We start from the raw sequence: 72,089 nt of genomic DNA on the forward strand, positions 1-72,089 counted from the left end.
CCATTTCTAAGTTCATCCTTCACATTTTCCATGGTTTTGTTTTTATTAGAACCAATTTCATATATAGGATATCACATAAAATCAACACTGCTGAGTACTGAGGGACTGGACTGCTCAACAGATTTAATTCAGGGTAAATTTGGCAATTGAACTAAATAGAAAATTCTTTAGTAAGCCTTCAGCTGATCCAAAATGCTGTAGCCAGAGTTCTGACAAAAATTAGAAACGGAGATCATATCTCTCCTATCCTAGCTTCTCTTCAGCTTCCTGTTAAATCCAGAATAGAATTTAATATCCTCTTTCCCACATATAAGGCCTTAAATTTCTTCCGGTTTAAAGGGAGTTTTTCCTCTCCACTTTCACTACAAGCATGCTTGGTGTGAGGGATTGCTTTCCAGTCAATGATTGATCGATTCATTCAGCAGGTTTTCGTTCAATAGAAAACTTTTCATAAGCTTGACCGTGACCTGGTTGAATTGCCTCTGTAAAGTTGTGAATTGGCGCTACTCTGCAAAAAATGTAAATCTAAATAAGTCATTTTTTCTTAAATAACTGCATTTTTTCTTGAGTTGAGGAGGTGAGACACTTTGCCAATAGAACAAGACAATTTAAATAAGAAAAAAACATCAAATTTTCTTATTTCAAGTGTAAAAAATACTCATTCCATTGGCAAGCTATTTTATTTACCTGCTCAAAATAAGGGTAAATACACTTGATTTAAGAATTTTTCAAACTTATTTTAAAATCGTTTTTGCAGTGTATATAAATACACTCAATTGAATCAAACCAATGAATTAGCCTCCCAGTAATTGCCTCCTTTTTGAGGGGATTATATTGGGTGTTGATTAGTAACATGCAACGAGGAAGTAATATCAAAAGGAGAGAAATTTGCTGCTCTGTTATAGAGGGGTAATTAAAAATCAAAGATTCTTTGAAGGTTGTTAACGCTCCATTTTTATTGAATGTTATATTGGTTGAGAACTCAAATTAATCTAAAATGTCAAAATGATTAAAGATGGAACTATGAGAACATACTGTTATTTCTCCACAATTGTCCTCATATGTACGGAGCCCCTCTGATGACATGGACAAAAAATTTTTTAATTGTGGCCACGAAGTAGTATTTCGTGCGCACGAAGTAGTACTTTGCGGCCACGCAATAAGTATAACGTGCGCACAAAATACTACTTTGTGGCCACGCAATAAGTTTAACGTTCGCACGAAATACTTATTAATAATATCAATAAATCCGCCCCTGTTTTCAGGCTTATGTTAACTGTAATGACTTATCTTGGACAGGCTGCTACTGTATGTAAACGGGCACGTGACATTTGTTGCTAAGACGCCATTTGAGGTGGAAAAGGCGTAGGGTAAACAACCGCAGCATAGCTAAACGAAGGACTAAAAAAAAGTGCTTCCCTTAGTTTCATATTTTCCATTTGTTTTTTTTCTTTGATGAATTAGGATGGAGATTTTTTGATGTCCTGATCAGAACCTTACTTCCTATTTCCCCATCTATACGGTCGACTATAGCTGAAATTATAAGATATTACGGTTATTTTCATTTTCATAAAAACTACTAAAATATAGAAAAATGTAGCCTGTCAAAGCATACTGCAATACAGTTGAATTAAATGAACTTTATTGATCTCACACTAGAGAAATTCCCTCTCTGCATTCAACCCATCTCCCTTGGGGAGCAGTGGGCTGCCATTGTGCGGTGCCCAGGGAGCAGTGTGGGGTTAAGGGTCTTGCTCAGAGTGCAGGCTGTGGGGATGGGGTACTTGCACTGCAAAAATGATCTAGAATTAAGTAAAAAATTCTTAAATTTAGTGTATTTACCATTTAATTTAAGTGGGTAAATACGATAATTTGCCAATGAAATTAGTATCTCTACTCTTAAAATAAGATATTTAGATAATATGAACTTGAAATAAGACAATGCAATTGTTTTTTCTTCTTTTAAATGTAAATTGTCTTGTTCCATTGGCAAAGCGTCTCACTTTCGTCCTCAATTGGAGAAAAAATGCACTTATTTTAAGTAAAAATTACTTAATTAGATTTCCATTTTTTGCAGTGTGCAACCTTCTCAGAGCACAAGGGCACTGCTTTGACCCACTAGGCCAACACTCCCCAGTTAACAGTGTAAAAAAAATTAATAAAGCAATACTTTACACTGCATTTTACATCTTTTTGGAAGAACTTCTGAATGTTGATATCCCAGCTCAGTCCTTGGATTTAAACGTAAATGTATTCATTGGAAAACATTTGAGGTTAGCCTGCGGTTTAACATGGATCAGGAAATGGTCTCTAAAGGAAGAAGAAAGCAGGTTGAAGAGGTGACAAAGCTCAGGTTTTACAGCCAAGAGGACACATTTCATTATAAAAAAACAGCAGATGATTTTATTAGACACTAAAGTGAATACGTTGGCAGTCTTAGAAAGCAGAGCAGTGACTGAGCTGAGTTTTTTTCATCACATCAGATAAAACTTAACCAGGACAGGTTCACAAGCAATCGCCCAGCTCCTTTTTTAAAGTGCATTTTGTGGGCTTTCAGGAGCTGGTTGCTTCTCGTCGTTTCCTTGGACATCATTAGGCTGCTGCCATGTCATGAGGACCCGTCGTGTTTTCGGAGAGCGATTCCAGAAGCTGGAAGTAGTTGTACTTGATGTCGTATTCCATATCATACCAAAAATTTACTGCAGAAGAAATCAGAGGGAGAAAAAAGTACAAATCAAATAGAATTAAAGCATTGAGTTCATTATTTCTACAGGGTTCCTACAGCAAAAGGCAAGTTAAATTCAAGACTTTTTACGACTTTTTAATGCCACTTGAAATAAAGATTTAAGACCAAATTCACAAGAAACACAAGAAAAACCTGCTTGGACAACTTAACCCAAAGGTTTATTTTAACATAAACCACTGCACTAATGTTTTGAATTTTGAAAAGCTTCCCATACAGGAAGAAAGCTAAAAACACACAAATGATAGATATATTTTAACAATTATTTAACTAACTTTGTTTTAGCAGGGAACAAAACAAATCAGTTTTAAAGCCCCAACATAACCAGTGCTAAGTCTTTTTTGCAGCTATTTTTCTTCGTATCGTTTTCTTAGTATGTTTGATTTGGTGATAAGTGGAGGCGTTGCAGAGACAAGGGTGGAACTAAACTGAGAAATACCGTCTGTTTCTCAGTAACTCTATTTTGACGCTTTGTGTTTTGTGCTTCGCATGTGCGACTCCACTGCCTTAATTCCCATCGTTCTGAGCTTGAATGACTTCTTGCACAAAATACACTGAGCCTCATGTATGTTCCCTGGTTTTAGCCAAGGAGAAAACTCTTGGCTGGAGACAATTTTCGTTACATTTACACTTGCTCTTATTTTCCAGACAAAAAGTAAATGGTGCATCTCCCAAATGTCCCGGCCGCAACAACGCTTTTATTGGTTCCTCTATCGGGACGGAACCAATAATGGCGAGCCGTTATTTTTTTTTTTAAATAATAAAATTTTTTTTCAATTTTAATGTTTTATTTAGATTACAAAATAAATCGTAACAAAAATAATCCTATTTATGATGTTTTAAAAATTAATACCTACGAAAGACTGATTTAAGACATTTTAATACCAATTAAGGCCTTAGTTTTATTTTAAAGAATTCAATGCCTTTTAAGACTTTTTTAGGACCCGCGGGAACCCTGATCTAATCCAGGAGAGTTGTCAGAAAATATTTTTCTGCTGTCTGCATCTGCTCTGAGTGGGAATGTGGTGGATGAAATAGAATAAATAAATTTGGATAAATCCAGAAAGGCGAGGGGTAGCTTCTGGATGGGTATTAAGTTTAAACATGTTTCCCTACCAACCGTTTTCAATATGAAAGCTTCCTGTTCTTCTTTACGTCTGGCCCCTGGACATCATGCTCCAATTGTGAAGCAGCCATACATTTCAATACCCAAACTGGGCGATTGTCCAATCAGCAAGGAAATCCAAAAGACTATAACGGTGAGAAGATTAAAAGCAAAAACATCTCCATCCCATATGTTGCTGGAGTCTCTGAAAAACTCAAGAGGATTTTCTCCAAACACTAAATCCCAGAACATTTCAAACCAAACAGACCCTTAAACAGAAACTAGTTCAGCCTAAAGACCAACACAGAAGAGCGCCCTCCTCTGGAGAAGACTCTGCGGTACATCTACACCTTATGGAAAAATTATATAATTATTTTTTCATATTTTGGACAGAGAGGATAGGTGGTTTGAGAGGGGCGTGAAGGAAGTGGTGGATTCAGATTTCAGCTTTCAAAAACCTACAATGCAGCAAATGAGTTGATCCCTTCCCGCTATCATTGCAACCCCAAACCCTTTACAGGAGACCAGAACACCTCGCCTGTTTAGCCAGGCCAACAATTCCGTTTAATGACCCCCCCCCTTTCAGAGACATAGACAGGTTTCGGGTATTGCAGGCTAACAAAGACAAAAAAAATGACTAATTCCCAAGGGGTGGACCCGTTCGTGCGGTTCAATTTGCATGTTCTCTAAGCCAAAACTCTATTTTTGACATTTTGAATTGAAAAAGATTCCTGGATAGGAAGAAACATGTCTTCAAACTTGGAAACAAAGTTCAGGGGATTGTTTTTTAACTTTTTTGGAATGACTTTGACCCTGGATAACTGAGAATCTTCCCCAGCATATGAGCCATACATTTCTGCCCCGAACCCCTGCAGGCTGAATGACCGATCCTTTTCACAGCACCGTTACTGTCGTGACCTTTGCTGAATGCCGTGTTGTCTTAAAGGAGAAATGTCCGTACCTGCGATGCAGCCCTGGGACTGCTGGACATGGTGGAACCACAAAGACGGCAGGTACAGCATCTCTCCAGCTTTCACTGAGCACACGAGCGGCCGGGCCAGCCTGTACTGTGGGAAGCGCTCCAGGTCCGGTTCCAGAGGGTCCAGAGGGATCCAGGGAATCTGAAGGGCCAAAGGGGAGAGATGTCAGGCGGACCTCCGGGGCTTCCAGGAGAGATCAGAAGACGAGCTCCTAAAACCAACCTTGTGGGAGTCGCTGTTATCGATGACCTGAAATTCACCGCTTTCCTGCTCCTGGTAAACGGCTGACTGATACAGACCTGACAGAGATGGTTACCGTGGTTACTGAAAAAGACCAGCACTGTTTTAAATTAGGCTGTTACATGACTGTGTTTATGGTCTAACTGAGGTGGTTAGATCAGCTCAGCTGCAACTAGTCCTCCGAGGTCTTGAGAAGGTTTCACTTACTGATAATCTGATGATTATTTATGAAGTTTTAACAATGCATACTTTACCAATAAAGTGACAATTTATAGCAGAGGTTTAGCCTTTATAGTATTCAACAAGAAATGTCTACTTTTAAGGGGAAGCTTAAAACTTTCCTTTTTGATAAAGCTTATAGTTAGAGTGGCTCAGGTTATCCTGAGCTATCTCTATAGTTATGCTGCTATAGGCTTAGACTGCTGGAGGACATAGGGACCCCTTTTTCATCATTCTACTTCATTCTATCTCTATTCTCCCACTCTGCAGAATCTGTTAGTTCAATCTCTATCGTTCTGCTCTCTCTGCTTTTTCTCATAGTAGCTTCATCTGGTCTGTTCCTGTTTGGCTGTGACTCCATCCAGGAGAGAAATATCAGCTGTGCTGCTGCCATCAACACCTTTGTTTCTAGATGTTGGAGCTTGACCTGTTTTTCAGTGTAGTCCTGTTTCTCTGAGTGTGACTAAATGGATGTGCTCTCTTCATTCTCTGACATGGGAGGTGGCTCGGAGCTCGTCTGCCTGGCTGTCTGTTACCTGGACGGGGCCGCCTGTGGAGCTGGTTGACAGTTGCCTTTTGTATCTATGCTTCTTTTTCTACGTCTCCTCCTGTCTCCTTGAACCTCAGTCGGCCTCAGCAGATGGCCGCTCACACTGAGCCTGGTTCTGCTGGAGGTTTCTTCCTGTTAAAAGGGAGTTTTTCCTCCCCACTGTCGCTACAAGCATGCTTAGTTTGAGGGACTGCCTTCGATTTGGTTTTCCTTAGATAGAAAACCTTGTATTAATCTGACTAGATTATCTGGCGAACTGTAAACTGCCTTGAGATGATATGTGGTGTGACTTGGCACTATATAAATAAACTGAATTGAAATGGCCACTGTAGTAGATGTTGTAGTTATGAGCAGAATCTGTGGTTACCGTAAGGGATGAAGGGTCGGTCAGTGGGAGGCAGCAAGATGAAACGTTTTTCTCCAGAAACCACACAGTACAGGTTCTCATACGGATCTTTATGCACTAAAAGAACAAAAAGAAAACACTGAAAAACCGAGCGCCTAAAAAGCTGCATCTGTCTGGCTGCTGCTGCTTTGGATTAACATCGTTTTTGACCATTTAATTTTATCCTTCTTTGTCCCTTTATTCAAATAATAAACTTTTATGAGAAACTTTTGAGGAATCAGAGATGGATCCCTCACAGAAAAATCATTTAAAGATTTATTAAATAGTTTTCTTTCAAATATATGGCAAAAGAAATTCTCTAAATGGGCAGAATAAGTCAGCTGAAATAGTTTAATTCAGAGTTAATAGTAGTTCTATTTTTTGTTATATTTCAACCTGTAATTTTATGTTTTAATAATAAAAAAGGCAGACTTTGTGACCTAAATAAATGACTCCTATGAGTAATTTTAAATGGCTTTTGCTCTACTATTCTTCAACCTCTCTACTACTGGTCATGGCTGAGGGAAAGAAAAAGTTTAAACATTTTGGGTAGTCTTAAAAAAGAAAACGGGAAAGGGGTCGAGGAAAAACAAGAGTCGATCTTGGAAAGTTTGTTCGTTGGCGCAGGCTGAAGGAAGAAGCCAGATGTAAAACTGATTCTCTTTTCTCAACTTTACTATTAGACAAGTAAGTTAAAAATTTGCTCCTAGTATACAGTCATAGATCTTTGATATTATTTTTAATGTTTAGTAGAATCAAATCACAGGCAGTTGCAGGTCTAGCGCCCCTAGTGGCCAATAGTTACACCCTGTGCCATAGATAGACAGACAGACAGATATCTATATTTACAAGTTATAGTCCCACAGTTACTACTTGGTTAACATAACTTGGTTCTGCACGAATTAGGCCAGAACCATGGAGAGCTCCATATACTGTGACCGGGCAACATTTCAGAGAAATGCTGTTAGTAGAAAATGATATTAAGATTTCTAAACTTGTCTTTGATAATGTAAACAAATCTATAATTGATAAATATAAGTCAACTGAATTTGAATAAAACAGGATAGAGATTAATGCACAGCAGAACAGTAATACAGAGAACAACCTCTCAATCAATGAGCTTTTATAGCGTGTTTTGTAAAAAAATGACAGAAAGTATCAGTCTGTCAGCCCTGCCTATATTTTGAATGGCTCCAACTATTAGACACAACCTAACTTTCTCCATGGCTCTGAATCAGGGTTATTAGACGCAACCTAACTTTCTCCATGGCTCTGAATCAGGGTTATTAGACGCAACCTAACTTTCTCCATGGCTCTGAATCAGGGTTATTAGACGCAACCTAACTTTCTCCATGGCTCTGAATCAGGGTTATTAGACGCAACCTAAGTTTCTCCATGGCTCTGAATCGGGGTTATTAGACGCAACCCAAGTTTCGCCATGGCTCTGAATCGGGGTTATTAGATGCAACCCAAGTTTCCCATGGCTCTGAATCGGGGTTATTAGACGCAACCCAAGTTTCCCATGGCTCTGAATCAGGGTTATTAGACGCAACCCAAGTTTCGCCATGGCTCTGAATCAGGGTTATTAGACGCAACCTAAGTTTCTCCACGGCTCTGAATCAGGGTTATTAGACGCAACCTAACTTTCTCCATGGCTCTGAATCAGGGTTATTAGACGCAACCTAAGTTTCTCCACGGCTCTGAATCAGGGTTATTAGACGCAACCTAACTTTCTCCATGGCTCTGAATCAGGGTTATTAGACGCAACCTAACTTTCTCCATGGCTCTGAATCAGGGTTATTAGACGCAACCTAACTTTCTCCATGGCTCTGAATCAGGGTTATTAGACGCAACCTAACTTTCTCCATGGCTCTGAATCAGGGTTATTAGAGGCAACCTAAGTTTCTCCATGGCTCTGAATGAGGGTTATTAGACGCAACCTAAGTTTCTCCATGGCTCTGAATCAGGGTTATTAGACGCTACCTAACTTTCGCCATGGCTCTGAATCAGGGTTATTAGACGCAACCTAAGTTTCACCATGGCTCTGAATCAGGGTTATTAGACGCAACCTAACTTTCTCCATGGCTCTGAATCAGGGTTATTAGACGCAACCTAACTTTCTCCATGGCTCTGAATCAGGGTTATTAGACGCTACCTAACTTTCGCCATGGCTCTGAATCAGGGTTATTAGACGCAACCTAAGTTTCACCATGGCTCTGAATCAGGGTTATTAGACGCAACCTAACTTTCTCCATGGCTCTGAATCAGGGTTATTAGACGCAACCTAACTTTCTCCATGGCTCTGAATCAGGGTTATTAGACGCAACCTAACTTTCTCCATGGCTCTGAATCAGGGTTATTAGACGCAACCTAACTTTCTCCATGGCTCTGAATCAGGGTTATTAGACGCTACCTAACTTTCGCCATGGCTCTGAATCAGGGTTATTAGACGCAACCTAAGTTTCACCATGGCTCTGAATCAGGGTTATTAGACGCAACCTAACTTTCTCCATGGCTCTGAATCAGGGTTATTAGACGCAACCTAACTTTCTCCATGGCTCTGAATCAGGGTTATTAGACGCAACCTAACTTTCTCCATGGCTCTGAATCAGGGTTATTAGACGCAACCTAACTTTCTCCATGGCTCTGAATCAGGGTTATTAGACGCTACCTAACTTTCGCCATGGCTCTGAATCAGGGTTATTAGACGCAACCTAAGTTTCACCATGGCTCTGAATCAGGGTTATTAGACGCAACCTAACTTTCTCCATGGCTCTGAATCAGGGTTATTAGACGCAACCTAACTTTCTCCATGGCTCTGAATCAGGGTTATTAGAGGCAACCTAAGTTTCTCCATGGCTCTGAATGAGGGTTATTAGACGCAACCTAAGTTTCTCCATGGCTCTGAATCAGGGTTATTAGACGCTACCTAACTTTCGCCATGGCTCTGAATCAGGGTTATTAGAGGCAACCTAAGTTTCTCCATGGCTCTGAATGAGGGTTATTAGACGCAACCTAACTTTCGCCATGGCTCTGAATCAGGGTTATTAGACGCAACCTAACTTTCGCCATGGCTCTGAATCAGGGTTATTAGACGCAACCTAACTTTCGCTATGGCTCTGAATCAGGGTTATTAGACGCAACCTAACTTTCTCCATGGCTCTGAATCAGGGTTATTAGAGGCAACCTAAGTTTCTCCATGGCTCTGAATCAGGGTTATTAGACGCAACCTAAGTTTCTCCATGGCTCTGAATCAGGGTTATTAGACGCTACCTAACTTTCGCCATGGCTCTGAATCAGGGTTATTAGAGGCAACCTAAGTTTCTCCATGGCTCTGAATGAGGGTTATTAGACGCAACCTAACTTTCGCCATGGCTCTGAATCAGGGTTATTAGACGCAACCTAACTTTCGCCATGGCTCTGAATCAGGGTTATTAGACGCAACCTAACTTTCTCCATGCCTCTGAATCAGGGTTATTAGACGAAACCTAACTTTCTCCATGGCTCTGAATCAGGGTTATTAGACGCAACCCAAGTTTCGCCATGGCTCTGAATCAGGGTTATTAGAGGCAACCTAAGTTTCTCCATGGCTCTGAATCAGGGTTATTAGACGCAACCTAAGTTTCGCCATGGCTCTGAATCAGGGTTATTAGAGGCAACCTAAGTTTCTCCATGGCTCTGAATCAGGGTTATTAGACGCAACCTAACTTTCGCCATGGCTCTGAATCAGGGTTATTAGACGCAACCTAACTTTCTCCATGGCTCTGAATCAGGGTTATTAGACGAAACCTAACTTTCGCTATGGCTCTGAATCAGGGTTATTAGACGCAACCTAACTTTCTCCATGGCTCTGAATCAGGGTTATTAGACGCAACCTAACTTTCGCCATGGCTCTGAATCAGGGTTATTAGACGCAACCTAACTTTCTCCATGGCTCTGAATCAGGGTTATTAGACGCAACCTAACTTTCTCCATGGCTCTGAATCAGGGTTATTAGACGAAACCTAACTTTCGCTATGGCTCTGAATCAGGGTTATTAGACGCAACCTAACTTTCTCCATGGCTCTGAATCAGGGTTATTAGACGCAACCTAACTTTCGCCATGGCTCTGAATCAGGGTTATTAGACGCAACCTAACTTTCTCCATGGCTCTGAATCAGGGTTATTAGACGCAACCTAACTTTCTCCATGGCTCTGAATCAGGGTTATTAGAGGCAACCTAAGTTTCTCCATGGCTCTGAATCAGGGTTATTAGACGCAACCTAAGTTTCGCCATGGCTCTGAATCTGGGTTATTAGAGGCAACCTAAGTTTCTCCATGGCTCTGAATCAGGGTTATTAGACGCAACCTAACTTTCGCCATGGCTCTGAATCAGGGTTATTAGACGCAACCTAACTTTCGCCATGGCTCTGAATCAGGGTTATTAGACGCAACCTAACTTTCTCCATGGCTCTGAATCAGGGTTATTAGACGAAACCTAACTTTCGCTATGGCTCTGAATCAGGGTTATTAGACGCAACCTAACTTTCTCCATGGCTCTGAATCAGGGTTATTAGACGCAACCTAACTTTCGCCATGGCTCTGAATCAGGGTTATTAGACGCAACCTAACTTTCTCCATGGCTCTGAATCAGGGTTATTAGAGGCAACCTAACTTTCTCCATGGCTCTGAATCAGGGTTATACAAATTCATATCCAACAGGTTTGGGGGAAAACATGAAGGTGAAACTGAGAACTTACTGGATGTGACAGCTTTCGCTTCTCCAAGCCAAAAGTTGACTGCATCCGGTGACTTTCCTAAGAAAAGACAAAATGTGACTTTTAGATGCTGAAAGTACATCAGACCTACCGATAAAAAGAACCGAGTGTATGGCGACTAGACGTCCCCGATTTCTTTGGACTGTCCCCGGTAAAAGCTGTCCCTGGAAATGTCCCCGAAATTTTGTGTGTAGACTGTTATTACAGCAGAAAAAGTATGAGTACGCTGCCTGCAGAAACAGCTGTTAGCTAGCTGATTGGCAGCTGTTAGCGAACAGATGAGGAGCACAGTGCAGCACTTTTAAAAAACAAAAGGAAGTCCATTATCAGAACCGGTCTCAGCTGCCCGGTGTTATGGTGAGTCTGTTAATAGGTTCATTTAATTTGAATTGGGCTGATCATTGTGAAACATGTTTGGTTCATGCCCAGGTTATAACTTCTCTGTAGTCTGTAGACTGTTTGGACTGTAGACTGTTTATATAACAGTATTTCCTCACAACCCTGTCCTCTCTGACCACTTTCTAATAACCTTCAGGATTACTTTAACAGAGTTCTCCTCCCCCAAAAGAAGGTTCAATTTTAGTAGATCTTTATCAGATAGTGCAGTTATAAATTTTAAAGAATCTGCTTCACTTTCTCTCTGCTCTGTGTCACTGAGCAGTGCTGCAGAGTGCAAAAGCTTAGCTTATTCCCCTTCACAGGTTGATGATTTTGTTGAGGGGGTTGCTAGTTCTCTGCGTATTGCCCTAGACAACGCAGCTCCTTTGAAAATGAAAACCGTTAAAAATAGAAAGCTTGCTCCTTGGTTTAATGCAGAGCTGCGTACTTTGAAGCAAAATGCTAGGAAACTGGAGAGAAAATATCGCTCCACAGGCCTGCGAGAGTCCTTCCTAGTCTGGAAAAATGGTTTACTGCTGTATAAGAGGACCCTTTGTAAAGCAAGAGCAGCATACTTCTCCTCATTAATAGAGGAGAATAAGAATAATCCTAGATTTCTTTTTAATACAGTTGCCAAACTCACCCAGAGCCATAGCTCTGTTGAACCGTCCATTCCACCTGCTCTTAGCAGCAATGATTTTATGGGATTCTTTATAAATAAGATTGATCTTATTAAAAATAAGATCATAAGCACTCCTCTATCCGCGATTGTACCTGAGGTAGTCATGGAATCTGAACCGGGTTTAGACTGCTTTGATCCAGTTGAACTCTCTGAATTAGCAAAATTATTGTCTTCATCTAAGCCTTCAACTTGTATGTTAGATCCAGTTCCAACCAGGTTATTTAAGGAGGTATTCCCTTTGATCTCCTCCTCCATTTTAGATGTGATTAATCTATCTCTGTTACAGGGATATGTACCTAAAGCTTTTAAGATTGCTGTAATTAAACCTCTGCTTAAGAAACCGTCTCTTGACCCAGATGACTTGGTCAATTATAGACCTATATCCAATCTTCCTTTCTTATCCAAAATTCTTGAGAAAGTAGTTGCCAAACAAGTTTGCGATCACTTCCACCATAATGAACTTTTTGAAGAGTTTCAGTCTGGCTTTAGAGCTCATCATAGCACTGAAACAGCTCTGGTGAAAGTCACTAATGATATTCTCATGGCCTCAGATAATGGACTTGTATCTGTGCTCGTCCTGTTGGATCTTAGTGCTGCATTTGATACAGTTGACCATAATATTCTTTTAGAAAGACTTGAATATTTTGTTGGAATTAAAGGAACAGCACTAGACTGGTTTAAATCTTATCTATCTGATCGAATTCAGTTTGTTCATGTTAATGATAGATCTTCAACACGCTCAAAGGTTACCTGTGGAGTACCACAGGGATCAGTGCTAGGACCAATTCTCTTTACTTTATACATGCTCCCAATTGGTAGAATTATTAGACAGCATGGGATTAATTTCCACTGTTATGCTGATGATACCCAGCTATATCTGTCTATAAATCCAGATGAAGCTAACCCATTACATAGATTACAGGCATGTCTTGAAGACATAAAAACCTGGATGACTCTTAATTTTCTGCTTCTGAATGCAGACAAAACAGAAGTTATAGTCTTTGGACCAGAGTCTCTGAAAAAGAAACTGATTAGCCAGTCACTTCATTTGGATGGGATTAAACTGATTTCAGATAATAAAGTAAAAAATCTTGGTGTTATTTTTGATCAGGACCTGTCATTTAAATCCCATATCAAAGAGGTTTCTAGAATTTCCTTCTTTCATCTGAGGAACATTGCAAAAATTAGAAATATCCTGTCCAGGGGTGATGCTGAGAAACTAGTCCATGCATTTGTTACTTCAAGGCTGGACTATTGTAATTCTTTACTATCAGGAAGTCCACAAACTGTAGTTAAAAGCCTTCAGCTGATCCAAAATGCTGCAGCCAGAGTTCTAATGAAAATGAAAAAGAGAGATCATATCTCTCCTATCCTGGCTTCTCTTCATTGGCTTCCTGTTAAATCCAGAATAGAATTTAAAATCCTCCTTCTCACATATAAAGCCTTAAATGGCCAAGCTCCATCTTATATCAGAGATCTGATTGTTCCTTATGTTCCTAACAGAGCACTTCGCTCTCAATCTGCAGGTTTACTAGTGGTTCCTAGAATTTCTAAAAGTAGAATGGGAGGCAGATCTTTTAGTTATCAGGCTCCTCTCCTGTGGAACCAACTACCAGTTTTAGTCCGTGAGGCAGACACCCTGTCTACTTTTAAGGCTAGGCTTAAAACTTTCATTTTTGATAAAGCTTATAGTTAGGGTGGCTCAGGTTATCCTGAGCTATCTCTATAGTTATGCTGCTATAGGCTTAGACTTTTGGAGGAAATAGGGACCCCCATTTCATCATTCTGCTTCATTCTCTCTCTGTTCTCCTATTCTGCAGAATCTGTTAGTTCAATCTCTAACCTTCTGCTCTCTCTGCTTTTCCTCAGAGTAGCTTTGCCTCGTCTGTTCCTGTTTGGCTGTGACGTCATCCTGGAAAGAAACATCAGCTGTGCTGCTTCTATCAACACCCTTGTTAATAGATGTTGGAGATCGGCCTGTTTTCCAGTGTGGTCCTGTTTCTCTGACCGTGACTGAGTGGATGTGCTCTCTTCGTCCTCTGGCATGGGAGCTGCCTTGGAGCTCGTCTGCCTGGCTGTGTGTTTCCTGGACGGGGCCGCCTTTTACAGCTGCTTTTTGTATCTCTGCTTCTGTCTCCTTGAACCCCAGTCGGCCTCGGCAGATGGCCGCTCACACTGAGCCTGGTTCTGCTGGAGGTTTCTTCCTGTTAAAAGGGAGTTTTTCCTCTCCACTGTCGCTACAAGCATGCTTAGTGTGGGGGATTGTATTTGAGTCAATGAGTCAATGCAATCAACTGGTTTTCCTTAGATAGAAAACTTTGTATCAATTTGACTGTATGATCTGGTTGAACTGTAAAGTGCCTTGAGATGACATGTGTTGTGAATTTGGCGCTATATAAATAAACTGAATTGAATTGAATTGTTTTTATCTGACCGACAGCCGTGTGGAAGAAACCATCTGGTTGTAGCTGAAGGCTCTCTGTAGACCAGCCCTGGTCCATGAGATCTACAGGCCTGCAGGTTTTAGATGCATCCATCACATCTAATTCATTGGGCATCTAAAAACTGCAGGGTTTTAGATAGACTAGCCTGATGTCCGGCTTAAGGTCGGACAGTCTGGCGTCCAGCGCTGCATCCAGCCAGACACGTATTTGTGCTCCTTTATGAGGCACTTTTTACTTAAATATTCAGCCACACAAGCACTTTAAACTCCTCATAATTGTACTATAAATGAGAGTATACCAGATTCTTATGTAAACCTCAGTCATTTATTTATGTGCTGCATTATGTCCTCATTTTTGGTGCTATAGAAATGCCCCCCAGCTGTAGATCTTGAGGAAAGGGTGGAAAGAAAAACACAGGAAGAAAACTCAAGCAGAACCAGAACCAGTGTGAATAGCCTTCTGCTGCTGTCGACTTTGAACTGACAGAATTTTCACACAGAAGGTGTCAAAGAGGAAAGTTTTAAGCCTAGTCTTAAAAGTAGACAGGGTGTCTGCCTCACGGACTAAAACTGGTAGTTGGTTCCACAGGAGAGGAGCCTGATAACTGAAAGATCTGCCTCCCATTCTACTTTTAGAAATTCTAGGAACCACTAGTAAACCTGCAGATTGAGAGCGAAGTGCTCTGTTAGGAACATAAGGAACAATTAGATCTCTGACATCAGATGGAGCTTGGCCATTTAAGGCTTTATATGTGAGAAGGAGGATTTTAAATTCTATTCTGGATTTAACAGGAAGCCAATGAAGAAAAGCCAGGATAGGAGAGATATGATCTCTCTTTTTCATTTTCATCAGAAATGTGGCTGCAGCATTTTGGATCAGCTGAAGGCTTTTAACTACAGTTTGTGGACTTCCTGATAGTAAAGAATTACAATAGTCCAGCCTTGAAGTAACAAATGCATGGACTAGTTTCTCAGCATCACCCCTGGACAGGAATTTTCTCATTTTTGCAATATTCCACAGATGAAAGAAGGAAATTCTAGAAACCTCTTTGATATGGGATTTAAATGACAGGTCCTGATCAAAATGACACCAAGATTTATCTTCTTAACTTGAGGAAAATCAGACCCAGGTGATTAATGAACGTTCTAGAGAACATGAAGGGATTTAAATGAATGGATTTTTGATCAGATTAAGTTTAAAAATTATCTTCAAACTTATTCCAGCATTAAGCAAATAGACGTGGAAGTGACCTGAATCAAAGCTGGGTTGAGTGTTTTCTATTCTACAGAAATACCTGGTTCGAGTCCGTTTAACTCACCGAGTGCAGCACTCATCCAGGGAACGTGAGGCTCCAGGTCGTCCACCAGCTCCGGCAGCTCCTGCAGCAGGTTGGAGCACTGCTTCTGGACGTAGAAAACTCCTTTCCTCTGCACCTGCATCAGTCACTCCCGGAGAGAGTGAGAACTGACATCACTCTAGCTACAGCATCCTGGAGCGGCTCCTGCTGCGACTCACCTTTCCTTCTATTATGTCCAGCACTGAAGAGAAGCGCATCTGTCGCTCCTCAGGCATGACAAAACGATCCCCCAGCACAGCGTCGGCGTAGCCGTTAGGAGTTACCGCCACGCTGATCACCTTTGAGCCAATCTTCTCCCTGCAGTCAGGAGGTTCGGAAAATTCAGCCACACATCCTGTTGAATCAAAAAAGCTTCCTGTATGGGAAGCATCTTCAAACTTGGAAACAAAGTCCAGTAGATTTTTTTTAAGATTTCTTTTTAGTTTTTTGGAATGACAGTCTAAGTGGAGCTTTAAAGTCGATCAAATTATTCCTCAGCTTTAAATGAGCCGATCTTCCAACAGTCGCGTCACCTGAGGTATTGAGGCGTCCACCTGGACAAGGCTGGCCAATGGCTGAAGGCATTGCGGATGATGCAGGGCTTGTTTGGGCCAATCCACTGGCGATAGAACTGCAGCGGCTCTGGCGGTCCCTCCAAGTATGGCACCGAGGTGTTGAGGTAAAGATCTGATGGATGATCAGCAGTCAGTGACAGAGCAGAAAACACTACAACCTGTACAAGGTACGTATGACCGGCAATGGAAACAATGACATTAGCATCTAGTTTAGCACATAGGAACAGATTGACAGGTTAATATTAATTAAACACATCAAAGCTAAGAACTCAGAACTAATTTTACTTACAGGTGACAGATGAGGCTCTTCAGGTGAACCATCAAAGGCCAACTAATTTACGTGGAATTTCAAAATTAAAGCCCAACAAAATCCCTACACCTAACAGAGTTGGATCACTTTGACCTAAGCTGACCTCCATACTGCTGATAAACTTTTTTTTTTAATTTTTTTTTAAATAAAATAAACTCCACATCTGATTCTGCTTAAACCCGAGGAGTCACACTGTTTACATTTGATCACTGCTGCACTTTAAGAAATGGAAACATCATGAAAGCTGTACAAAACCAAATTTCACAATAAAATGACAACAAAAGTTGTCTAAGTCTGAAGTTGTTCGACTATCATTTCAAGATGGAAGCGTTCATTGAAAACGCATGGCAGCAATTATTACAATTTAGTTTGAAGTCACTAAATGTAGAGATGTAGGAGCTTTAATTGTGAAATTCAACCTCAGATTCCACATCAACAAAGTTCAGTCAGATGTTCAGCTGTCATTCTGGACTGAAAGCATTTACTGAAAACAGCTTAGATGATTCATGTGGAGGGCCTCGTCTGTCGAAAAAAACACTTCTAAGTGAAATTTAATGAGTGAATGAAAAAAATAGCATAAAGCTGAATACATTTTTAACTTACTTCATATATGTAAAAAGTATATCCATACAAAAATACTGCTCTTATTTTGAAACATAATCTCAGGCGTTACTACCGTAATTCTTACTATTGAAGCGCCCTAAAAAAATACAAACACATGAGGGTTTGAGTGTTCATTCCTAAGTGGAGGCTGGCTTTACTTGGTCCCACAGGTCAGAGTAGGCAATATGAAATGCAGACATACCAACATCCACACACAGTAAACTCGGTAAACCCACGAGCCTCATACATGAGAGGAGATGGAAGCATATCAAAATAAGATGCGCAGACACTGTTTCATTTGCCCTCATCAGAGATAACGGTCCTTATTGTTCCCTTGATCGTTTCTTATAGTCTATGAGATCCGTTGGTCTATTCTAGTAAAATAAATTTCTTTATAATTAAGAGATTCTGGTCTCGTTATTTAAAAACAAAGATTAAAAATCAGTAGAATCGTTCAGTTTAAGTCAATTTTCTGATCAGTGTCAGTAAGCAGCAGGATATGAGTGGAGAAAAATCTCACCGTGAGCTTCCAGGGAAAACTCAACCAGCCGTTCGTGAACAGACTCCATGAGGAGCTCCTCTCAGCTGACCACAAGGATCAGAAAAGGAGAACTTCATGTCGCTACCCGATCCGTACCGGTGTAGGTACCAGATTGACTCGGGCTGCCAGATTGACTCGGGGGCCTGCGCCTTTTGATGACGTCACAATACATAATTGTTTTAACGTTTGCACAATTGCGCAAAACATTTTGATTGGTCTGGACAGCTTACTAAAGTAATTATAGCGGGGTGTAGGTTTTATTCGAAAGCGGGATTGCTGTTTGTAAACGGACAATTTTACGAAGACATTCTCCATGGTCCCTGCGCCTTCTGATGACGTCACCGAATTCGCCATGGGCCTTGCGCCTCCCGATGACGTGACATTATGGCAATGCCACTCAAACAAACTACATTGAGCCCGCGGTCTGCATTTGTAACGAGAATAAATTCAGGAGAATGAAGCTAAAGGGATACAAAAAATAAACTTGTAATATTACAAAACCAAAAATACTACGAATACAAAGTATATTCAGAGATTAAAGTCCCTCTGATACTGTTTAAGTGACTGAGAAACTGCAGATTTGCCACATTTAAGATGGCGGACGCTCTGACGCATCTCAAAAGGCGCAGGCCCCCGAGTCAATCTGGCAGCCCGAGTCAATCTGGTACCTACACCGGTAGCACGATCCGTACCATCAGCTCATTTGCGCCTGCGCGAACAGAATAACTTCCGGGTCGCCAAAAAATAATGTAATTACGGTACTGAAAAAACTTTATTTATATCCTGAAATAATTAAAGAACACTAAACTACATCGTAAAGACAATATTGAAGACTTTTCTGGAAGAAATGGATGCTTTTTAAATTCAATCCATTGTATTGTTGACGTCATCATCAGACATGCTAAGAGCAGTCTGGGAATATATTATTGCGTAACGTTTATCTGATGCACTCTATGATAATAGGGTGAATGCACTCTATTATTTTTTTATTTGAGAAAAAGTTTTTTTATTTTATTCCTTAATAACATTAATTTTGTTTACACACACATATATATCTATATCTATATAGATATAGATATATAATCCATATTGTAATGTTTTACATTACATAAAGTTGTATAATAAACTTGAACACAAATACTCTTGTATAAAATAGATTTGTTAAGAACGTTAAAGTTATCAGTTGATATTTAGGCGCCCTCTGGTGTACACATCAAAAACAGGAGAAGACCTCGTCATTAATGCCCACATTGTTTATTTTTTACAAAAACCAAACAGGGAATAGAACAAAGAACACATAACAAAGCCAAAGCATAAATTATTAAAAAATGGTAGTTAGAAAAGTTGGGCAGAGAATAAAATAATTCAGAGAGAGAAAGAAAACCTTTAAAACTTTTTAAGAACTGACTATACAAACATTCTAAGAACTATGCTCGCAAAACATGGTATTGACCTTTAGTCCCATTACATCAACACAGTTGATGTAAAACATTTCCATGTCTTCCTGATACTGGAAGGAAATTAAGAAGGGATCCTTTGCAGAACTGTATCCTTCAAGGGCCATTTTCTGCCTGGGCTTGCTCATCTGTAAGACTTCAGGTTCTCCTATTTCCCCACGGAATAAGGCTTTGTGCTGTTGAATCCAGTCCCATGCTTTATGCAAGTCCCTCAGGGTCTGTGTCTGTCCCTAAAGTATGAAAAAAGTACATAAAAAAACGTAAAATACTATATAGTATATATATACACACGTGACTCAATTCTGTAGTTTCAAAAGAGGTGATCAGGAAAAGAGCAGAACCAGGAGCTTGATGCTTTTCACCCTCGCTTCACTAGCACTAAACATTAAACACACACCTTCGCATTGCCCTCTCCACCATCACCATTTCTGGGGGAAGTCTCTGCACTGGTGGACTTTGGAACCCTAAAGACCGGTTCCAGGATTCCTTCAAGAAGATGGAAGGATTCTTCTGTCCAGTGAGCAAATCGTTGTCCATGCCTTTGAATGGAACAACAGGATCATTAGCACATAGTAAACTAAAATACAGAAGACATTGAAGTTTCCTGTGTGAAGGTACCCTTCAATGCTAAACCTCTCCATTATCTGGAGGCACCACCAACGGCGAATGGTTGGCATCTCCCACTTGAAAAAACAGGCAAAAGCAAGTATAATAAAAATTACAAGTGGCTAGAAGAATTTCAATGTAATCAACCCCCCAAAAACTAAAATAAACATACCTGGGAAAAGGTAAATGGGGTTGATGTGCTGATGCAGAGGGCATACTGTAAAACATCAAATAACTGTAACACACAGTTTGAGCCATGAGTAAAAGCTTTAAGTAAGCAGTGAATACCATTAACATGAAGATCCCACAGTCATGTCCGTTGGACTGAAGAGGAAAATGCTAAGCAAAGAGAAGCAAAAAGACACATGTAAAATTTGAGAAAAGTACAACAATATATGAGTGATAAATATGTGTTTTACTGCAAACATTTTACACTTTGATAATTACAAACATACTTCAAGGTCTCTCCCTGTCTTCTCAGACCATGGCCCTGGATCAATAAAGGCTGCAATGCGTCTGCATACATTTGAATTATAAATTCAGATTAAGGTGACACACTGAAATATACAAGTAGCCTGAGAACGAGGCTTTTATGAACGCCTGAGAACGAGGCTTTTATGAACGCCTGAGAACGAGGCTTTTATGAGCACCTAGCCTGAGAACGAGGCTTTTATGAACATATATCCAAAGAGACAGAACTGGCAATAGGCCACAACCAGTGAATCAATACAGGTGCTGGTCATAAAATTAGAATATCATGAAAAAGTAGATTGATTTCAGTAATTCCATTTAAAAAGTGAAACTTGTATATTATATTCATACATTACATACAAACTCATATATTTCAGATGTTTATTTTGTTTAATTTTGATGATTACAAATGACAACAAATGAAAATCTCAAATTCATCATATCAGAAAATTAGAATATTGTGAAAAGGTTCAAAATTGATGGCCCCTGGTGCCACACTCTAATCAGCTAATTAACTCAAACCACCTGCAAAAGCCTTTAAATGGTCTTTCAGTCTAGTTCTATAGGCTACACAATCATGGGGAAGACTGCTGACTTGACAGTTGTCCAAAAGACGACCATCGACACCTTGCACAAGGAGGGCAAGACACAAAAGGTCATCGCTAAAGAGGCTGGCTGTTCACAGAGCTCAGTGTCCAAGCACATTAATAGAGAGGCGAAGGGAAGGAAAAGATGTGGTCGAAAAAAGTGTACAAGCAAGAGAGATAACCGCACCCTGGAGAGGATTGTGAAACAAAACCCATTCAAAAATGTGGGGGAGATTCACAAAGAGTGGACTGCAGCTGGAGAGAGTGCTTCAAGAACCACCACACACAGACGTATGAAAGACATGGGTTTCTGCTGTCGCATTCCTTGTGTCAAGCCACTCTTGAACCACAGACAGCGTCAGAAGCGTCTAAAGAGAAACAGGACTGGACTGCTGGTGAGTGGTCCAAAGTCATGTTCTCTGATGAAAGTAAATTTTGCATTTCCTTTGGAAATCAAGGTCCCAGAGTCTGGAGGAAAAGAAGAGAGGCACTTCATCCACGTTGCTTGAAGTCCAGTGTAAAGTTTCCACAGTCAGTGATGGTTTGGGGTGCCATGTCATCTGCTGGTGTTGGTCCATTGTGTTTTCTGAGGTCCAGGGTCAACGCAACCACATACCAGGAAGTTTTAGAGCACTTCATGCTTCCTGCAGCTGACCAACTTTTTGGAGATGCAGATTTCATTTTCCAACAGGACTTGGCACCTGCACACAGTGCCAAAGCTACCAGTACCTGTTTGAAGGACCATGGTATCCCTGTTCTTAATTGGCCAGCAAACTCTCCTGACCTTAACCCCATAGAAAATCTATGGGGTATTGTGAAGAAGAAGATGCAATACACCAGACCCAACAATTCAGAAGAGCTAAAAGCCACTATTAGAGCAACCTGGGCTATCATAACACCTGAGCAGTGCCACAGACTGATCGACTCCATGCCACGCCGCATTGCTGCAGTAATACAGGCCAAAGGAGGCCCAACTAAATACTAAGTGCTGTACATGCTCATACTTTTCATGTTCATACTTTTCAGTTGGCCAACATTTCTATAAATCCTTTGTTTTTATTGGTCTTCAGTAATATTCTAATTTTCTGATATGATGAATTTGAGATTTTCATTTGTTGTCATTTGTAATCATCAAAATTAAACAAAATAAACATCTGAAATATATGAGTTTGTATGTAATGTATGAATATAATATACAAGTTTCACTTTTTAAATGGAATTACTGAAATCAATCTACTTTTTCATGATATTCTAATTTTATGACCAGCACCTGTATAGCTTGAACCTAAATATATTTTTGTAGGCCTCGTCACCAAAACCATCTGGTCGAAGGGAGTCAAGAAACACTATCTCTCTCTGTTTTACCAGTAGAACCTGCAATTGATATTCTTTTTATTATCACATCATTAAACAGCAATACATATAAATCCTTCACTGAGATTATTTAAAATACAAAAATTGTCATTACGCAGAGGAGGTAGTGATCAACAGCGTCCTGTTGTTGGCTCCATGCTGGGAAAACTACAAGGTCTTTCGTTGTCAGGTCCTAATAATACCAATATGCATTAATATTACATCATACATGTTGTATACACTGAAGAATAGAAAGAGTGAGGAGGACAGCAATATAGATAAATTCACGAAAATACCTACAGGCAGTGAACACAAAGGATCCACATCTGCCTTCCACAGGGGCACCACATACAGATTGAAGATGTGTATGTCTTTTCCCTTGTGAAAACAGAAAGAATGATGTTAAGCATTTCAATTGTTTCACAGGGCGTAAATATGAAGATCTAGGCAATTTAATTACAAATCTTTTTGCCGTTTCCTCTACTATTTTCAGGCAAGCATTTCCAATCTGAAAAACATTGAAATTAACCAGTGATTAGACAGTTAGATATTACAGGTTTTATGAGACACATTTAAGAATACTTACATTTGATTCCATGCACTGACTTAACCCCAAGGACCAGAAATCCTCACATGTAAGGCACACACTTCCCTCCTTCACAATTAGCTCAGCAGGTGAACAATCCTGGTCCAATATGTAACTTAGCTAAATGAAAGAAAATTTAAATATTTCAGGAGAAGTTATTACATTTGGGGCAGCAATGTGAGAAAGGAGAGGAGATTAAATTAGCAGAGCCAGTCAGGCGCAGATTCAGAGCAAAATATGTCAAAGCATACAAGAGCCTCTTGAACTGGGTTCACATCCCGTTCCCACTTTGCTCCAGAAAAACAATAGGAATGCTCCTGCTGCCAGTCCCTAGAGGAGTATTCGTGGTCGTTGAGGAGCTGCCCTTCAGATAGTTGCTCATCTGGTTGTATATATGATGACAACATTTTTTCAGTTATTCTCATGAAGTAAAAATATGAACACAAAGACACAGAAGTGTGGAACATCTAAAAGCACTTACTTGTTAACCTATAATAGGGCCTCAGTCTGGACACATTGACCTTCATGGTTGTTGATCCCTTCAGCACAGTGGCCACTCCCTTTTTTGTAATGTTTCCAATCTTGTAAGGTCCTCTGTGCTGGCTGGTCAACGTGTCCCCTGTACGTGGCCTTTTTGAAGCCCCTGAAATCAGACATTCATCCCCAGCCTCAACAGTTGCGACACGGGTAAATTTGCGTTTCTGGTCTCCAAAAGTCCTTTGCTGTCTTTCCTGTGCCATTTCAATATTTTGAAGAACCTTCAAAAATAGAAATGCACTTTAGGCAAGATTGTAAAAAAAATCTTATTTCTAGTATTTTCTCAACATTTACAAACCTTGGTATTAAGATTGTGTACTTCAGTCAGCTGTTTATCGATTTCATCCTCTGCATCACCAACCTCAAAGTTGTCTCCCATTGGACAGGTTTATCTCGGGCAGACGTGGGTGACGGTGGAACAAGAGGAAGTATGGGGTGTATTTGGTTGAAGACTGATAGCAAAAAAGTTCATGGTTATCTGTTTTCAGATATTTTGTGCAAATGAAACACTAGTGTACTACCTGCTTGGCAGTGTTAATTCCATAAACAACTGCAGGAAGGTGAAGGTCCCAGTCATTATGGCTTTCGTTGACATACTTCCTCAGAGCACGCTTTATATTTTGATTTGTCCTTTCATCCTAAATGAAAGATATGTTTTTTCATAAATAAAGCAACTTGATTTAAACATGGAAGTTCTTGCAAAACAAAGGCTAAATACCTGTCCATTGGTCTGGGGGTGGTATGCACTGGACACAGCATGCTGGATGTTCAGCAGTTTAAAGATACTGTCATTGAGCTGCAGGGAACACATAAATATCTTCAAAGGACTGAAGTTTGCAAAAATGACATATATATATATATATATATATATATATATATATATATATATATATATATATATATATATATATATATATATATATATATATATATATATATATATATATATATTAACCACGTCACATAAATGTTCTTTCAGTCTGCAGATGGCGCCATATAACGAGTAGGCTAGCTTTTTCTCATTGCACTAATAACACAGAGAAGATGGATAAAATTTCACCTGGTTCACAAACTCCTTCCCCATAATTAATGAGCCATAATTAATTTGTTTTACATTACCCATTCATCAACATCCTTTGTGATGGTGAGCCAATAATACCCAGCAATAACCCTGTCTCGAGTGGCCCTCCTGCCATTGTGGTTGCCAGTACCAGGATTATTGTGGCACTCCATCAAGACAGATGTTCTTTCTTTCTCAGAAAGTACCACAAGCCGCATGAACTGCCATCTGGGACCAACGTAGAAGAGTCTGCTGTCTGTTAGAAGAATGGTTGGATGGAATGATATGAAAACAGTATAAATAAAACATATTTTATGTTTTTTTTTTCATGCAAAGACATAAAATTTAAAGCATACAGATATTTTTGTGCATCCCAGAGAAATGCAGTAACCCAAACAGCATACAAGATAAAATATATAAATAAATAATTTAAAATTGTAAAAAATATGATCGCATTTAACATTTTAAATATATATTTTTACTTTGACCGTAACATGCTTGCTAGAATAAAAAGTGAAGGAAATAAGAACATAATCTTCTTAAATGTGAAATATATTCTATATTGGATTTAAAATTGAAAAGACTGCTTTCCCAGGGACAAAAAAATATATATATCATTCTTATTTAAACATTAAATGGACTTATAAACTAAATAATTATTAAATGAATATTTTTTCTGGCTGGTTTTACTTTTTAATTTTCTTACCTTTAACTTGAAAATGTGGAGACATCCTTTTTATTTTTTTTCTGGAATAAAAATCCAAATTTTCAGGAAATGTTCCCTTATCAATGAAAAACTGCAGGTATCGAAAGGTAGCAAATGAATCCATTGTGGGATCAGTACTGCTGGAGTGCATCGTTAAGTACAGAGTAAATCAAATATTTAAACAAATTTAAATATAAACGCTGTGTGACGTATATTTGCGCATGCTCAGAGCAGTCAAAGTAACTATCACAAGACGATTGAACTTTTTTTATGTATTTCTGTTTTTTTATTTTTAGAAAATGCAATATTGACGAAAATACAAAGATATACAAAAAGAAACCCATGCCTCTAAAAAATACAAAAGAATAAAAACGTAAGAAAAAGGAAATATTGCCACCGGAAGTTATTCTGTTCGAGCAGGCGCAAATGAGCTGATGGTACGGATTGTGCTACCGGTACGGATCGGGTAGCGACACTTCACACCACATTACGCCCGCCATGTTTGGTTTCTTTTTTGTGTGGGTCTGTGTTCTTTACGGTTTTACTGCAGCGCCCTCTACTGGTAGGAGGAGTGTTCAACTGGCCCAGAGCTGCAGGTGTTTCTCACGCCGCCCAGAATCTGAGAAACCCCTACCAGCGGCAGAACAAAACCAAACAATCTTTTTGCTTTCTTTAAAGTCTCCCATGTATGAAATTATTTGAATTAATCATTATTTTTAATCATTGTCATTAATCTTAATGAATCGTACTTAATCACCTGATGTATGCAGATAATTTAGTAATATTTAGCCCTAGTACTGCTGGGTTACAGCAACTACTTAACATCTGCTCTGAGTATGGTCTGGAACACAACATAAAGTACAATCCATCTAAAAGTGTGATCACGATCTGTAGGAGTAAGGAAGATAAATCTACTGAGTTTCCAGATTTTCTGCTGTCAAATACTGTGCTGGGTGTTACAAACAAAACCAAGTATCTTGGGCACATCATCACAGAAAATCTGTCAGACGATGATGATATTTGCAGACAATGTAGATTGTTGTATGCTCAAGCTAATACCCTTGCTCGTAAATTCGGTTCATGTACTGATAAAGTCAAAGTGGAACTGTTTAATGCATATTGTACCTCTCTGTACACTGCTCACCTGTGGACCACATATAGAAAAGTCAACCTGCAAAGGCTGCAGGTGGCCTATAATGATGCTATGCGGTTACTTTTGAAACGTCCAAGATGGTCCAGTGCAAGTGAGATGTTTGTCACAGCAAGAGTTAACACCCTACAAGCTGTTCTACGAAAGTTAATGTATAAGTTTATTTGTAGGTTAAATGCATCTGAAAACGATATTATTTTGTCACTTACTGATACCACACGTAATGCAATCCGATATCAGTCTAAGCTGTGGAGACACTGGTATTCCTGTCTTCTTAAAGATCCTATTTAATCAATAATGGTACTTGTATTGTGTTTTTATCATTAACCATTTTTTATTGTATTTTTATGTATGTATTTATTGGATCATGGGTCCGGAATAAAGTCTATCTATCTATCTATCTATCTATCTATCTATCTATCTATCTATCTATCTATCTATCTATCTATCTATCTATCTATCTATCTATCTATCTATCTATCTATCTATCTATCTATCTATCTATCTATCTATCTATCTGTCTGTCTGTCTGTCTGTCTGTCTGTCTGTCTGTCTGTCTGTCTGTCTGTCTGTCTGTCTGTCTGTCTGTCTGTCTGTCTGTCTGTCTGTCTGTCTGTCTGTCTGTCTGTCTGTCTGTCTGTCTGTCTGTCTGTCTGTCTGTCTATCTATCTATCTATCTATCTAGTTTTAAATATTTTACTGCAAACTGTAAAATCTGGGGAGTGTTGGCCTAATCGTTAGAGCTGTGCGCTTGTCCTCTGAGAAGGTTGCAAGAATGGGTGGGTTTAGGAAATGTGGGGCCCTTGGCAAAGACAGGCAGGGGGCCCCCTGAACTGAGAAGACAACACACTAAAATACCCATTCTACAGATAGAGAAATGTTAATAGAATAGACATCCATTATTTGTTCTAGGTTTTGTCCCTCTCTTCTTGTCCCTTTTCTTCTTGTTTTCCTCTCTATGTTTTGTACTCAGCTGACTTTTCATGCTGTCTCTAAAGGAATGAAAGATTTTTTTCCAAGCTCTAAGCTCACTTAGCTGATTGCTCCTTCCTGTGATTCCAAAAAGGCTAAAGTAAATAACTCAGTCCTTCTTTTCACTGTGGACAAGCCATGATCTGCTTCTCTGTTCTCCATTTTTCATTTGGATGAAATAATAGCTGCATGAATCATGACAGCAGACAAGATAGAGGAGAGCAGGAGGCGGGGTTACCAATCTACTTGCTCTGGAGAGCAGAGTTCACTGCTTTTAGATGTCTCCAAAGTCTCCAGTGTTTCTAAAAAGGCAAAAGTAAATAACCCAGTCCTTCTTCTCACTGTAGACATCTGTGTCAGTCAGGTTGTGGTTTGAGGACCCAAATGCGGAGGCAGAGAGGCTGAGGGAAGTTTTTGCAATTTAATTTGTGGAAACAGTAAACAAAGGCAGGGATCCAAAAATCCAACTTAAAACGTAAAACAAACCAGAACCATGGAGACATCAGGGGGAACCGAGCACGAGGAGCCAGGGAGAGACAAAGTAGGAAGACAACAGCAACGAGGAACCAGCAACGACAGAACCAGCAACAACAAGGAACCAGCAAAGTGTGACAGCAGAGGGAGAGTATACACTCACCGGCCACTTTATTAGGTACCCCATGCTAGTAACGGGTTGGACCCCCTTTTGCCTTCAGAACTGCCTCAATTCTTCGTGGCATAGATTCAGCAAGGTGCTGGAAGCATTCCTCAGGGAGTTTGGTCCATATTGACATGATGGCATCACACACTTGCCGCAGATTTGTCGGCTGCACATCCATGATGCGAATCTCCTGTTCCACCACATCCCAAAGATGCTCTATTGGATTGAGATCTGGTGACTGTGGAGGCCATTTGAGTACAGTGAACTTATTGTCATGTTCAAGAAACCAGTCTGAGATGATTTCAGCTTTATGACATGGCGCATTATCCTGCTGAAAGTAGCCATCAGAAGTTGGGTACATTGTGGTCATAATGGATGGACATGGTCAGCAACAATACTCAGGTAGGCTGTGGCGTTGCAACGATGCTCAATTGGTACCAAGGGGCCCAAAGAGTGCCAAGAAAATATTCCCCACACCATGACACCACCACCACCAGCCTGAACCGTTGATACAAGGCAGGATGGATCCATGCTTTCATGTTGTAGACGCCAAATTCTGACCCTACCATCCGAATGTCGCAGCAGAAATCGAGACTCATCAGACCAGGCAATGTTTTTCCAATCTTCTATTGTCCAATTTCGATGAGCTTGTGCAAATTGTAGCCTCAGTTTCCTGTTCTTAGCTGAAAGGAGTGACACCCGGTGTGGTCTTCTGCTGCTGTAGCCCATCTGCCTCAAAGTTCGACATACTGTGCGTTCAGAGATGCTCTTCTGCCCACCTTGGTTGTAACGGGTGGTTATTTTAGTCACTGTTGCCCTTCTATCAGCTCGAACCAGTCTGGCCATTCTCCTCTGGCCTCTGGCATCAACAAGGCAGTTTCTGAAATACTCAGACCAGCCCTTCTGGCACCAACAATCATGCCACGTTCAAAGTCACTCAAATCACCTTTCTTCCCCATACTGATGCTCGGTTTAAACTGCAGGAGATTGTCTTGACCATGTCTACATGCCTAAATGCACTGAGTTGCCGCCATGTGATTGGCTGCTTAGAAATTAAGTGTTAACGAGCAGTTGGACAGGTGTACCTAATAAAGTGGCCGGTGAGTGTATATGGCTGACTGAACAAAGGCAGGGCTAACGAGCTGATAAGGAGCAGGTGTGAGCGGAGAGCAATCCAGGAAGGAGCTATGGAAAAGGAGACCAACACAAGAGGGCAAAAAATAAAAACCAAAGAACTTATATATCCAGAAAATACAACAAAATATGAATTAGACCAATAAAACTTGAAACCATGGAGCACAGTAAAGCATAACAGAACCAAGACTGTGAAAATCTGTTCTCCATTTTTCATTTGGATGAAATAACAGCTGCATGAATCATGACAGCAGACAAGATAGAGGAGAGCAGGAGGCGGGGTTACCAATCTACTTGCACTGGAGAGCAGAGTTCGCTGCTTTTATATGTTGGTGCCAAAGTCTCCAGTAGCAGTCGCTAGATTTGGCGCTAGGCACTTTTTTTTTAAATCAAAGTGCTAGAGGGGTCTGAAAATTGGCTAAATATAGCGACTAAAGCACTAAGTTGGCAACACTGCTCTTTGCATCGTTTGTTTTCAAATAATTTGCTGCTGTCCGTTTAGACCTTTCTGAACATGTGCAGCAAATAGACTGATCCAATATGGCGGACACTGAAGGGGTGGGGGGTGGGGGTGTCGGGGGGGCTGAGACACAATTAATATTATAAGAGTTCTGATGGCATTTTAGGGAAAGGAACTTGGGTCCCTAGGCAACTGCCTAGTATTGCCTAATTGTAGGTACCCAGTTCGATCCCCGCAGCCTGCACTCTGGGTTCCTGGGTAAGACTCTTTGGCCCCGTCCACACGAAGTCAAAACGAACACGAAACGCTGATATTTTCCAAAACGTTTGCAGTAAAGACGGAGACGTAAAATAAATGTGATCGTCCACACGAATGCATGAAAACGCTGCAAAATGTATGCCAGGCCTGTAAGTGGCGCTGTGGTGCCAAAGCAAAAATAAGCGACGAAATGTTGGGCATGCGCACTAATATTTATACATGGTTGCCCTGCGGGTCTATTTTGGTGGTTAAGTCAAATTCAGGTGCTGAACTATGTCGTCGATATTGCTCTGTTCTTCCTGGAGATATTCCAGAAGAAGAAGATTCTGTTGTAAGCCCGACAGCAGGGTAAGTAGCATTAGCAGCAACGGCGCCATTGTTGTTGTGATGTGTCGCGCATGCGTGTTTAGAGGTGACGCTATGACGCATGCGTGTAAAAAAAAAAATTCGGTTAGAGCGTAAAGATGGAAACGCGAAAACGGCGTTTCGAAATCTTCCCACTCTGAAGGCTGAATAAAAAAAAGATCGTTTACAGACCCCCGAAACGCCGGCTTCGTGTGGATGAGAGGCTGGTTTGGTGAAAAATTTGTGCGTTTAGGCCAGGGTTCATCTTCGTGTGGACGGGGCCTTAAACCCCACACTGCTGCCTGGGCGCCACAAAAAGGCAGCCGGGGGGGGGGGGGGGGGGGGATTGATGCTCCCCAATGGGATGGGTTTAATGTGTATTTCCCCATTGTGGGGCAATAAAGGGATTTACATTTTACATTACATTTACAAAATCGATGCATGTTTTTATAATCTAAAAAGGAACTAAATAAAGCATGCCCATATGAAGATAAGACATATAAACGTATGTAGATTAATAATACAAACTCTGACAGGTCTGAAACTTTGCTTAATTGTGGACAAGAAGTGATGTTACCTATAAGAAAAAACTGGTAACGACTACTAGTCCTCTAAATGTTATACACTCGGAGTTTATAACATTTAGAGGACTATGAACAACTGCCTAACATAAGCGGATATTCCATAATTGAATATTTATGCAATACATTTTAATGTAATTTTTATTAGCTTGGCCAGGGATCATTGATAACTTGGTGTGAAGTTGGGGTTGTGTTGAATTCATTGATACCAAGTGAACGTAGCATCCACAGTCAGTGTGTTACATCACTAAATGAATGAAGTGTCCCAAAGCAAAGAAAGAGAAACATTGGAACATGGTTTGCTGAATCCCTCAATGTACCGTACTGTTTGACATCACAGTGATAACAGCACATAAAAGAGACAATGTGACACAATTGTAATTTTGGCTTGATGGAATTTTAGTAAAGCTATGACATAATTTAAATTACTGTTTCCAATCAAACGAATGTTCCTAAAATCCAAACACTCTGAGGAGGAATCGACCCTCCCCTGCTGGACAGTTTTTAGTGGTAACCCAGTTACTCATCTAGAAGGTCACTTCTTGTAAATGTCAGATTAAGTAATACTACTTATACTTTAGTGATAGCATCAAGGTGTTACTTTAGTGCATCTCTTATACTTTATGTATTGGTTGGGCTGTTCTTTTTACATCTCTTTGCAGGTAATGAAGCAGACTCATAATGTTTTATCGTTATCTCCCTTTTATCCCCCTTTTATCTCCTCTTTCTTCCATCTTTTCTCAATTTTTCTGTTTTTCCTTTCCTGTTCTACTTACATTGCAGTGTCCATATAATCTCTAATACTCCCTGCATGAATTATAATAAAGCTATTTATATGCATAAATCAAGCAAAAATGATAGCCCTATTGCTCCACCTGTGAAAGCAGAATCTTTTGGGCTCTTTTTGGTATCAAGACAAATATTCTTATTGCCACATCGCCAGACAGGACACTGAAAAAAACAAACAAACAAAAAACAAACAAGAAAACAAACCTGAACTCTTTGTCTGCCTACAATACTAGGTCCATATATTCTCATTCTAACAATTCATGCTGATTTGTGCACAGTTTCTATCTTAGTCACTTAAACAAGTATTTTCACTCATCCACTATTGTTAAAATGTCCAATGCTGTATATTAATTGTCTTATTCTTCGGGTGACAGCAAAGTATTTATATTTGTGAAAACACTGTACGGTATTTTTTTTTAACTCTGCCTTTTTAACTAGGCTTATTCTGTTAGTTTTATACACTTTTAAGATCCAGATTTTTGTGACAAATTTTGCTGTAATGTTTTTGTTGCTGTGACACCACAGTTTCCCTATTGTTGGGCAATAAAGGGATTTTCTACTAAATTTTCATGCATTTGGCATCGCTGGACTCACAACCCCATCTTTTCAACAAGCTATCATGTCTGTCTATGACAATCTCTGGTCAAGTTACTTCAAAGTAAATAATACAGATATAAATACTAATTTTTGGCATGTTGGCTTATTTTAGGCATGTGTTTATGGGTCTCTAAATTTTAAACACATCAAGTTATTCATATCTCAGGTAAAGTTACTACCTGACCACAATTGTGCAAAGTTTCAAAGCCGTCAAAGCTTGCATTATTCATCTACATGTTAGGCTCAGAACAATAGGACCCAGTATTTGAGGCCGACAAACAGTTACATTTTTCAAAACGTTTATTAGAAAGTGAACCATAGTGATCAGCATCGGCTTCTAAGGCAGGAACTTTTTCAGAACAAGACAACAGGTTAGTCACCATGTCTAGTAGGGTTGTCACGATTCTAAACTTTTCAACTCGATACCGAAAATATTCGATACCCGATACCATTTTCGATACAACAAGGATAAAAACAAAGACTCCAAAATTCTACAGAAATATTTTCATTAATAAATAAAATACAATAAATAAATACAATAAAGGTTGTATGCTGTGCACAATATTAAGCAAGCTTGATAAAAAAACGTATAAAATGAAAATTAAGTGTTTCTTCCTTGGCTATGCTTTGCACTCATAACAATGACACTAGCCAAACCGGTTAAGAAACAAAAATAATTCTCAGCAGCTGCACCTGTTACAAAAAAAAAGTCTGAAACTGAAAAGTGCACAAAATTATTCAATCACACAGTGTTCTGAAAGTGCTTTGTCCTCTATTCTGCACTTTAGATGAATGACTGCTTAGGTGCCACTGGTGGTGGCACTGTATCGATACTTTTAAAAATGAGTATTGTATCCGGTTACAACGTTTCAGTATCGATACTTTTTTGAGTATCAATACTTTTGACAACCCTAATGTCTATCTGGAGGTGGATAATAACGAACGTGTGAGTAACTAACCTGGTCTTATAGCTCAGTCTGAGCCCAGAGAGAAAGGTTGGTTCCAGCCAGTTGGCTACCAACGTGATTTGGCGGGTGCTGCCCAGAAGCTGAAGTCTCAGATGTGGCAGGACAGGCAGGAAATAAGAACCGAGAAGATGAAGGAAGGCAGGATAATCCAGAAAGCAAAGGCAAAGCCGCTGTGGAGGACATGCTCAGTAATCAGACCCAGGAGATCAGAGGTCCAAAGAGGTGCCGAGGGAATGGAGTTGGGAAACGGTTCCAGGTTCAGTTCACAGACGGGTACAAATACAGCAGGAGTCGGAAGACAGGTCAGGCAAAAAGATCAGAACAGGGACAGACAGGCTCAGAGTGTCAGAGGCAGAATGGGTCAGGATCAGGCAATCAGAAATAAACGTACGCTAGAGAACTCTCACCACAGGCTTGAATAATCTGGAACTGACTACTGGTAGAAGGCTGGTCAAATAGAGGCTGAAAGAGGTGGATTAGATGAGCAGTAATGAGAACAGGACGGAGTTAAGCAGGTGAGTGAAATGAGTAATCCTACCAGACATCAGTGCAAAGATCATGACACTACATAAGTTTACTTATCTTACCTACCTTACGGCCAGGCTACATATTATAATATGTATCAATTTCACAATGTTTGCGGTAATATATTTATAACTCGAGGCTTACAAAGAACCCAAGATGAATCTTCTGGTTCAATTTGCATGTTTTCTAAGCCAAAACAAGTTTTTGGGTTACTGTATAAAGCTTTCCATCTCAATGCTAATTCTGACATTTTGAATTGAAAAACCTTCCTGGATGGGAAGCCAAATGTCTTCAAACTAGGAAACCAAATCGAGTGGCTTGTTTCTTAACTTTTTTGGAATGACTATGACCTGGATGACTGAGAATCTTCACCAGCATATGCACAGCTATCATGTCGGGAAGCTACGACAGGCTTAAACCTTGACTGCAGTTTTATAGCCCTCCATGTGCAGGCAGGTGTTAGGAGGCAGACTGACCACATCTAACAGGCACTTTACGGTTCACCAGATCAAACTGTCAAATTGATTCAAAGTTTTCTATCTAAGGAAAACCAGCTGATTGCATCGACTCATTGAAGGCAATCCCTCACACTAAGCATGCTTGTAGCGACTGGGCCAGTTGAACACTCCTTTTGGAGCTCTGTGGCAGCTCCAAAAATGTGGAATGTCCTTATATTGCAAATTAAATTGTCTACTTCTTTGTCTGATTTTAAATCACTCTTAAAAACTCATCTCTTAGTCTTGGCTTTCAGGTTGATTTTAGTCTGTGATACATTATTTGAAATGACTGATATTTGATTATAGATTTTATAGTCTTCTTTTATGCTTGTGTTTTGATTCTGTGAAAATGGTGTTATGTTGTTTCACTGTACAGCACTTTGGTCCTTTGAGAAATTCTAAAGTGCTTTATAAATAAAGTTGGATTGGAAATTCAATTCAATTCAATTCAGTTTATTTCTATAGCACCAATTCACAACAAATGTCATCTCAAGGCACTTTACAGTTCAACCAGATCAAACTGGTGAAGATCAAACAGAACAGAGATAGACAGAAATTCTAGGAACTGCTGTTTTGCAATCTTGCTGCTTATCAACTTGCTGTGTGACGGCGGCTGGCTTAAAGTGTGAAACGTAATGTTTTATGGAGTGTCAGGTGGAAAGGTATGCCAACAACCTTGATGAGGCTTAGTTGACTGTTTTCAGACCAATCATCGTATAAAAACTGGCTACCTGATTAAAGGTCAGCTCAGGTCTCAACCTCTCTTGAAATACGAAGCTTAAAACTACTATACTGCATGAGTGAAAAGAACACATAAGCATGAAGCTGAAATAGCTTTTGATTCGAAGCAAAGGGTTATTCCATCTCTTCCATGTGTCTTTATTCTAATCTATTAAAAAAAGTGTTTTTTACATCTTAACATGGATTATGTTATTATATGATAATAGCAGAACTTTGAATCCCAGTTTCTGATTTGTGAAAGCTTTATTTGACATGTAAAAGCAAGAAAAAGGGGGATTTCAGTCCCCTTTTCGGCACCTATGCCAAATTAGAACCAGTCCAGCTACAATTTTTGTTGGTTTGAACAAATCCCATTTGTATAAAATTTGTACTTATACTCTCTCTGCCACCTGAGAGACATAGTAGCCAGGACAGGCCTTAGCTATTGGCTGGAGGAAGCCAGCATAACCAAGTCATCCAGAAATCTGCTGGCCCCAAACCAGCCCAATGTGACAGAGGACAGTCCAATGTGCACTCAATACAAGTCTGAATAAATGCAGATCAGACTCCTGCTATAACTTCTAATGAGACTGAATCTGGGGCCCTGGCTCTGGTCTGCTGTAGTACCTCCCACAGGGCACCATGAGGGTCACAGTGGAATGCCTTCTACAGACCCACAAATCAAAGGCGAACCTCTTGGGCAAACTGTCATAAACCCTCTAGAACACTGCAGAGGTGTAGAGCTGGTCCAGTGTTCCATGTTTAGGATGAAAACTGTACTGCTCTTTCTGAGGTCTGACAATCAACCAAACTCTTTGATTGCTTCTGTGACTCTAGCCTCGGGTACCATCCATGTTTACTTCCGTAAACACAGAAAATGCTTGCTTGTGACATCATTGTGTCCTCTACAGCGCATGAAGGATGCTTTAGTTGTGTGAATGCAGTGGAGATCACATACAAGTCTCATATATTTGGAAATTTGAAAGACCACACAAAAGAATCTGATCTCACAAAAGGGAAAGGTTTGATGCCTAGGTTTACGAAATCCTCAAAGTATTCCTTTCACTGTCCAAGAATGTCGTCAGTCTAAGTTAGTAGTTCCCACTCCTACTGTAATCTGTAATAGTGAAGAATTGTTTTGTGCTGTGGAGGCACCGGACGGTAAGCTAGAGTCACTTTGTGGCCGACTGATAGTCTTTCTCCATGGCCGCACCAAACTCTTACCAGGCCTGAGTTTTGCCAGTACAACAAGGGTTCCCAACTCTGCTCCTAACGACCCATTGGCTGTGACCGACCGTCCGCCCTAACCCCTAAATCCCTCCATCACTATATAGAGCATGGACTATATAGTCGACTTGATAGTGATCTCAGGTAATTGACCGTTTGGACAGACGATCATTAAATTCAGAATTCATTTGTTGGAGAGAAATATCAGCTGTGTTTCTGCCACAAACACCTTTGTTTATAGATGTTGGACTTTTTCAATGTTTTTCAGTGTAGTCCTGTTTCTCTGATTGTGTCTAACTAGATGTGCTCTCTTCATCCTCTGACATGGGAGCTGGCTTGGAGCTCGTCTGCCTGGCTGTGTGTTTCCTGGACGGGGCCGCCTGTGGAGCTGGTTGACAGTTGCCTTTTGTATCTCTGATTCATTTTCTATGTCTGCTTCTGTACCTGAACCCCAGTCGGCCTCAGCAGATGGCCGCTTACCCCGAAATCCCACATCCTCCGTCTCCGCCCTGCACCCAATCATTTAAATAAACTGTCTTATTTTTATTTTGAAATATATAAGAATTATGCTCTAATTTGTAGTTACCGATCAGTCGTTACTATATTTCAATTGAAAAAAACAGATCACCTCGCTGTTCTTTTTCCTGTTTGGTGCGATTGCTATAGCGGATCTTGACCTGGCTGGACCGGAACGGAGCAAAAAATTGCTCAGCTCCGTATTTTGTCGGTGACGGATGGAGAATACGTACGTGGACGGTGACATGCGGAAGAGTAGCGGTGGATGTGGAACATCTCTCAGTGATTAACATGACAGACAAGCACTCCGCACGACATATGTGAGCGGAGCGGAGCGCTGATGGAGGATGTGTAATCTGGTTCTGCTGGAGGTTTCTTCCTGTTAAAATGGAGTTTTTCCTTTCCACTGTTGCTACATGCATGCTTGGTGTGAGGGATTGCTGAAGAGTCAATGAGTCGAAAACTTTGAACCAATCTGACTAGTGCCTTCAGATGACATAATGTGAATTGGTGCTATAGAAATAAACTGATTAGAATTTAATATAATGTTTTTGTTTACTAAGGTTGTTTCGCATGGCGGTTTTCATCGGTAAGGACCAGGAAGGCTGCTATGACTTCAAAAAGTGAACTCTCTGTGTGTAATTCCTGCTATGGCCTCAGGATGTCGCTGTTGATCCACTAATTACCCTGCTGGCTCCCTCTTGGTGTCCGAGCTTTGAAGCTGCGGCATCCAGCCGGGTGGCAGCGCGGTTCATGCATTTATTTGCAGCGCTTGGCATTGATTGGAGCATTAAACGTGCAGCACCAACAAAGCTAATGATTCTCCTGCTTGTTTTTTAACAGAAACATCGCAGCTTCTTCTCCAGTTTCCCCTCAATCTTTCTACTTCTATTGATTCCTTCTGACAAACAACTTCCAGGATGTTCTATCTAGGATAAGGTTTTTTTGGTCGCTTTAAAAATACTGAAATGTAACTCGGACCCTCTCTTGGTTTTAAATGAAGGACAAATCTTCTAAATGTTCAAAACCAATCAAACATCTAAAGTATTTGTAGAGCTGAGACAAAAGAATCTGCATCCTGTTTTTGTTACATAAACAACAAAAAGTATGTTTTCATTGAACAAAAATAAGTAAAATTACACAAAAACCCTGATTTTTTAAAAACCTTTGGTTGTTTGGATTTCTCTCATCAGTTTTTTATTCGGAAACAAAAATATATAAACGAAATTTAACATTACATTAGCTGCTTAGGATTGAACTAAATAAAAAGTTTTGAATAGTTTGTTTTCTCTTCTTTTAGGTCAAACTGATCGAAATCGTTTCGTTTTAAATGTTCATGTTTTTTATGTTTGTTACTTAGCTGATTAAAACAGGCTCAATCTAAAGCTTTTTTAATCTTTTTGTCTGTTAAATGTCAGTCTATTTTTTCCCCTCAAACTTTTATTCTTCACTTCATCCTTGAATGGAAAGAAATCGGTTTGAGAAATTCACAGCTTTCATTTTCCTGCTTAATGTTGATTTTTGGTTTAACAATGAATCAGGAATCAATCAAAGTCTGACAGATCAGGATGTCTGTTTCTGATCACGGATGGACTGAAATCTTAAGTTTTAAAGCTTTCATGATTATTTAACAAAGAAGAAACACATTTATCTATAAACATATAAATTTAACTACAGAGTTTAAATGGATGCTTTGCATCAAAATGAAGTTGATTTAAGCCAAAAATGTTGAGAACGATAATGAATTTAATGTCTTTCTTTTTATGGTCTTTTGTTTATGTCCTTACAGACACCAATAGAGTATATGATGATTTGTAAAAATAACAGTAAGTAAATAAAGGCGCAGATTCTGCTTTGTTGTATAGAGATTTATTGAAAAATTAATCCAATGTTTTTTTCTAGGTGAGAAGAGCTGAAACAAGCTGCACACTGAAAATACCATTAACAGACATTTGTTTCCCATTTCATCATCTTTTAATTCCTTACAGAATAAAAACAGAAAGTGTCCCAGGATGGATTCTGCAGGACAGACACATTTATTCCAATTCCAAAAGAATGGCCATTAAAGAAAAAACAAACAAACAACGGGATGAAATATTTTAAAAATAAATTCCCGCCATTTTTGAGGCCAATCCATAAACCTGTGATTTTGAAGAGTTGTTTTTTTTTTTTTTTTTCTCCCAGAACATTATCAGATACTGACTGTTCTTACAGGGAAACCTGCAGCCATAGTGCTCTTTATAATCCATCTTAGGGAATTTTACACGTCTTTTTTTCTATTAAAGGGAAGGATGATGTTAGGATGATGTGAAGAAACAAAAAAAAAAAAACAAAAACAAAGGTACGTGCAAGTAAAATATATATCGGCTGACATATATTTCTTTTTAAAAACCAAGAAACACCAAATGTTGAAATGAGTCTGGGAAAACATCAGATCACCTGGATCCACCCGGGAAAATCCAGATATTTCAAGTTAATCTTTATTTTTTTGTGACAAATATTGAAGCTCGCGTGCATCAGGTGCGATTTTTTAAGAGCTTCTAGTGTTAAAATGGGCAACATAATAACATCATGTGAGTTAAATCAACGCGAACAGCAGTCAGCTCCGCATCACCATGTCTGGCTGCCATGTGTTGGAAACGCAGTGATCCTGAAATAATGAGCCGCTCCTCTCTGATGATAAATACATGCAAAGAGAATTATCTTATTGGCTTGTTTTGTGAATCAGACCTTGGCTGATCACTGATGACTGATCACAACAACAAAACTAGTCCCAGAGGTTTTCTCTCATCCTGGTTTATGAAGATCCAACTTCTGATCAGTGATCCCAGCCTGTGAACCCAGATCTAAACTTCCCTCTGAGAAGAAATTCAATATAAGAGAGTGTAGATGTGATGCAGCGGCCTAACCTATTTGATGTATATAATTATATAACTTTAATTGCATCAAAATATGCAGCAGACCGCAGCGCGTCATAAATAAATAAAATTTGTGAAAACTGAATGCAGCCTCCCATTAAAAAAAATAAAAAAACAAGAATGTAAATGACTTTCTGAAGATTTTTAGATTAGAAGATTTTTAACCTTCAAAACGAACAAAAAGTCTGCATTGAAGGAATTCAGTTGCTATCTACAGCTTCCAGAAGCTCTGAGTGACTCTTTAACAGGGATCCCTCGCAGCTTTGTCAGGTTGGATGTTTTACTTTTCCCCCCCCTCCATTTTTGACTAGAAAGAGAAAAAAAAAGATCCTCCTTAAAGCTGACCAGCGACGATAAGCCAGAAACGGAGACATGTCCTGCTTCACTAAACATCTGTGTTTCAGAGGAAAACAGCAGATGGTGAAAACATGCTGCTTCACATCTATCAAAGAAAAAAAAAAAAAGAAAAAACAACAAAAAAACATAACTTCCAGCTTAATTTGGAAGAAAACTTTGACCTGAACGACGCTGCTGGTTAACTGGTAGAATAAACACTGCAAATGAATAAAGAAATCTGGAAAAAAGGAAGTCGACAAAGATTTCATTGGAATATTTATCAGATCATTCCTCTTAGAGGACAGATTATCCCTTTAAACTGACTAAAGTGGTATTTAGCTTTGCTTCTTCAAAGTAAAAAAATGTGAAGAATGTTCTGAAGAACAAATAAGGAAATTATATTTTTGAGTAATCTCCGAATACAAAATAAATAGATTTATATACTAAGAAAAGTAGCCATTACAAGCATTGTCTCATAATGATAATAAACAAATCTTATGTTCAATAGTGCAATACACTAAATAGAAAGACATTTCTAAAGCCAGTATTGGGTGGCTTTATATTGGGTTCATGCATCCGGATGGTTGGTTTGGTCAAAATGCTTCTTCTGCTGAGGATGAAACACAAACAGCCAAGCAGGTGAGGAGCCTATTTGTTTAGGATGTGTTCTGGTTTCACTCAGTCCTGCCTTTCCTCGGTCCATCTGAGGATTAACGCCTCATTCTGGGAACAGACAGGCCTCATAGGGTCGAGCTCTACAGCAAAACAAACGCAGAATGGTTTAGTTGAGGTCAAACTTTTTTTAAACGGGTTTATAAATGATTTTATATTTGAAATAGTCCCCCTTTTCAGATAGAGAATGGATCAGATGGCGTGAAACGTGGTTTAAAAACGTATTTTTATTCAGTATGATTTTTTTTATTGGGGCTTTGTGTGCAGCGCCTCCTCCGCCTCCTGCAGCCTGTTTCTGCCGCAGGATCCAGGCTGACAGGAGCTCCTGCAGCTCAGCAGCCAGACGGAGCGATTTGTTCATCCTCAGCGACAAGCAGCGGGTACCACAAGTCAAAGCTCACTGACCGTCAGAGATCAACCCCAAACAGCAGCGGATAGAAAGGCAGGAGAAAAAAAAAAAAAAAAACACAGAAAAAAAACCCCAAAGGGGTTTAATTTTTATTTTTTGCTAGAAACAAAACCACAGAAATAAACAAAAATAGAGATTAGTTAGACAAGCAACTCATCTGACAGGAGCACATAAAATCTAAAACACACTGCTAAAACGATATAAAAATTAGTACAAAAAAATGTCTTAATTACGTATATTGAGTGTATTTACCCTGTAGAGCAGGTAAATAAAATTATTTACCAATGGAATTAGTATTTTTACTCTTAAAATAAAGTAATTAGATATTATGCACTTGTTTCCCCCCTAATTTTAAATCAAATTATCTTGTTCCATTGGCAAAGTGTCTCACTTACATCCTTAATTCAACACAACGTGCACTTATTTTAAGAAAAAAAATACTTATTTAGATTAAATTTTTTTGCAGTGTAAATAAAGCACAACAACAATAATCATACAACTCATTAAATATATCTTAAATGTTACATATAGTTAATTTTTTTTATGTCTCAGGGGGATAAATAAATGAATGCACCACCTTGGAATAATGGACTAATTTAAATGGTGAGGCGTTTAAGTGTCCGTGTCCATAGTTGGAGGTTTGGATATCTCACCGATTCGGGGACGAATCTGTAAAACCAGGTGCAATCTGAGATAAAATTATGATTTAAAAAGATTTCCTACTTCTGGTGTTTTCAAAATGCCAAACAATAACCTTCCAGAAATAAAGAAATCACTTGTGGCTGTGAGGCTCTGTGCGCTTTAAACAGGTCCGGCAGCTGCGCTGCAGTGGACAGGTGGGTTTATTTCCAACAGAACCAGACAGAACCAAACTTCTCCTTTTGACTGTGAATAATGTTCTGCTGCAGACACAATGATAGCCTTTTTTCCTGATGTGCTGTTTATATTTGGGTAAACTCTGAATGAGGCTGGCCCTCGCAGGAACGCGGTGTCTGCGCGCTCGCGCTTCTATTCTCTGACCCATTTCTTCTCTTTGACACAGAAGGCGGTGATGGCAACAGCCAGCTGTGGGGGATTCTGACAGAAACCTCTTGGATTGTTGTGGAATGACTGAGAAACATTTTGGAGCAGTTTGACTCACTCTGCGGTCTGCGTGCGGCGATGACGCCTTCATGTGAAAATAGCCTCTAAAACACAGAGAAACTCCAGGTTTAACAGAAATGCTTCTGCCAAAATAACTCATGTTTTCCTAGATTTTACAAACGCTCTTAGGTTTGAATATTTTGCGGCCTTCTGTGAATCTTCCCATTAACCTCCGCTTCAAATGAGCAGAGCCTGTTTTCTTTTTTCTCCTCTGCTGTTTGTTTGCTGAAACTGTCCTCCAGCAGGAGAAAGGTAGGAGTGAAACAGCCGATTGATATGCAACTCTTTCCGCCTCCCCGCTACATATTTCACGCTCATTTTACAGGATGCACGTCCCCCCCCCCCCCCCCCCCCCCAGAGACAATCCGTGTTTCTGTCTACTGCGACACCCTCCCCCCACCCCCCAAATCACCCATCCCCACTGCGTGTGCTGACCGTGTCCGTGTCCGTGCCCTCCGGACTCCCTCTCTGTTTATTTTCCCTCAGAGATGGGATGTAAACAGTTTTGCAGACGCCTAAGGGGCAAATATTTGAATCGAAGGAGTGTAAATGTGAAGAGCGGCGAGGATTTGGGCTGACGCATGCACCGCGCGCGCTTCCAGCTCCGGTTTAGTTGACAGGGGAGGGGGGGGGGGGGGGGGGGGGGGGGATCAGTGTTGATGGAGCGCTGCAAAAAGTTGCCCAAAGTTCCGCAAGTCTGGCTTTTCTTCATATTGTCTGAAAAGTTCAGGCTAATATCGGTGCGCTGATTTACCAGAGTACCGTGTGATGCAAACAGAGAGAAGATGACACAACAGGGAAAATACTAATCCTAAATAAATCAATCTATCCCTTCTTAAGCAGCAGATTCCCTGTAATGCTGCAGATTTCCAGCTTTAGGCCTGGTATATCCACACTCCCGCAGCGCAGAGCCAAATCCTGAGGCTGTCTGCTATTTTTTGCAGCGTGCCCGCTATTGGCGGATGTGCGTGTCTCTCCGCGCATCGTGATTGGTCGAGCGCGCAGTGGACGCCTTAAAGTTTAATACTAATGTTCCCCTGGTTGGCTGAGGACTGGGAAGGTCCAACCAATGTTTTTCACTTGCTTTAGTGGCTGCGGCTCCCTAATTAATTGCAGCTATCTGTCTCCTATCGATGTGTGTGTACATGTGTGTTGTGTGTGTTTCCCCTTTTCTCCCCAAACCGAACATGAAATAGTTTGTTAGGCTATACTTTCTTTCTTCCTTTCTAATCCCCCCTTCCTTCCTTCCCGTCCTGGTTCGCTGGTGGAGACCGGGAGGACCGAAACCCAGCTGTGTTCGCCGCCCGCCTCTGCTCGCTGCCGGTTCCCCCCTCCACTGCTCGGTGATGTTGGACATGGGAGAGCGCAAAGAGGTGAAGATGATTCCGAAATCGTCGTTCAGTATAAACAGTTTGGTACCAGAGGCCGTGCAAAGCGACAACAACAACAGTCACCACCACCATCACCACCAGAACCAGCACCGAGTCGCTGGCCCGGATGATGCGGAGCAGAAAGCGCACCTCCCGGCCTCCCAGCCGGACGGCAAAGCTGAGCTGAAGAGCGAGTCTCTGAACCCGGAGGGCTGCCCGGAGGAGAAGCAGGAGGAGAAAAAGGACGGAAAAGACGGAGAGAAAGACGGAGAGAAGAAGAGCGGCAAGTACGAAAAACCTCCTTTCAGCTACAACGCGCTGATCATGATGGCCATCAGGCAGAGTCCGGAGAAACGGCTCACCCTGAACGGCATCTATGAGTTCATCATGAAAAACTTTCCTTATTACCGGGAGAACAAGCAGGGCTGGCAGAACTCCATCAGACACAACCTCAGCCTCAATAAGTGCTTCGTCAAGGTGCCTCGGCACTACGATGACCCGGGGAAGGGCAACTACTGGATGCTGGACCCCAGCAGCGACGACGTTTTCATCGGTGGGACCACGGGGAAGCTCCGCCGGCGCTCCACCACGTCCCGGGCCAAGCTGGCTTTCAAGCGCGGTGCCCGGCTGACCTCCGGGCTGACCTTCATGGACCGGGCGGGCTCCTTGTACTGGCCCATGTCCCCCTTCCTTTCCCTGCATCACCCGCGGGCCGCCGGTGCCCTCGGCTACAACGGGACCTCCTCGGGATACCCAGGCCACCCGATGTCCTACAGCAGCATGCTCACCCAGAACATGAGCAACAACCACTCGTCGTTCCCGTCCTCCAACGGGCTGAGCATGGACCGGCTGGTCGGTGGGGATCTACCCTACGCGACGCACCACCTGACGGCGGCGGCACTGGCGGCCTCGGCGGTGCCCTGCGGCCTCTCTGTGCCTTGCTCCGGGGCTACTTACTCATTGAACCCGTGCTCGGTGAACTTGTTGGCCGGACAGACGAGTTATTTTTTTCCTCATGTCCCACACCCGAGCTTGAGCTCACAGACCAGCGCCGGAGGGGGCGGCTCGTTGCAGGCTGCCCGGGCTTCGGCTTCCAATTCCCCGCAGGCTCCGTCCTCTTCCTCGCTGCCATGTGACACTCTGAGGCCGTCTCTGTCCGGCTCTCTGCCCGCCTTCTCCTCGGGACTTTCCGGGGGTTTGTCTGACTATTTTACACATCAGAACCAGGGGTCAACTTCTAACCCACTCATACACTAACTCCCCATCCATCCATCCATCCATCCATCCATCCATCCATCCATCCATCCATCCATCCATCCATCCATCCATCCATCCATCCATCCATCCATCCATCCATCCATGAAGGAGTGATAATTGGAACACTAACATTATCGTTTTTAACACTGAACATTTAAGATGTAAAATATGACAAATTATTATAAACTACTACCTATTATAGAAAAAAAGAAGAGAGACTGAAACTGCAAAACAAAACAAAAAAAGAGCAGCACTGAGAAACTCACAGAAAGCAGCACTGACATTTCCAGGTATTTTTTTTAATTATTATTATTATTATTATTATTATTGTTGTTGTTTCTTCTTCATGTTCCTGTTGTTCTTCTGCCCATCTCCTCCCACAGTTTTTAATTTCTGTGTACATAATGTGTGTTCTAAGTGTCCGGGGTTTGTCTCTGTATAATAATGTCAGTCAGTGACGTGCAATGTGATCTGAGATAAGAAGCCGAGAGAATGATGAGAGTAGAGCTTATCTCGTCTTTTTCTTTTCTTGTTGGAGGAGGCATGTCTTTTTTTAATAGAATGTATTAGAATAAATATTTAAAATAGTTTTCTTTTAATACAGATTGTTAGATTGGTTAATAATAATAATAATAATAATAATAATAATAATAATAATAATAATAATAATAATAATAATAATAATAATAATAATAATAATAATAATAATAATAATAATGCATGCATGTGTCAGTATCATGCAGGCTAGAACAGAAACGGAGGGAAAGTGATAAAAAGCTGAACTTTTTTTTTTTGTTGCTTTTTTAATTGAATGTTCTTATTAAAGCACACAGAAAGTTTTTTTTTTTTCCAGAGTGGCCTCTGAAGGTTCTCCTTCATTCATTCATTACCTGGTTTAAAAAACTGCTGACGCGCTTTTTATAGACCAAAGAATCTGTTCCTTAGGAAGTCAGTATTGTGCTGTATATTCTGATCGGCCTGCTGAGGTCGCAAACGGAGGACAGACTAATTCCTCCATCACTGCAGAAAATTTCCCTTTAAACGAGATTTTTTACGCATTTTAAAAAGCGCGTTAATCCCTTAGAGTCTTTCAATTATTTCGTATGTTTCATTTTTCCCCCCCCAGCCACTCTTGTTGAAGCTGGAGGTGTTTTAATTTTATATGAATAATTAGTTATTTATCATATAATATTTGCGCTTTCCGACAGACTGAGCATAAATGTCTCGTTTTGTGGAAAATTTTCCGCAGTGAAATTTGTCATGGAAACGTGATCGCCAGTTCAAATAACGCAGACGTTCACGATTCTTATTATTTTGTACAATTAGTCAAAAACAAAGGAGAAAAAAAAAGAAAATCTTTGTAATCTGGTTTTGTTTTTGTTTTAGAAAAGGAGTAACGCTGTAAAAAAAAAAAAAAAAAAAAATTCCCGTTTTGTTTAACAAAAGAAATTCTGCCTTCTGGTCTAACAGGCTCCTATTTGGAATGACTGTCTTTTAATTGTCGCCTCTAAAACAATTTTTCATGGTTGTGATACTGTTGTGGTCTTCTTATTATTACCGTGTTTGTCGCTTATAAAAGAAAAAAAAAAAGAAAAAATGTTTTAATCAAAAAAAAAAAAAAAGCACAAATAAAAGAATAGGTTACATTCATAACTAACGTAATTCCCTTTATTGTCTCTTCTTTACTCCCGCTGTCTTTGTTTATCAAACAATAACTCAAAATGATGTGATACCCATAGGTGTCATTATGGGATTCAACGTGTTTTTGTTTTATTTGTTATGAATTAATGCGCCCTTCGCTCTGTATTTTTCCCAAACCAGTAATTTGCGGCTGAACTAAGTTGATGAATTCTGCGGTTCCTGTTCTGGTTGCGCTGCAGAGCTTGACTTGGCCTCTCTGCTGGCAGCAGGGGCTGCGCTAAAGCAGACTGACTGTCTGAGACTTTTTCCACACTGTCTCGTTTTGTCCGTTTAGTCGCAGAAAAGTCGTGCGCTGCAGTCTGAGACGCTTTGCTTTTGCGCGCATCGACGACTGCGCTTCGACCTCATCTGAGCCGCTCAAAAATAATGCAACCATTTCTGGCATTTACTGCAACGCTTTTTTTCATGTAGCAGGGTAGGATATAAAAGAATCGTCTTGAAGTAACTAAATGTGATTAAGTGAATGTCAGAAATAGTTGCATTATTTCTTTCAGTGCTGCTTCGGAAAAAAGAAAATATAAACTTTAGATCGCCTCTTGGAGCTGGTGCATGCCGTGTTGCGCCCGTTCCTGTTCGCTCCTGCTGGTTCCGGTGTTGCTGTTTTTGTCGGTTCTGCTTTGCAGGAAGGAATCAGAACGTTGGTTTCTTTCAGATTTGTTCCCCAGAGTCATGTTCTCCATTCGCTGTCAGCTGCCATCTGATCCCGGGGTGAGTGCTCTCCGCAGAGCTGTTGAAACCTGCTTTTGTTGAAGTTGGTGCTTTTAGCCTGCATGGAGGAAAAAAGAAGAAGCGGCGCTTCTCCTGAATTTGCAGATTTCGTGGATCTTCGTGGCCAGATTTCTATTTAGCTGATCATGCTGGAGGACATAAAACACGACCTTGTTTGGTTTGCAGCGGTTCTACATTAAACGGTGGATCTTTATCTCATGCACAAAATGAAAAACAACAAAACAAAACCAAATATGGAGTAGGGTTTGTTTTAGTGATGAAATGTTTTGTCTGGCTGGTTTTGTGAAGGATCATTCCCGCAGATATTTGCTCCAGGCCGAGTTATTGCACATCAATCCTCCTCCGTGTCTTTGTTAAACGCCTCCGGAAGTCTTAAGCGCATTAGAAACAGACTTCATGGCTAATTTAAAGCGGCTGTTTCTTTATTTAGACAGGATTTATCCCAAACTTTCAGATTTATCCAATTTTCAGGGTGTTGATGTTAAATTGGGAACATTTCTTGCTGATTTGGGGTTGGAGCTGTTTTCCTGTCTGCAGCTTATTGTCATCAGCAGCCCTTTTTCTGATTTATTTCCTGATTCGTCTGCTCCTCTCTACTTCCTTTATTTCTAATGTTACCTCAGATTTTGATTTTTTTTTAAACAGATCAGTTTCTTTTAGTCTGCGTTTAAAAAATGCAGACTTCTGATATAATTTCGCGGTGTGAGAAGACCTTTTCTGTTTGTGTCCTGATCTGTTCTTCCTATTAACGCTGTTGCTTCCCTCATGGCTCTGATTATTATCCTAAAATCATATCCTTTTTTTCCCTGCAAAAAACAAAAATGAAAAAAACAACAACCCTAATATTCAGTTTCTATTATTTTTCCGGAAAAGGCAGTAATTCCGTCAAATACACCAAATTATATAGAGGCAACAAATATTATATAAACAGATAAATATATTTTAGGAAATTGGATTTACATTTTTAATGACAAAAAACAATTACCTAAACTGTAATAATAATAACATCAACATCAATATTTCGCATCTTGCTTAAATATTTTCTTTGTATTCTGTATCCACCTTATAACACTCGGTTTAGCAATAATCCTGAAAATAAATGTCTACAATCAACCCAGTGTGTGAAAAGACCAGTTCTAATATGAGCAGAAAATATTTTTCATCTTGACTGAATCTTAAGTGAAACTCGCAGCTGAAGCTGCAGCAGCTGCAGCTTCTCAGCTCAGCTCTGATGTTTGGAGCCATCATGCAGCTGGAGAGTCTGCATGGAGCATGTTGGTGGCTTTGGTGCTTATTTGGCTCTGCGCTTTTTCACCTGCTTGTTTTCAGCGCATGCAGGTTGAGGAGAAGCTGAATCTGGTCTCAGTGAACCGAGCACATGGGGCGTTCAGGGGCCCCCGGCTTTGACTTGATACCATTGCAATGACTTTTGTTGGGCTGTGAAAATATACGGAAAATTTATGAAATATTTATTCCGTTAAAAATAAAAAAATAAATGGAAAGCGATGTTTATATATTTATTTTTTTTACGCAAAAAGTTGAACTGACCCACTGAATTACGACAGCAGCGAAGTGTTATAAATTGTTTATTTAAAATAGGCTACATCATGATCCTCCTTCAGGTCAATTTAGATTAGTCTCTATAATATATATATATATATATATATATATATATATATATATATATATATATATATATATATATATATATATATATATTTCTTTTTTTTTTTAGAATTTTCCATGAACTTCAATTCAGCTTTTAGACAATAAAACTGGTTTACAGAACAATAGGCGACATATTTACAGCCGAGACTGTGCGGGAAAGTAGGCCTATAAAAATAGATTTATTTTTTCTTTTTAATTAAACTAAGATATTTGTTAAATGGTGTGAAGAAGTAAACTGACCGTTGTCATGGTTTCCAGAAAGAGCGGTTTAAATTGATGGATTTAGCATTTTCAACAAGAAAAGGCGAAATGATCATTTTAATGCTAAATAGGCATGGAAAACAATAAAGTAGCAATTTATGTTTTCTTCATTAGAAAATAAACAAAACCGCTTACACTGCATAATGTTAGAATAATAAAAGAAAAACTGTCAGTAAATGAAACGTCCTGCAGCAACAAAAATGGACTTGGTTTATTAATCTGATATTTAGACCCAAAATCTTGGTTAAATTGAACGTTTTACAACACTTTACGGTACTAGTTAAAAAAAACGACTCGGATAAATTCCAGCGTTTAGCTTCAGTTTCTGTTAATTTAAATAAAATAAAAATGCGTTTCCATTGTGTTAAAGAATACTAGAAAGCATGTAAAGGATAATAAAAAATAAATATGTTTTTATGATTTTAGGCTTTTGCAACCAATAAAGATTTTTGAGAACCTGCTTCAGCTACAAGGAATTATGGATTATCTTCTGAAATATTTCCAACATCTCTAAAAAATGTCAGAAATATTTGTATGTATATTTATGATGCATTTTGTAAGAAAATGTAAAAAAAAAAAGAAAAAAAAGAAAGAAAAAAGAAAAAAGAAAAAAAAAAGTAAAATGTATTTTTTGTGCAAAATCAAGAAATTCCCAAAAGGATTTTAGTAGGAAAATAATCTCATATCTCTTATTTTGGAGAATTACACATTGCTCCAACAGTGAGAGGTTTATTTCTTTAATTATTCATTTATTTTCCGGCTATTGTTTCAGTGTACAGTGTTTTCTTTAAGTGTGCTTAGATGTGTCATAGATCAGGCTGCTGACAGAAAATACCACAAAATCTGCAGTAAGAGGTGAGAACATGTTGCGTAGTTAACACCTTAAATAAAAGCTTCTACTGGTTTTAGTCCCTTTAAAGCCTGTAGTTTATAATCAGGGCTCCTCCATGTAATGCACAGCTTTGGAGTTTTGTCCAAAGTGTGAGGCAATCATCTGTTAAATGTGTTACCTTTTATATATAATCTTAGATTTGTCCTGCTGACCTTTGACCCTGTAGCTTTTTCTGGGAGTAAAATTTGTTTTAGGCAGTGTAAATCAGTAAAGAAGATAAATAAAAACAAAAACAAACTGCCAATAAAGTCTACAGGCCGTACCAAAGCAGACGCATTAGCATCCAGTGATTCTGTAAATCTGATTATCAGCTCAGACCAGGCTCTCAGTGAAGAGTTTAGATTCAGTTTTAGAGGCTCTGAAGCGGATTCTCAAAGTGTGAAGTTGGGAAGCCTGAAGCTGCAACAGATGTTTTGGCTCGGAGCGTTTGATTGTCTGATATGATACAACAACAAAGGCAGACTTTCAGCAGCAATTTGTTCGTTTCCTAGAAGAAGACTGCGAGCAGAACAAGTCCAACTGTAACGCAAGAAGCAGCCCAACAATGGAGCTGCCGTGCAACCCAATCTCTGCCAGCCTGATGCTATCTGCCCCATGTTAAATGGGGTGACCAGCAGTCAAAAGACAAAGGAGCAACAGAAGGGCTGGGGGGAGGAGGGGGGGGCAAACTTACTTTTTCTTTCTTTCTTTCTTTCTTTCTTTCTTTCTTTCTTTCTTTCTTTCTTTCTTTCTTTCTTTCTTTCTTTCTTTCTTTCTTTCTTTCTTTCTTTCTTTCTTTCTTTCTTTCTTTCTTTCTTTCTTTCTTTCTTTCTTTCTTTCTTTCTTTCTATTCCTCCTCCATCTTTCTCGGCTGCTGATTGTCCTAAAACTCAGAGGAAAATGGTTTTTGGTGGGTTTGTTGTATTTTAGTTATTTTTAAAAGTCAGCTTTCCATCTTCAACACAACATTTATCTGACTCTTTTCTTCCCAAACAAAGAAAAAACACGAACGCTTCTTATCCTGCACCTGGGAAGGTACATCAGGACATTTTTGACTGCTGTGTGAAAACACCCACCTGGGGATAGAATATCCGTGTTCAGAGTTTTTCTTCTTATGGACCATACCTTGTTTTTTTTGTTTTGTTTTTTTTTGCTTTCCTTTATGTTTAAATTAAAACTTAGTGAAAATAGACTGGCTGACTCATATGACGTTTCCTTCCAAGTGTCGGCAATAATCAGGTTATCTGTAATTTTTCAGTTCAAGTCTATTTGATTCATTGTTTCATCCTAGATACATTCAAATGATTTAATTTAATTCTCACTTAATTAAGGAATGCATTCAACCATTATTCTTGGACATGTTCAGAGAGTAAAGCTGACCTTTAGCTGACCTGCAGCAGAAGCAACAGAGAACTTCTCTGATTCAGCTTTTATTTTTATCATTAGCTTCTTCATATCTTATCATCGCCGCCAATGCATAAAGCAAGGGAGCAAAGAAAGGCAGCTCTTTTTCCCCTAATAAATGCGTTGAAGATGTGGCTTTCGATTATTTTTTATAAAACTGACAAACACATCAAAACATTACTCTGCAGTTTTTAACAACCTTTTCCATTAAAAAAATATATTTCTGAATTCCCCAAAGTCAATTATTCTAATTGTCATGAAAGCTGTACAAAACAGAATTTTGTATACACCCTGTGTATACAAAATGACAATAAAATTCGAATTGTTGTTCATTAATTGGATTACAACTTATCATCATTATAATAATTTAATATTATTGAAATATAGTAGAATTTGAAATTTGTTTCATATATATATTTTTTGCCTTACTAGAGGAGCCTGAATCAGAATATCACAGCATCGGGTCCAAAGAGTTTTTCCAATAAGCAGAGGAAACAAAGGAATGTTAAAATGACCTCAGTTTCATTTATTCACATTGAATTAGATCAGGCAAAGTGAGGCATGCTTTTTCATAAAGCACAATTTAGGGACAAAACAGTTCAGAGGAAAAACGAAAGGTTCTACTGTGTAAATCAGTGTACGGATTTACACTGTAGAACTTTATTTACACTCATTTTACTCCAAGAAAAAAAGGAAAGTACATTGCAGTGGTGTAGAGGCAACACTCATATATAAAGAGAATAAAAGTGACACAATAAAATATGAGGTTAAGAAAATGTTAAATAAGTTAGACTGGAATAGAATCCAAATTGATTCAGGCAGTTCCATACAAATAGATCATAATTATTTAAAAAAATGTTTTCACTTCCTTATACAGGAATACAGATACCATGCTCATTATTGTTACTGCAAAGTCATGCCTAGCAGGGAGGCACAAAGATCCTTTATAAACCCAACTAGGTTAAATGTCTGAAAAACCAACCAGCCCTAGTACTGTTCCCAGTGTGTACTCCAGACTGACAGCTGTCCCAGCATGCATTGCGGCAGCAGCAGCTTCCAGGTTAGCGTATTAAGTTAAAAGTTCTCTTTTCTGTAGCTGTTGTTCAATAAAAATAAATTTTAAGATCATTTGAGGTGAAAACATTATACTTTCAGCTTCACAATATGGCTAATTTACTGGTTAAGTGCAATAAATAAAATTCCAAAGTTGAGAGGACTGCGGCAAGCAGTTAACGTTAGCCAGGGCTAATGTTAGCCCGTCTGCAGTGGCCAGGGCTAACGTTAGCCCGTCCGCAGCGGCCAGGGCTAACGTTAGCCCGTCTACAGCGGGCTAACAGCGGCCAAAATAAATTTTAAGATCATTTGAGGTTAAAACATTATACTTTCAGCTTCACAATATGGCTCATTTACTGGTTAAGTGCAATAAATAAAATTCCAAAGTTGAGAGGACTGCGGCAAGCAGTTAACGTTAGCCAGGGCTAATGTTAGCCCGTCTGCAGCGGCCAGGGCTAACGTTAGCCCGTCTACAGCGGCCAGGGCTAACGTTAGCCCGTCTACAGCGGCCAGGGCTAACGTTAGCCCGTCTACAGCGGCCAGGGCTAACGTTAGCCCGTCTGCAGCGGCCAGGGCTAACGTTAGCCCGTTTGCAGCGGCCAGGACTAACGTTAGCCCGTCTGCAGTGGCCTGGACTAACGTTAGCCCGTCTGCAGCAGCCAGGTCTAACGTTAGCCCATCTGCAGCAGCCAGGGCTAACGTTAGCCCATCTGCAGTGGCCAGGACTAACGTTAGCCCATCTGCAGCAGCCAGGACTAACGTTAGCCCGTCTGCAGCGGCCAGGACTAACGTTGGCCCGTCTGCAGCAGCCAGGACTAACGTTAGCCCGTCTGCAGCGGCCGGGGCTAATGTTAGCCCATCTGCAGCAGCTAGGACTAACGTTAGCCCTTCTGCAGCAGCCAGGACTAATGTTAGCCCGTCTGCAGCGGCCAGGGCTAACGTTAGCCCGTCTGCAGTGGCCCTCTCTCTGCATAGCCGTGTGTGAAGTATCACTGGCTCTGATGGAGGTTTTTTGTTTTATTTGGCAAAATGTTCATTTGATTTGTCTTTATCTCACTGTGTTAATCTTTATTCTGCCACTAAATTAAAAAAGTAATAATTTATTATTATCTAGAGACTATTAATAACAGGAGGTGAAATGCCGCTCCGAATGAGCAGTAGTGATGTCATCAGTACGCTTCTGTTCCAATACCCTGATTTATTCTGCGTGCTCCCGTTCTCCCCGAGTCCATTTTTCCTGAGTAAAGGACAAACTTGGTGAGAACAGTCCATACTCGTCTTCTTGTGAATTGAGAAATTGCCAGTGATTTTACAACAATAGCCCCTCCAAACCAAGCCCACAGTGACCGTGGAGAGGAACATTCCCTTACATCGGTGCTGGCCTTGGCTGATAGAATCAGATGTGCTGCCATAGGAAGAAGTTCAAATGAGCTTGACCTAAGAGTCCTAATCATTATACGGGCCCCTTATATGATCAGCTACAGCTCAGCAAGTTGCTAGGCAACAGCTGCATGGAAATGATTATGCTGATGTGTTACATGTTTGTCCTGTTTAACATTGTTTAACGGTACACCTTTGATCATCTGTAGAAACAGCTAAATAAAAGGGAAGATATACAACAGTTAAAAGGTAGGCACTGCAAAAAGTGTCCATCTAAGTCTAAAAATCTTGGATTGATCCAAGAAATATTTTTCTAAAGCTTTTTGAGGCAGATGCATTAGGTATGTTTTGAAAATATCTCCCCAAACAGCAGACATAATTTAGACTTTGGTTTTAGAATAAATCTGCTCGGTCCATCATAGTCTGAATTTGGTTCAATAATAGATGTTGAAAACGGTGTTTTCAATCTAAAAATTACAGTTTTACACCTTTCCCCTTTCAAATAAATGTAGATGTCATTTGGATGTAAACCATGTCGTCTTTTCAACCAATTTTGGCTCATTGGGTTATATCAGGATTTTTAAGAAGTCTCATGTGCAATCGTCTTACAGCATCGGCAGGTTAGTGCTCTTACTTTGGATCCAAATCTTCTCCAAAAAAGATTAATAACAAAATCAGCTCTTGCTCAATAAATCAATCTCAAAACAAGATCAAAAATACTTTTAAGGTAGATCTAAGCAAGGGTTAGGGTTAGATGGGGGGCCAGGGTTGGCCACGGCCACCCTCAGCCAATCACTGGCCACCCCTACCATTTTTTACTCTCAAGTGAAATATTCAAAACATTTTAATTTTTCATATATTGACAAATACTTGACCGCAAAAACACTGGTTAATTATGCATCATCAATATACTAATATTAAGGAGGATAAATACAGAATTCACGCTCTTTTCAGAACTAGATTTTGTGTTTTATGGAGTAAAGATGTTGTGTCAATTCATCTAGGAGTCTTCAGTTAAATCATAGATAACTATTTTAATAAAAACATATTAAATAATCAATTTATGTAGATTTTCATACTTAATATAGTAGGTAAGTAATGACAATGGAAGAGATGTTCGCCGCAGAACTCAAACATGAAAGAATTGTATCCACTATACCTTTTATGTAGATGGATGTTTAAATATATGCTTCTATTTGTTAGAAAAGGCTGTAGAAAAGTTTAGTTTGTCTTTATTTAGAAAATATGGATGTTGCGCTCGTTGTACATTGGTTATTGTCTGGACACCGTTATAAAAATTTTCTGGCTACGCCTCTGGATCTAAGATAGTCAGAAATGGTTAGATAGATATTTTTTGAAGTGTATAGAGATCTTACCTAAACGGCGTCTTCTATACAGTGTTTTAACCATGCCAGTGCAGAAATATGAGTTTTATGAGGTCATAAAAGCAGGTTCCAGACAAGTAGAGCTCTTGACAACCACTTGACTGTAACTCTCAGGGTCTGAAGCGCTAATGTTTGCCTCGTGAACAGCCATGTTCCTCTCAGATATACACATTTTTCACTGCAGCCTGTGGTGTGATATGCTTTTGCTCCTGATCTCAGCTGTCATGTTTCTTCATCTGCTTCGAGTTTGATGCCACCCTCTGAACACCGGCTTTATTTTCAGTGTCGGTGCACACAGTCGAATTAAGGCTTAAGTCATGGACCGTAGGCCGGATTGGGAGGTTCTAATTAAGCCCACTTCAGAGAAACAACCTTGTAATCTATTTACATCTGTCACGGATTAAACAACCATACTCTATTACTGTGAGGATCAAACTTACACAAGTCGATTTAAGGAATGGAGAGTGATGAACTGAAGTGGAGGAGGAATTCCACCCAATCTGCATATCAGGGAAACAGATAAAAAATCAGCAAAGCAGCAAATTAAGAGACCCAGAACTAAGTTATGTTCATTTAACTCATAACATTTAAATAAACCAATGACAAATTAATTGGTTGTATCAACTCAATTTTATTTACTTTATGAGCAGAAAAGCATGCTCACACTGAATCTGTTTCTGCTGGAGGTTTCTTCCTGTTAAAAGGAAGTTTTTCCTCTCCACTGTCGCTACAAGCATGCTTAGTGTGAGGGATTGCTGGAGAGTCAATGAGTCGATGCAATCAACTCGTTTTCCTTAGATAGAAAACTTTGAATCAATCTGACTGGATGATCTGGTGAACTGGAAAGTGCCTTAAGATGATATGTTTTATGAATTGGTTCTAAATAAACTGAATTGAATTGAAACAGTTTTTGTTAACAATGCATGCATGTCACATGGCTGTCTGTGATCATGGATCTTTTCCTCATGATAACTTATGGTTTCCTCTCTGTGGATTTGGGCAACAACTAACTCCGGTGGTGGTCTGATAAAATAAAGGAATTAATCTAAGCAAGGACCAATTATCGCAAAGTAACTTAAATTCATGAGTTCACTTAAAAGACCGTCCTTGTAAGCTCACAAGGAGGCCTTAAAGTGAACTCGAGAATTTTAGGTTACTTTGCATTAAACAGAAAATGTTCATATTTTTTTTTCAGCTTTTTTATTGTCCTTACACTGTCACAAGTACAGAGGAATGAAATGAACTGAAAAAATAATGCAACCATTTTTGGCATTTACTTAATCATATTTAGTTACTTTAACACAACTGTTTCAGGTTAGTGGTGTAGGACGCAAAACAATTGTGTTAAAGTAACTGAATATGATTAAGTAAATGCCAAAAGCGGTTGCATAATTTTTTCCAGTTGGGGAGCAGTGGGCTGCCATTGTGCAGCACCCAGGGAGCAGGGTCTTTGCTCAGGGACCCACAGTGGCAGTCTATGCCCTAAGCACTAGGCCATATTGTGTTACATCAATTAAATATTACTAAATAATTTTGGAACCAATTACTTTAGGTTTGTTGAATAGTAAGAAATTATGTCACTTCAAAGAGGGGCCGGATTCATTTTACTGAGTTTGAAACAGTTTAACATACAAACAACAACAACAACAACGTCAAACAATGACAAACCACCAACAGCTTCCCCAGATTTACACTATTTGTTCACATTTTTAGAATGAAATGAGCTTCTGATGTCTTTGAATTAAAAACTATCATTCCGGGTGTGCAGGTGGCGCAGTGGTGTGCGAAAAACTCAGGGCTTAGTCCTCAATGTGGCTGCCCCGGGTTTGAATCCAACCTGTGGTGCTTTCCTGCATGTCTCTCCCCCTTTCATGTTGAAAACATGAGCTGCTAGTGGCAAAAAAAATTTAATTTAGTTTTTTTTTAAGTCAAAAAAACACACAACAAAAAATATAAGGAATGGATGTTGATGAAAGGGGGGGGGGGCTTTACTGGGAAAAACCACTAAATTATTTTCTGATTAGGCTCTGATCTACATACACTGCTCTCAAATATTTTGCTGGAATAAATCTAGGTCAGATAACTAAGCAGACAAACCAGTGGTCGTTGCTTAAGGTCAGTATCTACTGTCCAAGTTTCCTTACAAGCAGGTTTAATAGCCAACAGTTTTCAAATCATCACTATACATGTATTTTTTTTACTGTTTGACCCCAGTAGTGATGAGTACTTGGTTTTATGTTAAAAATCAAACACTTTCAGTGGTTAACATGATGTCACCTTTAATTGATAGGATAACGTTAGCTGTATTGGACTGGAGTCTTTCAAAATGTTTTAGTCTTAGTGAAGGAATGTTTGAACTGTAATTTTCTGCAGCAGTCATGTTGTTATTGTCCACTGGGAGGGGACCCTGCGGCACACCCAGGACTCACATGGGGGACTTTATTTCCCTCCGGGCCTTGGAGCGCCTCGGGTTCCCTCGGAATGAGCTGATTCGCTGTCGGACCCGTTTCCCCTGCGACCTCATCTTGGATAAGCAGAGGAAAATGGACGGACCCTACCAAAACATTCTGACCCCAGTGAAGCGGAGCATTTTGGGTAATGAGCTTTTTTTCCTCTTTCCTCCTGGTTAGTGTCCAGCTGAGAACGGTAAGGAAAACATGCTGGTTAAGCTGTGTTAGTATTAAAAATATCAGCAAAATAAAAGTAAGTGCTTTTGACTTTTAGAGTTTTTCTGCATTAGAACAAGAATTTAAGATTGAATCTGTAGCTGGTTTAACTTCAGGGCTAGTAGGAATGTAAAACCTGCTAGCAGGTATTTATCTGCTGAAAACACCCTGAAGGCATTTGTTAGGGAAACATTTTCTTACACTGCAGAACATTCAGTCTGCTGTGAGATTTTCACTGAATAGAGCTTAATCGTCATCAACATGTTGTTTATACTCATCTTAAATAAGTGGTTTAAACTAATGGACAAATTATATGGAAACAAAACAAGGCCATAAAATTTGTTCTGAAGAAAAAAAATATACCTAAAAAAAAAAAAAAAAAAAAAAAAAAACTGTTCCAAAAAAAGGAGAAAAAATAAAACCTGAGAAAAAAATTTAATTTGTGAAAAAAAATCACCCCCCCCCCAAAAAAAAATAAATAAATAAATAAATAAATAAAAACTAGAAAAACACTTAACAACAGAAAATAATGCACTCAGATGAAGACAATGCTATGGTGACTAGAGCCCCGGCCCTCAGGCTGATGGCTCCTCTGCTTTACTTTGAGATTGTGGGGAATCTCCAACATCGACTTCAAATTCTGTGCAAATTTGTCAGGATCATATTTATATTGTTGGACTTTGCTCGTATGGACAGAACCTTATCAGCTGACTATGGGTGGGACCTTTGCTCCAACACCATAACTTTGCTCTTGCAACCAATATTCTCTGTTCAATGTTAGATGTAAGTCAAACAGCCTTCTGCTGAGTCCTTTCAGGGAAAAAGCCCCCTTGTTTGTAAGGATTAATTGATCTTCCATAAATTACATGCTTACTCATCTGAATCAGGTTTTAAGGTCAGTCAGGAGCAGATTCTGCAGATCTCACTTTAGGTGAGAAAAAAAATCCTGGCTTTTGTTGCTGTTTTTCTTTAATCAGCCATGTTGCAATGTTTAACCCAGACTTAAATGAAACGTATAAACATTCAACAAAAATGTTTAGTCTTTAAATAAAGTTCACTTAGTCAAAACAAAAATAAATTATAAGCTTATCTGTTGTCAATAGTTACATTTTTATGATGCTTCCTGAAATAAAAAATTTGATTTGGTTCACTGAGTTTTTTTTAGAGGTGGTTGAGTTTGCACTTAACTTTTTCACAATTGTAGAATTTTTCATACCAACATTTTTTTTTAGTACCGAAATCTTTTATGCTGAAAATTTCAGGCTCATGTAAGCAAACTGTGTGATTACGCGAAAATGTTGTTTATTTAGAATGACAGGTTTTCAGAAATGACTTTAAAAAAAAAAAGTTTTAACCACCCTCCATTTAGATTAATGTTTCACATAAATAATTATACCATTTTAAAACATGTTGCTCACTAGTATTTAAAATGTTTAGTTATTTATAATACACCTAAACAGACCAAGATTAGTACTAACAAGTCAGTTTAACAATTAATATACAATTTAATTAGCCTTGTACTAGTTTTTCAGACAGACCCTTATGTTTCAGAAACAGCAGCCCTTTGGTCATTGAATATTAGCTCTAATAGTAGCCTGACTTGTGGTGCTGCAGCGTCAGCCAAACCCATTGCAAACCAGTCAGCCAACGAGGACCATTTTTTTCAAAAATGTTTATTAAGATAAAATTATGCTCAAGTAATGTACAAATAACTGAGAATAATCCTAAAGTTTTATTGAAATGTATTAAAAAAAAACCCAAAACAAAACAAAAAACAGGAATATGCCACATTAACGTAACACATTTGAGTTTGCAGGTTTTAGTGATGAACCACTCAAAAGTTTTTTGTTCTTTATAGTATTTGAGGACAGATCAGATTCCAGAATGATCTTAAATAGTTACTAATCCATTAAAAACATTTTAACATTGCAGATAAATATAACTTCTACCCTGAGATGCTGGTTAAAATCGCCCCTAATAAAAAGCAAGTCAATCATTGAACCACCTTTACAGATCATAACAGTTTGTTCTAGATGGGCTCTGGATTTAAGCACAGCTTGTCTAAATCTACCTTTTCTGTTCAGAGAACAATGTTGAAATCTAATTATGTGACCCAGAGGGTCCCTTTTAATAATCAGGGTAAAAAGGACATGCCAGCAACCAGCAAAGACCATGGCTATTGATTAAAAAGCCTTTTAAGTTTTAGTCCACTTAAAGTCAGAAAACATTGTAAAAAGCTGAAAGAATGGAGCCAAAACCTAAAAGATGCAAAATATGAAATAAATAAAATCTGGATCAAAAGTTCACAAAATCTCAGGAGTCTAGCTGTGATTGCATGAAGGGAGAAGGAGAAATGTCTGAACCATTTCAGGCCTCAGAGCAGTCGCACACCTGCAGAGTCCTGGGTTTAATGAACATCTGTGAAAAGGCAGAGCTCCTCCAGCTCCACTGCAAAGACCGGCACACTAATGCTGCTGCTGCTGCATGTTCTGGGCCACTCCACTCTGTGGCTGCACACAGCAGTAGTGGCGCCTACAGAAATGTTCCTGGGGGCCCCATAAAACTCTGTTACATGTATGGTTAATACAACTATTCCTTATTTGTGCACATTAATTATGTTTTTGATAAAAATTATTTTGCTAAAATGCCATCAGATAATATTAAGTGTGTCTCAGACACCTAAACCTGCCCCTGACACCTACTCATATCTTGGTTAATTATGTGATTTTTAATGTTACGTTGCTGGCTGTGCATAATAGGACGAAATGCTAAACTGATGCTACTACAATTTACACTGGCGAGTGGGGCGCCACTACCCAGCAGGCTCTGCTCTGGTGCTGCCCTCCAGTTGTGCATGGCTCCCTGTTGCTCTCTCTGGTAGTCTTCCTCGCCGTCCTTCTGCCATTCCTTAAAAAAACAAACTGAACTCTGTCCTAATTGACTCAGTCAATGATGATGTTGGTGATTTTAACAGTTAAGGCAACAAACAAAAACTGTAAACACACACAGCTAAAAGCCCTCAACAATAATAGAAATCCTGCTAAATACAATACATAAATGGCAGAAAAGGTTACCTGGGAATTTAAATTTTTTTCTGTGTACATTGAGGAGTTTCACAATAAACTCTTGGCTCATGCAACGGTGCAAAAAATAAATAAATGGAAAGATAAAACAGAGAGCATGAGCAGAAGAAGGAAACCAAAAACGTTACTTGTTTTTTAAAAGGGTTATTCAGAACTATTATTATCTGGATAATTTTATTTCCCAGAACTATTAGAGAAACAATTCAATTCAGTTTATTTCTATAGCGCTAATTCACAACACATGTCATCTCAAGGCACTTTCCAGTTCACCAGATCATCCAGTCAAATTGATTCAAAGTTTTCTATCTAAGGAAAACCACTTGATTGCATCGATTCATTGACTCTTCAGCAATCCCTCACACTAAGCATGCTTGTAGCGACAGTGGAGAGGAAAAACTCAATTTAAACAGGAAGAAACCTCCAGCAGAACCAGGCTCAGTGTGAGCGGCCATCTGCTGAGGCCGACTGGGGTTCAAGGAAACAGAAGCAGAGATAGAAAAAGAAGCAAAGGCAACTGTAAAGGCGACCCCATCCAGGAAACACACAGCCAGGCAGATGAGCTCCGAGCCAGCCCCCATGTCAGAGGATGAAGAGAGCACATCCAGTTAGTAACAGTCAGAGAAACTGGACTACACTGAAAAACAGGCCAATATCCAACATCTATAAACAAAGGGGTTTTAGGTAACAGCACAGCTGATATTTCTCTCCAACAAATGAATTCCGATCAAATTTATTCCTGTTTCACATCTTTATTTCTACTACTTTTCTGGCTGGGTAGTGTGCAGCTCAACTCGCCTCAATGAAGCTGTGGTGAAAACAGTATGCTGTGTTCACCCAAAAAAAACATGAAGTGGAAAACACGTGAGTATGGAGGTTCGGATGGCCGATTTAAACGAAGAGAGGACCATTTAGTGGCTCTTTATCCGGCCATTAGTGCTGTGCTCATGTTGTTCTGACATGTGGATGTCTCCTGGTCCCACATTCTGTCTGAGTGGACCTTTGGTTTGCTTTGCTTTGTTGCTGATGTGCAACAACCTGCCAGAAATAACTTGATAAAGACAGTGGATGGATTGCTGGTTTATTTTAATCCTAGCAAACCATGGTATGGGTTATTATCTGTCAGGGTTGGCAGGTAGTACTTGAACCTAGTCTTTAGGCTAAAAGCCTTACCCAATATGTGGGGTCAAACCAATAGCCAACCATACACCAAGTATAGAGTTAGCCAAAACTACACAGCAGAGTTTATAGATGTCACAAATGTAAAATAAAAATAAAGGCGAGGCTGATTGGATTCAAACTGTGGTAGCTTTCCTTTCCCGTTAGGCTGATGAGAGAGATGATTTAGAAAGTTTTAGATCATATAATCTTGCTTGGTGCCGGTAAAGGTAGCACTGGTTCAGGTTAGACCAGAGACCTGCAAGCTTCATCTGCAGACATCATTTGGGAGTTAGATCCCTATGCGTGGCTCTCAGTTTTTTTTAGCATGAAATGGAAAAGAACTGAATGCATGCTCCATTTTGTTTAACAGCTAACTTTATATATATATATATATATATATATATATATATATATATATATATATATAAAATATTGCTTTATTAAAAATGCATTAAAATGCTAGAGAATCAAATGTTAGAGATTCAACTTAAGCTTTTAAAGTATAAAAGTAAAAATAATGCAGGAAAAAATGTTAAAGACAGAAGCTTTACTGCACTACCCTATTAAAGGAACATTTTCTACTATTTTGGATGATAACTTCCTTAGACTTAATTTTTGTAGTTTTATAATTAATGTCAACAGTGTCACATTTAACTTTGCATCATCTTGAAAAACTATTGGTTGTAGTATGTGGTGAGCAACAAGTTGGGGCAGCCCCAAAGAAATTAATTGTGGGGATGAAACTAATTATTTTGAGGGTTTTTATTCTTATTTAAGTACCAACAGGACATAATGAAAATGAGCTTTAATGAAAAAAAAAACTAAAGAGTCTATTTTTAAAATGTAAGAAGTAAAAAGTTGTCTAAAAATTATTATTCCGGTAAAATATAGATAGCCAACAATTCTACTTAAGAAAGGTAAGGAAGTATTTTTACTTTGTTTCTTGACGCGTTTTTGTTGCAGAGGCAGCACAGATTCAGACTAGTGAATTGTTTTTCATATTATATTATTAGACCACCAAACACTTGAATTGTCCTGAAATTCTCTTTGTTTAAACATTTTTGTAAATTTTTTTTCCCCTGAAACTGAAATATATATATAAATACTGAAATATATCCTTATTTTCTTTTATAAACGATTAAAATATCTTTATACAGTATTACATATAAGACTTTATAAGTTATTTCTCCTCAAAGATATTCAATATTTTCTCACTCTGGGAGTTTTTTTTTTTTTTTTATTGGACTGGATACGTGGACTGTAAAGGTTGCTGAACCCTGAGTTAGACTGAAAGCATCGATGGAAACGTTTGATTATATTTATATGGCTTCAAAGATTTCATACATGGTAAAGGCTGCAAAACTGCAAATGTTACCAAAACACTACTTAGTATTATAGTGGATGGGTCTGTTAGAATTATCTACATTAAAATCAACAACATTCAGTGATTGAGAACAATGAAAACATGTATTTAACATCCAATAAAATTCCAGGTGATGCAGTTTTATTTCTAGTTGTTGTCTTTAGACCCCTTTGATATTTATGAATATGAATGAGCCACTTATCTCAGCACCCACAAATAACAAGAGGTAGGTTTGTTATTATGATTCCTATTGTTTTTGTTCAACACTCTCCTGTTGGATTTTGCCATGTGTCTTTTAATAACAACTTTCCAAACGCTTCCAGATGCTTAATTAAAAAGAATCTGGTAATATACATTCAGTAATCATGATGTTTAACAATAGTAGTAGCAGGTGGTGGTGCACAGCATCAACTTTGTTAGAGGAGAGCCACACCTGTTAAAACAAGGAGGAAGGTTAATGGAAGTTAGCTTCATGCCTCAAAAACAGCTTGAAATGTTGGTGATAAATGTTCAAACACAATTTGTCTTCCAATGTTGTGTTATTGTGACTGAGGTGGTGTCTCAGTTATGGTTTTAACTTTAGATTTAAATTAAAGACCTGAAGTGGTTGAAAGTTCTGGAAGGTGTGGTGCCACAGCTGGAGGCTCACATTACAGCCTGGTTAGAACTGGTCAGGGAAGAAAAGGACATCTACACAGATCCTCAGATTTCTTTCTACGCGTCATTGTCTACATTTTTTTGACCTTTTCGGGCAGATTCTCCAGTCATGCTAAAATTTTTCAACCGGGCCGACGTTCAGCCTGATGATACATATTATAGTATATAGGGGATAACGAGGGGCGATCAGGCCCTAACGACCTCCTCACCATCAGGAATCGTGAGGTCGGGTGAAAATCAAACATGTTTGAAATTCAGTCGGCCGTCGTAAGGTGGTCGTGGGCAAATCTCGCACAAGGATTCTTCTTCTTCCTCTCAGAGTAAAACCCAGAAGCATGGCGGGGGTGTGGGTGAAACATAACCTGACTCTGCCAGATGGATTTGCTCCGCATATCCATCTGGAAACCTTCCGTTGAAGTGATTTTGGGAAGGGGCGAAAATACTGGTTAGCTGATTGGCCTATGTTGGTGATAGACGGGCCAAATAAACCAATCAGATCAACGAAGCATATGACGTACTAACAGAGCGAATGACGAAGAGGAGCCAATTGATAGATCAAACTCTTGCCGAAACCAGTCGGGAGAAGAGCAAAAACATCTTTTACTCTGAGAAAAGCCTCCAGAGCAGTGTTTTGCTCTTCTTTCAGTGAAGAAATACTCTGTAATTCCGATAAAACTTGCTCGATAGCCACGCTAACGCTAGATTCATCGGCTGAAGCCGCCATGTTCTTTAAACTGAACTGTCGCGCTTCTCGTTGCGTCACACCTCAACCCGCCTCAAATCCAACGATGACTGGACGTTCATTTGGTGAACGGCTCCAAATTTTCTTTAACAGAGAGTAGCCAGATTGATCTGCGAGTGAAACCTTGGAAGCTCGCTAGATCAGGATGGTCTCATGAGGCTAGGTGAAAGAGAGTTCTTTCTGTAAAATTGACAGACCCTAGTAGCCACGTTTGCTTAGTCATGTCTTTGTCCAAATACGTCGTCGCCTTTTCTTTTTAGGGCTTTCAGCACAAAATTGCACAATTTGCCAAGGCAGCGCGTTTCACTCTAGTGAGCTTCATATTCCTCTTCTACTTGATTGGCTTCCGGATGGACAAGTCCGAGTAACGCCATCTCACTGCGGAGATGAGTCCCACCTGGTTTTTAGAAGTACAGTGTGAGCAGGTAGATCGCATCAGAGTGTTGGGTCGCTGTGTGAGAACAAACATCGTGAGCCGTGAACTCAAACTGTATGACGGAACCGTGCAATGAGTGAAATAATCATTCATTGTATGTCTGGTTTGCCAGGGGTCATTCACAATTTGCATCTTCAAAACATACACTGGGTGCGGGATGGGTCAACCTAGTGCAGACTTGTTAAATTGTTGCATGTTTTGCTGCAGTTGATATGCTATTTTTTGTCATGTATTTCATGTAATGACTGGATTATTTTAAACATGTTTTAATAAAGCAAGTCTGTTACATTTTTTATCTCTGCTTCTGTCTCCTTGAACCCCAGTCACCCTCAGCAGATGACCACTCACACTGAGCCTCTCCACTGTCGCTACAAGCATGCTTGGTGTGAGGGATTGATGAATGCTCAATGTCAAAAGCGTCCTTTAACATGTTTGGATTTTTCAGAATTGTTTGCATTTTTGATCTGTTGAACTGTAAAGTGCCTTGAGATGACATACGCTGTGAATTGGCACTATAGAAATAAACTGAATTTAAACTGAATTGAAATCTGTGAAGTATCTGTGTTTGATCTTTTACTCTTGATGATTTTAGGGTGATAAATGACAACTTGGCTTCTCCACTCCTCGTCAGCAAACTCCTCCAGGTGTCTCAGGTTGAAAGGCTGCCTTTTCCAGACGGCCTGTTTCAGCTCCTTCAAAAGATGCTCAGTAGAGTTGAGGTCTGCGCTCCTAGGGGCCCCTTCAGAACAGTCCAGTGTTTTCCTCTCAACTGTTCTTGGCTGTTTTTAGCTCTGTGTTTATGGCTCATTATCCTGTTGACCTGCTACTGAGACCAAGAGTCAATGAGTCGATGCAATAAGCTGGTTTTCCTTTGAATCAATCTGACTGGAGGATCTGGTTGACATGTGTTGGCGCTACATAATAATAAACTGAATTGAATTTAATGTATTTGTTTCTGGGCTGCATTAAAAAAAGAGTGTGAGTATACCCAAAAACTTTTACATAAGGCCTATAAAACATTCTGTGCAAACTTCACATGAAGCTATCACAGCTTTAGTCAGCTGGGTTGTGCCTTATAAAGACGGCTCTGTATAGTGACCACTGTGGAGGCACCAGCCTCCATACAATCCTGCAAGGGTAAATGGCTGTAAACAATCAATTGATGGATGGATGATGACATAATTGAATGAAATAAGTCAAATAATATATGTAATACTCTGAAACTCGGCCTGAACACTTTAGAGTAAAGTCATGGATGGTTTTTATGGTCCAGTGGCTTCTTTAGCACCTCCAAGAGGGCAAGCAATCTATGTGCTTCCTGATTTAACAGCTAAGATGGGATGAGTGAGTATGTTGTGGTCTGCTGGTTATAGAATCTAGGACCAGGTGCAGATCAAGGAACAGAGTTGCAGGTTTGGTGAGGGCATGATTGAGTTAAATCCTGAAGTAAATGAATGGGAGAATATGTTTCATTATTGTCCAAGTATAAGAGGAAGGACTTTATCATGGGTAGTCCTATTTTAACAGCAGAAACCCAAGTGATGATCCAGGGTATGGGAGACAGTATCTGAGATGTGCTAGAACCAGCTGCTTTTTAGCAATGATGGGAGTGAGTGTGACTGCATGGAAAGGGATTGAGACAGGTCGAAAGAGAGTGTTTGGGTAGAGGCACTATAGAGGGAGATTTGAGGCAAGGCACTACGGCAGACTGGAAATAGATTGCATATGTCTGCAGGAATGCCATCAACCCTGAAGGTTCTGGGGCGTTGATTCTGGTCAGTACAGCTCTGACATCAATGGAAGAAAACGCCAAATGTCGGAGTGGAGAACGTAGTCCTGCCTGGTTTGCAGAAGGTAGTTTATCCCTTTTAAATTAAGTTTAGAACTTGTTTAGCCCCCCCCACTTACACTAGCCTTTTGAAACCGTGCCGAGAACAGTCCGAGCACGGTAACCAAGAAAACAGTTGAGTGTAAATGGAATGTAACAGAACTGGACCGTGCCAGACACAACCGAACCTTGCTAAATCTTTACACCATGTCCGGCTTTGCAATTCACAGATCTCTTCACCTGTTCAGAACACAAGCTTCTTATCAGCTTATTAACAATAAAAGGCATCAAAAGAGCGTGGTAAGACCTGGGATTATGAAGAGACCAAGAAGGAAGCCTTCTTCACCCTACATTCAAAGAAAAATCACTGATATAAACAACGTAAGTTCCTGAATAATATGGGTGCTGCCATTTTTGTTTGCGTAATTCACGCCTTTAGGGCTGTAGTATCATGGACTGCCGATAGGAGGCGAGGAATCGTACTATGTCAAATGTGTAAATGATCGTAAGAACCAAGCTTGACACGGTTAACTGATCCAAGCTCGGTCCGACCTCAGCACGGATCAGTTTCAGAAGGGTTGGTGGAAATGGGGCAATGGTCATTGAGAAAAGGATAACTAATGGAACACATCGGATGGGATACTAAGTTTGGGAAATGCTCTTTAACCCTCAGCTTGGATGGAACTTGGCTTTCATAATCTTTCTTTTAAGGTCTTACTCTAGGTGGTCAGCTGGGGATGGACACCCCTATTTATCCAGGGCTTCAAATTTGGAAACACCTTGACTCGTGTGTGGGAAGATATATTGTTTGAGATGGTAAAGACATTATCAGGAACAGAGGATACATAACCCTGGATGTCTGTGGGGGATGACAGGTTCTCCAAAGGCCAGACATTTTCCAATGTGTGTTTCTGAACTGGTCCAGCAGCACAGAGCAGGTTCAGGTATTCCTAAGTAATCAACTCTGGACTTTGACTGGGCCTTTCTAACACATTATGCTTTGATGTAAAATACTCAATATAAGCTCTAACTGTTTGTTTAGGGCTTTTTTCATCCTGGAAAGTCTCCCTGCTCCTTAGTCTAGGGTATTCTGCAGCTTAAACATTTCCTCCAGGATTGCCCTGTATTTAGCCCCCCCCCAATAATTCTGCACATTTTTCATATCTACTAAAGGTCCTCTACTTGGCCATTGCACTCTATTTTATTTTGTAAAAAAAACCTAAATTACGTTTTTTCTCTCCCCTAAAATAGTAAGTATTTAAAAATATAATGTGTTAAAGGATAATAATGTATTGCGTAAGAAACGTGACGTAAGTCGTGCTGCCCAGCTCTAGGCTCTGGTGTTGCCTGGAATCGTTAAGAGAACCGTTAAGCGAGCTGCCAAACGGTGCCATGGAATTGGAAGACAAGGAACTGGTTCTAAACAGGAACCGCTTTTCAATTCCCATCCTCTTAATTCTCACAAACTTTCCAAATTGCTCTTAGGATAAAACTCCTCTGCAGGAATTTTTAAGAGTTATCTGAGAACCTTTATGAAAGCAGACTAAGATCCTTTTACATCAAACTCCTGGAACAGACAATGCTTTTCTTTTAAACATACGTGCTTCTGTTTTGTTAAATGTTGTTTTTATATTCATTGCATTTCTATTCTCATTGCTGAGCAAATTTTGTGAAAAATAGCTTTATCACTTCAGGACAATTTAGACTCATTTAATGTTTCTTATAATTCTTCATGTGAGACTTTTAGCTGCTGAATGCAAAATAACATTAGAGAATTAATTAAAGCAGGGAAAGCTTTACTCACATCTAATACTTTTCTATCATAAAGTAAAAAAAAAGAAATATTTTTTTCATTTTTCACTTGAGTAACCCTGCAAAAACAGTTGCTCTCCTTTTGATAACCAGAATCTAGAGTTATAATAGAAATTAAAAGTTAACATGAGACATGAGAGTTTGTGCGTTTTGCTGAGTCTGGGGGTGGTGGTTACTTGTTTGTGTGACTGAAAAGAAAACACTTGACAGGTCGTGAATAATTGTTTTAATGAGTGTGCAAAAGCAGCCAATTCAAAGGCCTGTCAGGTTAAACAAACTCTACAAATCCGATTGTCAAAGTGCAAAGTGTTGTCGTTTCAATTTACCCCCACCATCGCTCCTTCCTTCCTCTCCTCCCAGTCTTTGGCTCCCCCTCCCCCTGCATGCTCCATTCCTTCCAATTACAAGACATAATATTTTCTCCAACCTCGTGTGATCATTGGTTTAGTTGTTTTAAAAAGCCTGTTGATCTCAGCACGCTCTGCTGCTCTTTGTCAATGGAGCATCAACAGGGATGTATAAGTGGCAGGCACTTCCTTGTTATCTCCTCACAGCACCAATCCATCTTTTCACCAACTACCTTATTAGAAATCTACTCATTTCCCCCAATTCTACTCCCTCTGTGTACCTGTTGTATGTCTGTTTTACCAAACATGTCTGTCATTTTCAGGTAAAACAAAAACTTTTTCAGTCTTAAGTCAAAAAATAAGTCCAAGAGAAATTAAGTGTTCTATAAAGCACTGAAAACAGAAAAAAAACAAAACAAAAAACAAAACAAAAACAACAACTGGTCAAAAGAATAGTGAATCATTTTAACTGTTTTTCAATGTATTTATAAAGCACTAATTTAAAATTTAATAAAAAATATCACACTTTGTCACACTATGAAAAAAAAGTCAAAAACACTATATATCCTGATAGCATTTAGACCTCTTTAAGCCTAAATAGAATTCCAGCACAGGGCGAAATGAGCAGACGTAAACACGCATAAACAGCAATGAGTGTGTAAATGAATAATTCAATCAATCATCAGTTAATACAGTAAAAAATAAATGTAGATATGTACATACTTTTAGTTGGGTTCAACTTTGGGGCAGTCTATCCACCTCTGCTTGTTCTACAGAAGAAGAACATAAAGCTGCACTTCTCACCCTCCCTCAGACTGAAACTCTTCAAAAAGTCCATTATTATGTAGGGATCACACACTTGATTAGCAAAGATTCTCCCAAATACTTTAGATAAGAAAGGAAAATTAGATATAGGTCTATAACTGATCAAGTCAATTGGATTGACAGGAAGTGTATTAAGTCAAGGCTTAATAAAATTTCTACCCCCTGTTAAATAATTTAAATAATTATTTACATTAAAATAATTATTAAATAATTAGGCTGTGAATGTATCATTTAAGTTGACACTTTAGATTTTGATAAATCAGAAGCTTAACTGGATCAAAACAGCCCAAACCCAAATCAGGTTCTCTGTTATCCCCAATGCTGCCTCACTTTCTGAGGATGAACTTATAGAGTTAGTGAGGAGGAAAATTATGTTTATTTCTACTAGAATAAATGTTATTTATAAAGAATCCAATCAAGTCATTATTGTTGAGGGGTGGATAGAATGAAAGCTGAGCTCTGTCTGAATGACATACATTCAGCGATTCTGGTATAAATGTAAAACATGTTTTTATATTTTTACTAAAATGTAATTAATTTTACAGATGAAATTAAACTACATTTAGAATAAAATCTTTTTGTACTAATTTGGGTTTTGTTTTACAAATACACATTGAGACAATTAACGAAAGCTAATTAAAACATTTTCTTAGGCAAAGAAAAATATATGTTGAACACTTTTAATCTCATCTTTGTTTATTCTTTTCTCGCTCATTATGTAAGTAAAAGAACATGAAATATGCAACTTCTTAAATGAGTAAAATTTAAAATCAACTCTGCTACACAACAGGTTTAGTTCGTCAAACCTATTACTTTCCATCTTGAAAAAAGTCCAATGCCACTGTCGATCAGCTACAGGTCTCATCGCATTTGGGTCACTTCAGGTTGCTGTGTGAATGTAGCCTCAGCTACAGGACTAGACTGTAGCTTTGGTAACAAGTTTACCTTTATATATTTTTGCATGGTATTAATGTGGCTACTCATAGTCCCTTTGACTATGTCTATATGTCCGTACTTATACGGTGAAGAAAAGAACTTCGCACTTCGCTCTCAATCTGCAGGTTTACTAGTGGTTCCTAGAATTTCTAAAAGTAGAATGGGAGGCAGATCTTTTAGTTATCAGGCTCCTCTCCTGTGGAACCAACTACCAGTTTTAGTCCGTGAGGCAGACACCCTGTCTACTTTTAAGGCTAGGCTTAAAACTTTCATTTTTGATAAAGCTTATAGTTAGGGTGGCTCAGGTTATCCTGAGCTATCTCTATAGTTATGCTGCTATAGGCTTAGACTTTTGGAGGACATAGGGACCCCCATTTCATCATTCTGCTTCATTCTCTCTCTGTTCTCCTATTCTGCAGAATCTGTTAGTTCAATCTCTAACCTTCTGCTCTCTCTGCTTTTCCTCAGAGTAGCTTTGCCTCGTCTGTTCCTGTTTGGCTGTGACGTCATCCTGGAAAAAAACATCAGCTGTGCTGCTTCTATCAACACCCTTGTTAATAGATGTTGGAGATCGGCCTGTTTTCCAGTGTGGTCCTGTTTCTCTGACCGTGACTGAGTGGATGTGCTCTCTTCGTCCTCTGGCATGGGAGCTGCCTTGGAGCTCGTCTGCCTGGCTGTGTGTTTCCTGGACGGGGCCGCCTTTTACAGCTGCTTTTTGTATCTCTGCTTCTGTCTCCTTGAACCCCAGTCGGCCTCGGCAGATGGCCGCTCACACTGAGCCTGGTTCTGCTGGAGGTTTCTTCCTGTTAAAAGGGAGTTTTTCCTCTCCACTGTCGCTACAAGCATGCTTAGTGTGGGGGATTGTATTTGAGTCAATGAGTCAATGCAATCAACTGGTTTTCCTTAGATAGAAAACTTTGTATCAATTTGACTGTATGATCTGGTTGAACTGTAAAGTGCCTTGAGATGACATGTGTTGTGAATTTGGCGCTATATAAATAAACTGAATTGAATTGAATTGAACTTCTGCTGTTGTAACTCTGTGTAGCTTATGTGGTCTGAATTGTTTTGTCGGTGTCTGTCGACTCA

At 39.5% G+C, this 72,089-nt stretch overlaps 2 protein-coding genes and 3 long non-coding RNA genes across 6 annotated transcripts; 1 reads left to right on the forward strand and 4 right to left on the reverse strand.

Annotated features, from left to right (window-relative positions):
• Window positions 1-2,477: 2,477 nt before the first annotated feature.
• jmjd7 (jumonji domain containing 7) lies at window positions 2,478-17,926 on the reverse strand. The gene is made up of 9 exons (XM_038291859.1): window positions 17,828-17,926; window positions 16,353-16,506; window positions 15,999-16,137; window positions 15,802-15,916; window positions 10,962-11,018; window positions 6,205-6,300; window positions 5,051-5,127; window positions 4,810-4,969; window positions 2,478-2,699 (listed from the first exon to the last, which is right to left on the reverse strand). The coding sequence occupies exons 1-9, from the start codon at window positions 17,874-17,876 to the stop codon at window positions 2,593-2,595; spliced, it is 954 nt and encodes a 317-aa protein (XP_038147787.1). The 5' UTR covers window positions 17,877-17,926; the 3' UTR covers window positions 2,478-2,592.
• Window positions 17,927-19,896: 1,970 nt separating this feature from the next.
• On the reverse strand, window positions 19,897-22,454 carry LOC119787818. 2 transcript variants are annotated; one of them, XR_005281378.1, is made up of 5 exons: window positions 22,438-22,454; window positions 20,367-20,427; window positions 20,200-20,250; window positions 20,084-20,128; window positions 19,897-19,988 (listed from the first exon to the last, which is right to left on the reverse strand). It is a non-coding gene; the product is annotated as an uncharacterized LOC119787818 (long non-coding RNA). The 2 variants fall into 2 exon arrangements; XR_005281377.1 differs by lacking the exon at window positions 22,438-22,454 and having other exon boundaries at window positions 20,367-20,486.
• A 4-nt stretch (window positions 22,455-22,458) lies between these two features.
• LOC119787819 lies at window positions 22,459-22,954 on the reverse strand. Its single transcript, XR_005281379.1, has 4 exons — window positions 22,909-22,954; window positions 22,783-22,830; window positions 22,623-22,700; window positions 22,459-22,515 (listed from the first exon to the last, which is right to left on the reverse strand). It is a non-coding gene; the product is annotated as an uncharacterized LOC119787819 (long non-coding RNA).
• Window positions 22,955-23,837: 883 nt separating this feature from the next.
• Window positions 23,838-24,525, reverse strand: LOC119787820. The gene is made up of 4 exons (XR_005281380.1): window positions 24,506-24,525; window positions 24,164-24,241; window positions 23,967-24,083; window positions 23,838-23,897 (listed from the first exon to the last, which is right to left on the reverse strand). It is a non-coding gene; the product is annotated as an uncharacterized LOC119787820 (long non-coding RNA).
• Window positions 24,526-43,108: 18,583 nt separating this feature from the next.
• Window positions 43,109-44,891, forward strand: foxg1a (forkhead box G1a). The gene has a single exon (XM_038291863.1). It carries the CDS (start codon window positions 43,415-43,417, stop codon window positions 44,693-44,695), a length of 1,281 nt encoding a protein of 426 aa, XP_038147791.1. The 5' UTR covers window positions 43,109-43,414; the 3' UTR covers window positions 44,696-44,891.
• The last annotated feature ends 27,198 nt before the right edge of the window (window positions 44,892-72,089 follow it).

Source organism: Cyprinodon tularosa, unplaced genomic scaffold (genome assembly GCF_016077235.1).
Source record: "Cyprinodon tularosa strain WSP-4 unplaced genomic scaffold, ASM1607723v1 ctg302, whole genome shotgun sequence".
Taxonomy (NCBI): domain Eukaryota; kingdom Metazoa; phylum Chordata; class Actinopteri; order Cyprinodontiformes; family Cyprinodontidae; genus Cyprinodon; species Cyprinodon tularosa.

Excerpts from the sequence above, each read along its gene's own strand:
- foxg1a (XM_038291863.1), top strand. The coding sequence starts at position 43,415 with ATGTTGGACATGGGAGAGCGCAAAGAGGTGAAGATGATTCCGAAATCG.
- jmjd7 (XM_038291859.1), bottom strand. The coding sequence starts at position 17,876 with ATGGAGTCTGTTCACGAACGGCTGGTTGAGTTTTCCCTGGAAGCTCAC. Across the intron at positions 16,507-17,827 it reads GTTTTCCCTGGAAGCTCACG|ATCTTTACCTCAACACCTCG; the intron begins GTGAGATTTTTC and ends ATCATCCATCAG. Across the intron at positions 16,138-16,352 it reads TGGACGCCTCAATACCTCAG|GGAGAAGATTGGCTCAAAGG; the intron begins GTGACGCGACTG and ends TCCTGACTGCAG.